At 55.4% G+C, this 69,013-nt stretch overlaps 2 protein-coding genes across 5 annotated transcripts; one reads left to right on the top strand and one right to left on the bottom strand.

The window, feature by feature from the left end:
• Window positions 1-31,375: 31,375 nt before the first annotated feature.
• SPRY3 (sprouty RTK signaling antagonist 3) lies at window positions 31,376-40,998 on the bottom strand. 3 transcript variants are annotated; one of them, XM_057398325.1, is made up of 3 exons: window positions 40,855-40,998; window positions 34,557-35,518; window positions 31,376-32,507 (listed from the first exon to the last, which is right to left on the bottom strand). In XM_057398325.1, the coding sequence occupies exons 2-3, from the start codon at window positions 35,469-35,471 to the stop codon at window positions 32,463-32,465; spliced, it is 960 nt and encodes a 319-aa protein (XP_057254308.1). In that variant the 5' UTR covers window positions 35,472-35,518; window positions 40,855-40,998; the 3' UTR covers window positions 31,376-32,462. The 3 variants fall into 3 exon arrangements, with proteins under 3 accessions (XP_057254308.1, XP_057254307.1, XP_057254309.1); XM_057398324.1 differs by lacking the exon at window positions 40,855-40,998 and adding an exon at window positions 39,253-39,650; XM_057398326.1 differs by lacking the exons at window positions 31,376-32,507; window positions 40,855-40,998 and adding an exon at window positions 39,253-39,647 and having other exon boundaries at window positions 34,442-35,518.
• Window positions 40,999-52,340: 11,342 nt separating this feature from the next.
• TMLHE (trimethyllysine hydroxylase, epsilon) lies at window positions 52,341-65,430 on the top strand. 2 transcript variants are annotated; one of them, XM_057398322.1, is made up of 8 exons: window positions 52,341-52,529; window positions 56,665-56,839; window positions 57,723-57,899; window positions 58,614-58,893; window positions 59,936-60,055; window positions 62,692-62,928; window positions 63,708-63,846; window positions 64,988-65,430. In XM_057398322.1, the coding sequence occupies exons 2-8, from the start codon at window positions 56,671-56,673 to the stop codon at window positions 65,117-65,119; spliced, it is 1,254 nt and encodes a 417-aa protein (XP_057254305.1). In that variant the 5' UTR covers window positions 52,341-52,529; window positions 56,665-56,670; the 3' UTR covers window positions 65,120-65,430. The 2 variants fall into 2 exon arrangements, with proteins under 2 accessions (XP_057254305.1, XP_057254306.1); XM_057398323.1 differs by having other exon boundaries at window positions 56,662-56,839.
• Window positions 65,431-69,013: the final 3,583 nt, after the last annotated feature.

The following is a 69,013-nucleotide window of genomic DNA, read 5'->3' as shown; positions in this document are numbered from 1 at the left end:
GCTTCCTGTATCCATCTGATTTTGCTCTCAATATCAGTTAATGAAAAGCCCAAAATAATCCTTAGGATGCTTCCAGCAGCTGATGGAAGAGGACTGGGGTGCTCGGCTGCTGCGAGGACAGAGAATGGAACACGGGGATGGTGGCCATGCAGGATGAGAAGGTTGGAGCAGGCACACCAGGGGGACAGGGGAAGGAGAATGCCCTCACACCAGCCATAGGGCTTGGTAGAAATCAGCAGCTTGTCCTGAATATGCACCGTGTCTGGCCACAGAATCTTGCAGCCTGTTTGGCTCCACACAGACAAGGTAACTCCTGTCCCACCATCCCACGGCCAAGTTCTCCACATCCAGCTTTCTCAGGGTGAGAGGATGCAACAAGACTACGGTTATCCAGTGCTCTGCATCGTGGGAATGCAGATACTGCAACGGTACAGAGAGCCCCACCAGCCCCTCCATGAAGATTTACCTCTAAAGACACAGAGACAATAGCAGAACACTTGTGCCACCTCCACCCTCCACTGGAAGCCCAACGCTTGCTGGGTTTGATGTCAAGAGCTCTGCACCCAGAGATGCCATCGGGATGTTTGCACCCAGCCAGCCCTCACGCAAAGAGAAGGTGGGTGCAGGAACACAGGGTTCTTTATCTCCTGGGCTGAGCAAAGCCCCCCTTCGGTGTTCTTGGGACACGGAAGAGGCAGCCACCTCGGCGGCCATAGCTCTGCTGCTGAAGCATCGCCCCACCTAGTGGCAAAGGGTGGGCATAGGGATCTCTGCGGCCCCATTAAAGCAGGAGGATCAATGAACGGTTGCCCCTCGCTGAGTATTTTTAGCGTGCAAATGTTCCGTGCTATGATCTATAGCCCTGGGTTGAGCTGAGCATGGCTCCGTTTCCTTCCATCACGCCGAGGATGCCGCTGCAGCCGGGCTGGCGAGAGGCTGGTTCAATGATAACACGAGGAACCACATGCAGGGGGCTGATTCATTAGATGCTGCTGTGTGGAGAGCTGGGTACTCTGGTAGTTCCAGTAAAGGTACAACGGTTTAAGTGGAAATGACTGGTATTGATCTTGGCAGGCACATACCAGAAGTAAAAATAAGCTGCTCTCAATTAACCCACATTGATCTGAATTAAAAGAGAAATGGATCAGCCCTAAATAAAATACTAGCCTCTCAAGCTGGGGAGACTGGTGGTGGGTGGCAGAAGGTGCTGGACTTGAGAAATACCTGGTTTTAAAGTGCAGTTCTGGTTAGAGAAGCAGTGCTGCTAGATGGGATGTTCCTCCTGTTTTCCCTCCTCTGTGGATGATTTCCGTATGGCAGGCCCTGGGCTGGCAGGTGAAAGGAGCTGTTTTCAAGAAGCCAGGAACCTGCACCACAGCGGGACCAAATGCAAGAGGCTGGAGAATAGCCACGGATGAACAGAGCGGAGTTACTCAGCCTTGGCCATGAGGCCAATAAGCAGTCCAGCTCTCAAGAACTTCACCCCATCCTGCTGAATCTCAGGCTCTGTGTCAATGCTAAAAGCTCATTCACAACGGTCTCATCAGAGAGCGGCTTGAAGACTCAGGAGGAAGGCAGAGCTGACACATGAGTTGTGAGAGGCAGCGTTATCTTCCCCCATGGACTTTATAACACACAGCACAATTCCTGAAGGATCATGAGATGCCAACAGACAGCCCAGGCTCTGCTCCAGGGCCATGAAGTACAGGGAGGAAGGGAGTAAGGATGGGGTCAAGACTCTGGACAGAGGGGAATTCTCCACTGCATCTTCCTGCTCGGGGCTTGAGCTCATCTCCAGTTTGAACCTTTCTGCTTTCTCCATGGAGAATCTGGTTGAGGAAGAATCAGGAAAAGCTAATCCAGGGAACAGATCACAGTGGGGAATGATGCAAAGTCCCTCTTCAGCTGAGATGGGATCTTGTAGCTGAACTCTAACTCATCTCCGGCTCTAACAGATCACATCACCTGCCCAAGGCATGCAGCAACTGCTCAACACCAATTCTCCAAAGGTTTCACTTAAAAGGCAAAAAGGAGAAGGTGCCCCAGCCCCAATCCCACAGCTCACCCCTGAGCATCCAACTCTGTGACTTCTGGTGGAGCTTCCCTTTCAAATCCTTGTTCTCTCCTCTTTCTCAAAGCTGAATATAACTCCACCTCCTGACCCATAAGCCCTGTCACAGTAGCTTCTCGTAGCAGTCACAGGTATATCAGACATGGTAACTCTTCCCCAGTCAGTGTACAGGCTAATGAACTAAGGTACCGACCTTCCCTGTCTTCTTGCTTCTAGTTCTGCCTATATCTGTCCCCAGTCTTGATGAACCACCACCCTAGGACTTGGAAGCAGGATTGTCTCCAGTATGAAATACAAACTGGGAAAAATCGAGAGAGATAAAGACAAAAGACCTGGGGCAAAAATGGCAATGGCAAAAAATCCAAGACCAGAGAGGAGATAAATTAATGTGCTTAGGATGCAAAGTGTTCCTGCAAGGAGAGAGGCAACTGTCCTTGATGGGCAGGAGAAACCATGGAGTCATGGATTTAAACAGCAGCCAGGAGCGCTAGGCTTGGGCAGTTTCTGTTCTTCGCAGGTTGGGAAACAGGCTTGGGGAAGGAACTGCAGTGAAGGAAGAGTGGAGCAGCGGGAACGCATTCCCCAGAGTTCCCAGCTCCTGTCTCCTGCTGAGAGCTTCGGGACAGACCTGCCTAATGTGCACTAATGAACCTGCCACCCAGGGAGCCAGGAAAGTGAACTGAGCTGCTCCCGTGGGAAAGCTGTGAGGGATCTGTGGTGAGGAGGAAAGCTGGCATTGCCCCCATGCAGATGGAGCTGTGTGCCAGGCTTCTGCCTGGGGCAGGGAGAGGTGTCTGCTCTTATGGCAGGATGTGCAAATGGAGAATAAGCAACCTTAAAGCGTTCGAGAGGGAAACAGATGGGTTTCGAGCCCCTTCCATGGGCAGAGACCCCTGACTGGGAGAGGGAAACTTGAACACCCCCACTATTCAATGATGTCTCTGCAAGGAAATTCACAGCTCCCCGTGGTTCAAATACTCTTCTTCCCCCTCCCCAAGAACCATTCCTTCCCCACAACCTGCACTCTTACCCCCTCACCTTCTACTGCCACCTCTTTTCTACTAACTTTGGGCACAGTGGGCTTCTCTCTTCTAATTTCATCTCATGATGCTGAATAGGAGAGAGATTCATACCCTGATTCAGGTGAGCATTCACCTTGCCAAGCCTGGTTCTTAATGCAAGCTCTGCCCATGATGAAGGGGGTTTGGTTGGGGCTGGTGCCTACCTTTGCTTTTCCATGTTCTTCCCAAAATATCCTCACACTTCACTTGTCTGTCACAAAATGTCCCGTTGCAATTTCCCAGGCACAGTCATTATGCCAAAAACTGAACCAGGACCAATTCCTGGTCACTACAAGCAGCTGGAGCTTCCCAAGTACTGAACAAGGATCTCGCCTCAGGAATGCCTGGATGGTATGAGAAAGCTTAGCAAGCATCTGGTTCCCACGTCTGATTCTCTGGTTCTGGAGAGCACACAACCTTTCAGAGTATGTGTAATCTCCAATGAATAAAGGAGACTGCCAAGTGCTCAGGACAGAAGGTTGAAAGCTCAGTGCATCACCTCAGATAGATCACTTTCAGCTCCTACAGCACTCCAGGTGGGGTCTCACATCTCTAGATGAAAGATCTGACACTGGTGATGAAGCCCTCCAGAAGCAGAGCTCCCACCCTGCACTCACTCCAATCCCAAGGGAGGCTGAACCAGCACATATCAGCATAGAAAGCTAGCCCTAGGCACACACGGACAGCCCTGCACTCCCTACCCCACCACTCCTGGAGAAGGCAAGAGCAGACAAACCATCCCTGACCCATATGAGGTAGAGCCTCGAGGCGTTTCTGTTGCCATGGGCAGTTCGAGGACCTACTGAGAACAGCACAAAACTGCTGGTCCTCACTCAACTCGGCTTCCAGGCAGTGCCAATGTGAACTTACAGTATCTACTAGTTGCAAAGAGACACAGAGTCTAACTCGCATCTTGGCACCTTCCTCTCATTGATTTCAGATAGGAGTTAGGTGCCAGAACAGGAGCAAGGAGTGAGCTGAACCACCTGACCTAGGGCTGAAACATCGCTTCCCCAGATCATCGATGCCACATCTGCATTTATTTCAGGCATTAATTGTGTTCCCAGGTGTACACCAAATGCTAGGAAAAGAGTGGCCCAGCAGCCTGGATGCAAGAATGGAACTCGAAAGACTTCTTGTCTTGTGTGATGGAGAGTAAGGCTCCGAGCATGTCACTGTACCTCCTTGGAGCTGAGTTTCCTTGCCAGAGAAATGAGAATTTCCCAAGCAAGTTCACCGACCCTGCACCCAAATTTGTGTGTAAATTCACATCCTTCCGTGGTGAGTCTCAGGAGACCCTAAGAGTGGAAGGGAGCAGGAATGAATGTCACTTCCCAGCGCTGCTCCCTCCCCAGCTCAGACAGAGGGACTGCTCCCCAGGCTCCACAGTGTTGCCTTTCTCCCATGATGGCTGCTTCAATTTGGGTTCCTGGGTTGGGTTTGGAGCCTGTGTGTTTTTTTGGAGAGTACATTTATTAGGGAAGCCCTTTAATTTTTCCGTTTTGGAAGAACCCCAAATGGGCTTCCCGGCAAAACTAATGTGCAGGCGCTCAGCATTAAGCACTGAGTAATCCTGGAAGTACAGACCTGATGTCTCTACAGGCAGCAATAAACTTTTCAGCACAATATCGTAACCTCAACTCTTCCTCCTTTAATGGCTTTCTCCATGCCATTAGCATTGCTGCAGAACTGCCGTGCATGGCATGCGCGCACGGATATGCACAGGCGCCCTCGGAAGCAGCAGGGCCTTGGGAGTCAGGGATCAGGTGCAGCCTCCTTGGGTCGGGAATACAGCCTGCAGGGTAAAACACACACAGGGATCCTGGACAGGGCTTGGATGCTTCTTGCCTTTGTTCTTTGCAGGTTGCACTGGCCTTGTGATAGTTTGGGAGCAGAGAAAGGGGATGGGGTCATCCTCCACAGTTCTCTGCTTTAGTGGCACATCTGGAACAAGACATGGGTGCTCAGCCTGGGGAAGGTGAGCAGAGGGCTCAAGCACCAAAGGTGCCGATGCCAGAGGTATGTGAAGCTGCCAGAGTGAGGCCAGAGGAGGCCATGGGGATGCTGTGAGAGCTGGAGCAGCTCTGCTGGGAGACCTGCGCTGGTTTAGCCTGGAGAAGAGAAGGCTCCTTAAGGGGAGACCTTAGAGCAGCTCCAGTGCCTGAAGGGGCTCCAGGAAACCTGGAGAGGGGCTTTGGACAAGGGCCTGTAGGGACAGGCCAAGGGGAATGGCTTTAACCTGCCAGAGGGGAGATTGAGATGTGTTCTTAGGGACTTAGTTCTTCGGACTCCCTACCAGTTATGTGAAGATAGGGTCTGGGAAACCCTTTTCCAGTTACAAAGGAGTGGGAGCATTCACAAAGAGCTCAATTCCCCGTCTCGTTTTCTGCTGCTCTGAGAAGGCCACAGAGGCAAAAACCTCAGGCTCTGGAGAGCCCTTCATCTGCTCTGCTGGCTCCCTCCAGTCAATTAAAAGCACTACAGGCTGGCCTGGAGGAAGAGCAGCACCACAAGAATCAAGTGCCAATTAATGCATGACAGAGAGTTTCTGCCACTCAGCAGCTCAAGCAGCCCCTACCTGGGGCATCCTCAGCTGGGAAGAGCTGGGGCTGGGACCAGCTTGGCCTCCTCTAATTGCCTGCCAGTACATGAGGCTGAGGGAGGCTGCTGGATCTGGGCAGCACAAACAGGGCCGGAGGGAGGTCCAGACCCTCAGCCTTCCCCAGCAAATTGGCATCTGTGACCTTGCAAGCAGGAAAAGTTTGAGTGACACGAGGGCACCGTATCAGCAGTGGAAGCCTGGGAGCCTGCAGCAGCAAGTTTCAGCTCTCGGCTCCTCTTCACAGCATTAAAGATGTAAAACTTCCCTCCAAAAGCAGAGAGTTTTCCGGGCTTCATCTTCCAAGAAATAATCCGTTTAAAAAGGCAGATTTTCTCCTGGAACCTCTTTCCAAGCCCAACTGGCAATGGTCGAGGTTCAAGATGCTTCTAGACACTTCAGAAAAAGGTCAGTATGGTAAGCATCACAAACAGATATCCATTGCACGCCACCAAGGACATCAGGGCTGTCATCTGGGTTTCTGGGACAAGAACTGAGAGCATCTTCCTCTGTCCTGTGTACGATGCGCCCCATAATCCAGTTCTTAGATGCCTTGTCCTCAGGTCTGGTAGCTGTAGCAAACGAGCCCAAGAGCAAAAGGAATACTCAGACATGTCCCAGAACTACTCCCAGAGGCCTCCCTTCTTCCTCCTGCTGTCTGCAGGTGAGATTAGATGACACGATGTACCAGTCTATATTAACCAAGGACAACCAGCACTAACCAAGTGCTGCATGACTCCACATGCCCCCAGGTCTCTCTTCCCAGCCTGCTTCAAGCAAAACCTCTCATGAAGCCTTTAAATTCCAGCTTTTCCCCAAAGTTTCAGATTCAGGATTAAGGAACTGGGACTTTCAGCTCAGAGGAGGAACCTTAGGATAACCAGCCTCCCAGCAGTCCCACCTATGGTATCCCACCTCAGTGATGGTTACAATGATCTGCACTGGGACATAGCAGCTTCCTAAGAGCTTCCTAGGAGGCTTGAGGACAATGCTGCCCCGTGACACACCCTTGGGTCCCCACTGGGACATACCCTCTTAGTCTGAAGCTGAGCATCAAAGAGTAACCCAGGTGGATTGCACTAAGGTGACTGACAGAGCATGGTTCCCGGGGCTCGAAGACGTGGTCAAGGAGGACGTGAGCTGACACATTCACACACGCGGCACTAAGTGCTCCGGTCTATCTGCAGCAAAGTGGGTCATACCAAGAGGCTGGCTGAGTGAAAGAGGATGTGCTGGTGTTGCATCATTAACACTATAAGCCTCTTGCTCCTCCCCTGGGGTCCCCCTGGACCTGGCTTGGAGAAGGGAAAAGGCCCCAGGAAAAGACTGAGAGAGTCCAACCCTCGTGATGTGCAGAGAAGGGGGGAATTGACACCCCTCCGAGAGGGGATGGGGCTTTGCTGCCTTCAGCTGTGGGAGACACGAGGAGGAGGCAGGAGCTAGAGCCCTAGAGAAGGGCTCCCAAACCCCAGGAGAGTGGGGCTAGAGGAGATCCCCTCCCCATGGCCGTGCAGTGGCGGGTACCCCAGCTGGTGGGCAGGCACAGGCAGGGTTGGTGGAGCAGCTCTGCTGCACCAGAGGTACTTAGCATCTTACAGGCACCAGCTATAAACTGCGAACACCTACCTGTGCTCTGGGGCCATCACCTGCGCTCCACAGCGGAGTTCCCCAGGAGGAAGGGGTTTGTTTTCCTTCAGCCCCCTTCCAGCGTAAGGGTTCTCCCTTCCTCTTCCTCTCCACTCATCTCTTCAGCCCTTCTCAGCTGTCAGCCAGGGAGAGGATGGATCCAGATCGTCCTTCTTCCAGCCCGGCACAACCTGGGGTCACTGCCCTGGTTAAGGTTCCTGTGTAGATGGACCCTGAGACCTGTGGCGGGGAGGGAAGGTGCTTTTCTCCCATCTGGAGCAAGCAAATAACTAAGCCATCCCCGGAGCTCCCCAAAGGTGCCATTAAGGAGCAGAGAGTTGGTGATTAGTGGCAACAGGAAAGGGGGAAAAATTATAAACAAAGAAGTCATGATGTCCATGGGGAGAGCACTTCTGAAATCCTTTAACAGGGCTCATTAAATATACATGGCCTCAGTGGCTGGCTATACATCCTGATTAGCCATGACTTCAGCTCCTGGAGTCCAGGGTGTTCCTGCTTCTCGCCAAGGAAATCAAAGCAAGTGGTGGTCTATCCCAGTGGGCAGCCAGGGCCCTGCAAGTCAGCACAGGACTACCATGACCCCATGGAGCCCTGAGTACGTGTGTCTGGGGCAGTGGGCATGGGCACGAGCCAGTGCAGGTCCAACCTATCCAGGGTGAGAAATGGAGGAGAGATCAGCAGGGACCAAAAAGGCCCTGAAGAGCTGCATTCAGATGATTCCTTCCACCTCTGACAGCCACTGTCTTGACATATGGCTCATGGAAGGGGAACCTTTTGCCAAACCTCACCTTGTTTGAGCAAGGTCTGCTGGAGCAGGTGAGATGCTGCAGGATGCTGGGCCAGTCCTTGCTGCAGCCACATGCTTGCAACTTATGGCACCCTCCAACCTCCATCCTCTCTTGATCTTCAGAAGAGGACATGCAGCTCACCCACTCGTTCAGAGAAGCAGCTCAAGGCCTCTTTCCCCCTTCCTTTAATGATATTAATATTTTATTACATTTCATTGGAAGAAACATGCAAATGAATGTCTGTGGGAAGGCCACAGTCTCCCAGTGTTAACAAAACAAACAAGGATTGTCCTCATGAATGATGTCAACAATCTGCAAGTGTTCTACAATAACCTCATAGGAAACCCTGGTGGCTGGATGCTCTGTTACTGCATTCATTCACGTCATTTTCATCCCTAAGACTATAATTTGGCTATAGAATCAAGAGGCAAAGCTGACTATAGATTCAACGCCTTAAATGGTCTTAGTGAAGAGCAAGGAAAGAAGCAGCAGCAAGGATTGAAATTATCCTGACTGGTGTCCTGACATCCCTGATTGGGAAGGGAGATGAAGCCAGGAGCTCCTGCATCTCTGCACGTGGTCTTCTACTGCTTGAGCTAAAGGAGAGAAGAGCTCTTAAAAGCTCTTACTCAGTTTATCTGCTTGCAGAGGACAGATGCTCAAATGGGAGATCTGGAAAGATGCAAGAAGTAGGATTTCACTAAAACACCCACAGCAAAAAGACGGAGAGAAGTCAGAATTATAGCTATTAGTTTTTAGGCACTGATCCTACAATGGAACCTAATTAAAAGCCAAAGTCTCTTGGAATATGAACCCTCAATTCAGGTAAGTCAAAGTCTTACAAGCTCCACCTTTGCCAAAAACCATTTTAAGAACCAAATTTTACGTGGGGGGGTCCATGAAGGCTTGGCACAGAAACATATAAAAATATGCATGTGGCATGAGAAAAGAGAAGAAAACCAAGGCAACACCTGCCTGACAGTGAATCCAAGTTAAAGATTAGAGAAAGCAGATGTAGGTACAAAGTAGCCTGTAAGATTGGGTCCTTCAAGAGGGATTTCTGGGATTTCTTCCAGCATGGAAGTCGTGGCTTCCCATGACCAAGCCACTCTCTTCCCAGATCCGAGTCCCAGAACTCAATCACTTCCATAAGCATCTCCCTTTGAAACAGCAGCCTGGCTTTCTCACTCTTAGCCTGGCCTGGGCCAGTGGGTAGAGTAATTATGTTAATTCTGCCATCACACTGCTGAACCACTCCAGTTCAGCCAAGAAAATGCTGGGAATTGGCTCATGATTTATTCTGCACTCATCTCATCCTAACCTGGCTCTTGGGTCTCCCTGCAGCTCACTGGCCAATTAGTCGAATCAAAGGAGGCACAGAAAAATCCAGGCCTTAAACACAGCTCGGGTCCACTCATTGGCAGGATCCAGGTGGATCTGTTCCCTGGGAGTTGGGGAAGTGGCATCTCCTGTTCCCAGGGGATCCTCCACTATGATGGCCTTCTCTCCATGTTCAAGAAAGCACCTCCCTGGGGACAGGCAGCTCCCTGTGAAGTGGAGTATCTCTGAGCTCAGTCTGAAGATGAAAGAGCCTGGTCTGCTCAGCCTAAAGTACTGACAAAGATGCTGGAATAGGATCCCCACTCCCAGTGGAGGCACCACCAGTGACTGAGCCCGGAAGGGGCCAAGCTTCCCACCTCTCCCTGCTCGTGGCTATGCTGGGTGTCTCCAGAGCACTTCTCTCTGATTACCAATGCCTGCCCAGGGACCTGCAGCACTTCCCTCGAAGTGCCAGACCTGACACATCTCTGTCAAGACATTTCCCTGGGCATTTCATTTTAAAGCCCCATTTGCTGTTCCCTTTATGCCCTGACATGTTCTCCACTCCCTGCACACCCATTTTGCTGGGAAACAATTCCCCATTCAGAGCAATGGCCCAGAACCCTCCTGTGTGCTGGGCTGCACCCCCAGAGCATGAGCAGCAGGTTTAGGGAGAGGATTCTCCCCCTTTGCTGTGCTCTGGGGTGACCCCTACCCTGCAGTCCTGATCCAGCTCTGGGGCAGCAGCACAGGAGGGACGTGGAGCTGTTGGAGTGGGTGCAGAGGAGGTCACGGAGATGCTGTGAGGGCTGGAGCAGCTCTGCGATTTGTCTCCTGCTGACCTGTCTCCAGCCAGCTCCTGTGAACTGCTAAATGGAAGTGACTCCTGAGCGCTCCTGGGGCCATCTCCCCATTTATCTCAATGAGCTCTGTGACATCCTGGATGGTGATGCATGAGACATGCCACCTTCCCCTGCGCTGTGACATCTCAAGGGGTTCTGCTTTGCTGCCTCTCCCATTAGACACCCATCACTGTGGGGTGACAGCTCCCGCACTCCAGCCGGCAGCCAGCAATGCTTGCAGGGTGAAAAAAAAAGAGGCAAAATTGTCCATGGACACAACTGAAGTGCAAGTGGCTGCTTCCGAATGTTCTGGTTTGCTTCTCTCAGGGACAAAAGGAATGGCTCCTTGTCCTAACCTGACAGAAGGCAGACTGAGATGAGCTCTTAAGCAGCTCTTCCCTGTGAGGGTGCTGAGGCGCTGGCACAGGGTGCCCAGAGAAGCTGTGGCTGCCCCATCCCTGGCAGTGCTCAAGGCCAGGTTGGACACAGGGGCTTGGAGCAAGCTGCTCCAGTGGAAGGGGTCCCTGCCCGTGGCAGGGGTTGGAACTGGACGAGCTTTAAGGCCCCTTCAGCCCAAACCAGTCTCTGATTCTACATCCTTACTCTCAGGCTGGAGACCCACCGGTAAACTAGCAACTGCCGCTCGCTCTCAGTGGGTCAGCCAGCCCAAGCCACCAACGGAGCATCCAGGGGCCCGAAATGACACTCAGACCATTAAGAGGCACAAGGAGCAGGGTTATTCAAGCCTATTCCTGCTATCAAAGCAAGTGGGAGTGCTGCAGGAAGCTCCAACCATACAAATTCAAATGACTTCTGAATGACTCTTACAGACCCTTTCACCCGGAAGGTTGCCTCTGCGATGGGAATTTGGGGATTGATCTAAATGGCAGCACCTTTCCCAAGTTAAAATACTACAGGAAGGAGGAAAAGGGGAAGAGCACCATCCCCCTGCGCCGCAGCCCTGCACTCCCCAGCCTGGGGCTGCTCCGGAGCCAGGGGCTGTAAATCACCAGAAAGGTGCTTTTTCTCGTAAGTGGTTTTAACTCCTGGGTTTATGTTCGGAGGGGGACTGGGATCGACGGCACAGCAGTCTCTACTCGTACTCCCCTCAGCTCCCAGGCTGCTCTCAGCCTCTTCTGTGCTGCTTTCCCATTACTGGGCAGTCCTAAAGCCAAGTGAATAAAGGAGGTTCATTGTAGGTCAAGGTCATCCCCAGGCCTGAGCCAGAGATGGACAGATGTGATTGCCTCTTCCATGTCAGCATTTCTCACTGGCAGGAGGCAGGAGGTGTGTGAGGTCATATAGGGAGATGCTGCTGCACCTGCTGGGGCATCCTGGTTTATGGGTTCTTGCTCCAACACCTCTTCCAGGCTCAGCCCTCCTAGCAGAGGTGCTTTGTGCTCCGGCACTCATGGAGAGCATCCCTGCAGAGCTGGAATTCCAGCAGCATTTGTTGGATCCCCCCCTTCTGAAATGAGGACAGGCTCTGGGGCGAGTAAGGACAGAGCCATAAGGCTGCTGGTGGGGAGGGGTGTGAGTATGGAATTTCCTGCCCAGTATTTGCTGCTTTCCCAGCTGCAGTGCCATGGCTACCATCCTTGGAAGACATGCTACTGTCAGGTCACAAGCATGCAGGGATCCAGGTGGGAGCTAATGGCATACACCTAGTGTGAGCCAAGGCAAGGCTGAATATGATGAGGTCAGTGACCAGGGCAGCACTAGTTTGAGGACCTCTCCTCCGTGGTACCTTTGAGTGCAAACACACCCCTTTCTGCAAGCCACCAGAGCTTTCTCACTCTTCTAAACTTCTTGGGATCCAGTGAGATGAAGGCTGAGGTCACTGAACACATAAGGGAAAGCCGGAGGGTGCCCCTGAGACTTGCAGAGGCCCCGTCTCCTGTCCCACACAGGTTTCTTGGTTTCTACGCCCCGTGAGACAGGTCAGGAATGGATGCAGTCAAACTGACCCAACAAAAACACAGGGCTGCCGGGTCGCGCCCCTTCACCAGCTCATTGCCCGAGCAATGGGACGTGGGGGTCTCTGACGGACCTGGCGATGGAGGGGGAGCAGCCCCGCCGTTTACTCCCGTTATTCCCGGCAGTTCTGCTGCAATTGCAGTTTAGGTCACAAGATAGCGCAATTGCACCAGCTGTGATCCCGGCTGGAAACCCCCGGTGTCCCGGCGGCGGTCCCCGGCAGGAGGGCGGGTGTTTGCCACCTACATCAGGGGCTTTTCCTTTGCTCAGGCCCCGGGTCCCTGTCCCAGGGGACGCCAGAGTCTGGACAAACCTTCTCAGGTTCACCCTGCGCCACCACATTCCCTGCACCAGCAACCGGCCGCCCTGTCCTGCCTTCCAGAGCCCACATCCCACCCTGCCCCATCTTCTGCCCCAGCACTGGGCTGTCTGCATCCAGCGGGTCTCTATGCACAGAGTTCAGGTGTCTACAGGGGATGGCTTTAACCTGTCAGAGGGGAGACTGAGATGGGATCTGATGCAGAAGCTCTTCCCTGTGAGGGTGCTGAGGCGCTGGCACAGGGTGCCCGGAGAAGCTGTGGCTGCCCCATCCCTGGCAGTGTTGGAGTTGAAATCCCGTTTTTCCACAGACACATTTTTCTTAGGACAGCTTTTCCCTCCTGAAGCTCTCTGAAGCTGATTGGCACAACAGAATGGCCTTTTTGGAGGGAGCAGCTCCAAAACAGTCATTTGACCTCTCACTTCCTAAAAGCTTTCCTCAGGATGGGAAAACTGTGAGAGCTCGGGGAGAAACCCTTCCTCAGCAGCTTCATCCATCAGAGACCAGGGCAGATAATTCCCTTGTTCCCCATCCAAGCTGGAGCATAGGGCATGGCTGCATGGACCCTTTGCCCCACACACCAAATACTTGGTGGAAGCTCAGGGCCACCCAGCACAAAGCAAACAGCGTGAAGCCGCAGCTGGATAAACATCTGGGGCCACCAGCCACAACCTTTCCTCTGGGATCCCTGGGACCTCTCAGCATGTGTGTGACAGCCAAGGGAGAAGTGCTTGAGCCCCATCCGCATCCCCGTGGGCTCCAGAGGGGAAACAGCTCCAGCTTCTCTCCCAGGGTGTTGTAGCTGGGGTGCAGCAAAGGTCTTGTTTTGCAAGCAACCCTATGTTCATCCCTCCACACACCTCCAACCTGCCCCATTGCCCTGCTGCCAGGAGGTAACTGAGGTGTCACCGCCATAAGGTTGGTGTGTGGGGAAGGTGCTGGGTCATCTCATGAGCAGTGTAGGCACCAGGGATGTGAAAGGGGAGTCTTGTAAAGCTGGAGACACTCTGAGCTGGATCCATGTGAGACAGCGAGGTGCTGGCCCCACAGGGCTTGCCAGTGTTGGAAGAGCGTGTGACCATTTTGCTTGAGCCTATTAATGTTTATGGGTCAAACCTTCAGTCCCAACCCACTGAGACCTGCGCTGATGGGGCCTGGATGGAGACAAGGGGACAGGGGTACCTGCTCTGCTTGTCCCATGGCACCTGCATACGATTGCCTAGATCCAGAGCACACAACAGCCACAAGCAGCATCCCGGGAGCACACGGCCTCTCACCCTCTTCCTCCATGGGAACTGCTGCTTGGGATGTGGAAGAGCTGAGTTTTCCCAAGCTGCTCTCCCTTCTTGGGTAGCAAACGAGGATGAATTCCCCCTGTACAAAGAGTAACACCAAAAAGCCTCATTACATTACACGCTCCCCCTCCTCCACACCAAGAAGTCCAAGAGTCCCATTTCCCTGCTGGTCCTTCCCAGTCCGCAGCAGCTGGCCTGGGCTGCCCCGGCTGCTCATTCCAGGCGTGTTTCTCATGGAATGCAAAGCCCTGGGGTGCTCAGGGAGGCTGGAGCCACCAGATCCCTTCCGAAAAGGGACAGGGGGTGATGTCAGCGGAAGCATAATTTTAACCCACACTCGAATGGAAAGGAAACGACCAAAAGGAAACATCAACCCCCCAGAGCCTCCTGGAAACCAGGAGTCTGACTCCGCTTTCAAGTCTTACTTTTCCCAGGACACTGGCTCCCTCTTGCCCTTGGCCAAGAGGGAAAAGAATGAGCAAGGGAGCGAGAATCCTCCCCACGCACCCCACAAACAGGAAGCAGCAGCCACATTCCATGATTCCAGGATTCTATATAAAGATGAGGGCTGCGTCAGGAGGCAGAGGGGCAGGACCTGGGATGTGCCAAGGTCCTGGGACATCCACCTGGGCCACCAGCCCACCCAAAATGGGCACGCTGGTGGGGCCACCCTGCATAGAGTGGGACAGCTCTGCTGCCCCCCAGTCTTCTTTGCTATGAGCTGTGTAAGCCCGCCAGCAGAAAGAGGCATCTGCATCCTCACCCACAATGGGATGAACCCCAGGGACGTGAAATAACGGGCTGTTTCTGCAAGGAAGAGCCTTCAAACATTTGATTTTCCATAATTAGACAGGGCCTGCTGGGTTCGGCAGGGTTGCAGGTCCAAGCCATAGCTCGGCAGGCAAAAATCCCTGAAGCACAACCTGGCTGAGGGGAAAGGAGTAGTAGGGGTTTTCTAGAGCCTTAGCACCCCAACTGCCATAGAGCTCCCACCACCCTAATGGGATCTGGATCATCGTCCCAGCAGGACCCAAACTGCACTCCTAGGGAAAGCCAATAACTTCAGCTCCACTGCTGGCTGCAGCCAAGGGCATTGTTTTGATGGGGAGGAAGCAATGAATCCCACTGTCCTGGAACATGGAGTGAGCTGGTGGCTCAGGCCCCTCCATCCCTGGAGAGAAGGTACCATTTGCTCTCAAAGGCTGATGGAGCAGCGCAGCTCAGCAGCACCAAGCCCAGCACACCACGGGTCAGCTTGTCCAGGGGGCACTGACTGCGTGTCATTCCTCTCCCAGGGCTGACCTCCAGCCCAGAAGCTCTTCCCCAGAGCTGCACCCGGGGGTTATTTTTAGGCGCTGCAGGCAGGAGGCAGGGGACAAGAAGAGCTTGGCCCCAGCTGCAGGAAAGTGGAGCTTAGCAAGGCAGGAAGGAGCAGGAGGGTGGATCCGAGGAGCACTCCCTGCCTGCAGCCACGGCGGCTCCTTCCTCTGTCCACACCAGTGGCTTCCCAGAAACATCCACCCAAGCGGCAGATACTCACTTGCTGTCCCTGCATGCAAGGATGGTGAAGGGGCCCTGTGCTGAGCCAGGGGCAAGACAGGAGAGGACAGAGGACAGTTGGAGGAGAGGAGATTCTAAGAGCATCCCATGAGACTCCAGCTGTGGGGGATGTCCCCGCAGAGGCCATACCAGGGACAGGCCAAGGGGAATGGCTTTAACCTGCCAGAGGGGAGACTGAGATGAGCTCTTAGGCAGAAGCTCTTCCCTGTGAGGGTGCTGAGGCGCTGGCACAGGGTGCCCAGAGAAGCTGTGGCTGCCCCATCCCTGGCAGTGTTCAAGGCCAGGTTGGACACAGGGGCTTGGAGCAAGCTGCTCTAATGGGAGGCGTCCCTCCCTGTGGCACGGGAACTGGATGAGCTTGAAGGTCCCTTCCAACCCAAACCAGTCTGGGATCCTGTGATTCTATGATCAGCAGGCTAGAAAGGGGTTGACCCAAGCAGAAGATGCTCCATCCCCAGTGCTGGAGGGAACGGCAGCAAAAAGGGACATGGCCGAATCCCAGCCATGACTGCAAAAATGTGAGCAGCACATTCCCTCATCAGTTGGTCTCTATGCCCATAATCAATGTGACAATTAGGGGCAAATCTGTTGGTGTGTATTCCCTAAAGCATCCTGCAGCAACCTGCCCAGCAATATGTGTCCCATAGGACCTGTGTATTTGAGGAGGGTTTCTTCTTTCTTGCTTCGTATTTGGGGAAAGCTTTTTTGCCTCCATGCTCTGCTTGCCTCCAAAATCCTGTGCTCATCCTCTTTGTGTCTGACACTGCTGGCACTTTGAGGCAATTTACTTTTGGTTGAGGCAAAAAGACCCAGCAGAGCAACCTTTACCTGCACTCATATTCTTACCTGAAATAGCTTTCCAGCCCTTTGCTTTACCCAAGCAAATGCAAAGTCTTGCTGCAGGGACAATGTTTCCTCACCTCAGTGACTTCGTTGGGCCTGATGGGCCTGGGAAATTGCAGCTTATTTGAGGGAGAAGAGGGAGAAGGGAAACGCAGCTGTGCAGAAGTCACTTTGCTGTCCCTCTGCTCAGCTTCCCGCGATGCTCTGGGATTTGGGTATTCCCACATTCTCCCCACAGCTTTGATGGACAACTTCCTTCACGCTGAATGACACACGGGGACCCACCAGGGAGTGTGAGCGCTTTCGAGGACAGCTGACCCGCTCTGCACCCCGCACCAGTGACAAGAATGAGCCTTGCCCCCTCCTTAATCCACCTTCGCCCTGTCGCCGAGAGGAGCCCGTGAACCCTGTCCCCTGGAGGGAGGAGGCAGCGAGGGGGGACGCGGGGACCCGCCGAGGCCCCGGCATCCCCCCGGGACTTTGGGCCACCCCCAGCACTCGCCGCCCCACATTGTGCAGGGCGAGCGGGGGACGACCCCGTCCAACCGGCACTGTGAAAGCCGGCTTTGTTGTGGGGCTGTCAGCCGGGGCAGAGGCGTCCCGGCCTCTGGTTTCCAGGACGACGGGAGGAGGAGGAGGAGGGCTGATGGGGAGGAAGGTGAGGGATGGCAGCAGGAAGGGCTGGGCAGAGCGGGCAGAAGTGAGTCCCCAAAAGTGGCTCCATAGTTTCATCAAGGCACCTTGCTGGAAGGGGAGGTGATGAAGCTGAGCCAAGCCTATACCGGGTGCGGGGTGGGTAAGAAGGGCAGGATGCAGCCCATGGGTCTGACATGGCTGCGTCCCACATCAAACACGACGGGGGCCTTTCTGCTCTCATCTCCTGATCTCAAATCAAACCTTCCCCATCTCCCTCCCTCCCACAGCACCATCTGAGCTTGCATTGGAGACAGTGCATCCCAACGGCTACTTGCCCACTCGAACTACTTACACCAACTCCAACCTCCAACTCCCTACCATCCCACTGAGCAAACAGAGCTCAGGTACGTTTTTAGCCAAATAACTCCAGTTTTCCTTCTGCAGCTCTCCAGTTCCATCTGATTTCCAGGGAGCTCCAAGGCATTTTCCTGCCTCCTGCAAGCTCTGGGCTATTCATAGCTGTCAGACGTTGGCAACCCAGTGTTCATGATCAACTGTACAGGGCTCATTGCTTGTAACTCCAGGACGAGCTACAAGGCTGAGGAGTGACAGGGCATTGCCTAGGAGAGCCAGAGAGGATGGGTAGTGAAGAGCAAAGAGAAGCTTCTTTAGGCCAAATAGGAGAAAAAAGGCAAATACCCAGTTTGCTGAGGAGTTCTCCTAACTCTTGGCACATCCCTGGGGGAAAGTGATGCTAATCCTGCCCCATGGGCTATTTCAGGCCAGGGTGGCCTAGTTGCCATAGCTGCCCTTGCTGTTTCTAGATCTGGAGATGCTCTTATTCTTCCTTAGGTGTTCAGGAGAGGACAAATATATTGATCTCTAAGCCCTGCCTGTTCTGACCTGGATGCCTCCACAACATGCAGGGCCACAAGTCCTTTGGACATCCATACCCAGCTCCCAGGCTGCAAAGAGGCTTCTCCTGGCCAGGCTTTGGGGAAACAGCATCCAGTGATCCATCACTAAGAGCCACAAGGGTCCCTTCTCACACCCCCACTGGCACACGGCGGGGCTGAGCTTTCCCAGACACCAACAGCCCCAGTGTTGACCAGATGAGCCATCGATCCCAGGCAAGCTCTGAGGCTCTATCGCAGTAGAAGAACAAAGCATGGTCTCCAGCACTCGGTCGTCTGGTGGTGGTCTGGCCAGGCTGTGGGGAGAAACCAAATGGGACTTGACTAGACCTTTGTCTTTCCATGGTGACCATCCTGACTCTGAAAGGTCCTGAAAGGGAGAAATGGATCAGGACATTCCTGGTGTGTTGGTTTTCCCTGCCAAAGGTCCATATCCCACATCACTGATAATACAGCAGCTCTCAAAGTCTGAGAGACCAGGAATGCTCTTGCATCCCTACAGAAGCCCGCACATACAAAGCTGCTGGGAATGACCAGGCACTGGTGATCTCCACATGCCATGAGGGCTCTGTGGAGCTGTGCCGCCAGCCATGAGGATGAGCACCAGCCCATTCCTAATGTGACCTAATGCTGTGGTGTTCTCCACTCATGCTACAAACAAGCTCTGGGCCCACAGTACTCCATGTCGAAGGGACCACCATCTTCTGCATCTCCTCAAGCGCTTCCCTGCTCCGACCAGGGGCCGGAAGAGGAGAAGAACACCACATCCATCTGTGAGCACACAGGAACTTGGAGAGAGCTGGAAAAGAGCTCTCCGGGCTGGACAGGCTGCAGGGCAGCAGGACACACACCCCTGTGCTCAGGAAAGGAGCCAGAGAGACTTTCATCCTCACAGCTGCCCTGGATCTCCGTTTTACATCCCATCTAAGCAAAGACACTTCACCTTCCTCTTGGTCTGCTCTCACACACCCCACTCCCTCCAGCATCAGCTGTGGCATATGGGAGTGAAGACTATTTAAGGAATACGCCCAATAACATTACAATTACTTACCATAAGAGCCTCATGCTTCCAATAATAGCCTAATGTTCCAGGCATCTGTCCAACACACTCAGAGGTTTCTTACCTGTCCACTGCAGCATTCATATCCATCACACTTCCCAGTGGATGTCTGGATGATCCACTGCAAAACTGCAAGGCTCTGGAAGACCCAAAAAGGCTGCCACATCTGTCTGCAGACCCAGAAAAACTGCCAAATCTGCAGAGGGGACAGTGGTGAGCAGGACCTTCCATCTCCACTGCAAGCCATTTGCAGGCATCTGCAGTGGGTTGAAAGCAGTGGGTTTTGGGAGGCAACGGCAAGACCAGTTCACCTGCAGCCAAAGCAGCCTGGCTCTGGCTGGTGGCATCTGCCCAGCTTTGACTACAGCCACAGCTCCAGCATGGTCCCTGGGTGGCACAGATGGGAGATGACAACAAAGGGGCCCAACCAGATGCCACTCATGTCCTGACACTGTCACCCTGGTGCTGGAATGAGGCAGAAATGGACAAATGGAGCAAAACCAAAAGGGTTCATAAATGTTTTTCTTGGTCAGATCCCATGAGCCTCATCAGCAATATCCGCAATGGCTTTTACAGACCGAACTGGGCAGCCTCATGTCTTTCAAGTGTTCCCAGGGAACAGCAAAACGTCATGAGCACAAGTATCCTGCTGAAAACAGCCTCTCCGATAGGAAACCATGATTGTTCAGCATCAAAGTCACTTGTGGGCTTGGGAAACAGTTCCTGAGCAGAGGAGATGGTGCAACAGGATGTGGGCATCTCATCGTGCCGTACCAGTAGACAGTCATAAGCACTGGCACTCGCCCAGCAGTCAGCTCCAATTTGTTTGCACACAGGGTTTGCTGGAAAACTGCATCCAGGCATCCAGTGAATAAAAATGATTCTGGCCCAGCTCACGGGCAGGGTTTGCTGAATGGCAGAGGGATGCTGAGTTATTCACTCGGCACCAGCAGAGGCTCAGAGGTGGAGAAGAGGGGAGGAGGATCACACTGCTGCTAGTCATGTTGTGCTGTCAGTTCTGAGCACTTCATTCTCAGGGCTGTGAGGCTCCATCTGCTACTAAATTCCTCACGAAAAAAGAGAAGGCCACATTCCTGAGCACTGACTGCTCATGGTACAGCAGTGCTAGAACACATTCACTGGCATTCATGTGAAGTACAAACCCAGGGGGAAGCGCAGAGTGGAAGCGATAAATTGCCACTTAGAGTGTTCCACCTCCACAGATGTAGAAGAAAACAGATGAAGGCACGAAATCCCAGGCTGCTCATCCTGTCTGGCACACTGGAGAGGTCAGTGCAGAGGGCAGATGTAGCATAACCTGCTAGATGTGTCACTGGGCTCCACAGCCAGGCACTTTCCTGCTCTTCCAAGCATTCAGCAGCTCTCTATCTCAGTTGCTGAGCTGTCTCTCAGCCCGCTTGAATTCTGGATGGTTTTAACCCTGGCAGCCAGGGAAACAAGTGTCTGGAAGGTGATCAGTGCTACAGAAGGTCCTCGTTCTTAGTAAGCAGCTAGAAATGCTCAAATTGCTGTTGAACATTCACAGATGCTTTGGTGTCCGTGGTGGAAGTGTTTGTGTGGAACCACATGGTGACAAGGCTCTGGATGCATAGTCTGCATTTGGAAGCACACCCGGCCCTGCTGCAAACCACACCGAGCAATTCATTCTATCAGGAAGCAAACAGACGAGACACATTAAACAGCAGAGAGGCACATGTCCCCGCATGCAGAGCTGGGGAAGAAGATAGGGCAGCTTGGCTGGGTATGAAAGGCTCCAGCAGAACAAAGGAAAAGAAAATCAGGTGGGAAAAGCCCATGGATTTGTCCATAGAGCCACGGGCTCCCAGCACTCAACTATGGATTTGGAGGATGGGTTTAGTAAAGACAGAGGTGAGACCACCATGTAGCCTTTTCTTCTTACATGGCCCATGCAGGAGAGAGGAACAAAGCTGCAGTACTGCCAAGTGAAGTCCCACAGAGCATTGTATTGCTGGGAAGAGCTAGAACAAGCACAGGATGCCCTGGGTAAATCCATTAACCAAGAGGCTTCTTTTCATACCTTTTTCCTCCAGGCCATGTACCTTTCACTCTCAGTACCACTCGAGATCACAGAGGATGCCATTCCATGTGGAGATGGCGAGGGAGTTTGAAAATCCAGTTGAATATCTTCAGCCTGCTGTGGCTTGGACTTCTGACAGCCTCCTGTTCCTCTGGGAGACAGCTAGTCTCCAGCTGTGACTCCTTCAGCATGTCTGGAGCTGAGGACCCATGTCCCACACACGCTACACAGAGTCAGCAGAAGCATGGGATGAAACCCAGGAAACACTATGAGGGAGAAGGGAAGTGACAGGGGCACAGAACCTCCTCTCAGGAGCCTGCCCCTCTTTGGGACAGTTGACAAAGCCCATAGGGCACTCTCCAGGTAAGGCACTCTCCAGGATAGGCACTCTTGCCCTCAGCCCTAGACACAAAGAGGGATATTTTCCCTGTCAGTTATTCTCCACGTCAGGCTCATCCAGCCCATTTCTCTCCCTCTGAAATGCGGTTAGGTTTAGCCTGAGCATTGCGGGGCGTTTGATTTTTAGTGCTTATTTGTCTCTGACACGGCACAGGCCATTCCAGCATCCCTTTATCTGTGGTGCTCTTTGACCCCCGCGTGTCAGCAGTTCAATCTGGTACGTTCCACTCTTTGCCCCCACAATTCTTTTTTAGCTGCTCGCCTTTTGGAAGCTGGTGCCGTATGCGAGCCCCAAAGAGCTGCGATCGATGCCGGGGGACCACATCCCTGCGACCCCACAACCTGCATTGCAAAGGGCAGAGCAGAGCCTTGGCCATGTTTTCAGTGTGAGATTTCAGCTGCATGGGCTGGAGGGGGAGGGAGAGCTTTTCTTTCTTGCTTTTCTTTCTTGCTTTCTTTTCATGCAGCTTGGTCCAGGGGGACAGCAGAGCTCCGTCTGCCTGTCCACTCCTCTGCCTCCATTAATGAGTGGGAGCAACAGAACCACTAAGAATTGGGATGCCCAAAAAGGTAACGGAGAGCAGCAGCACAGCTCGGTATGAGGAACTGTTCATGCCTGTCCCGGGAGACCTGGATTCTCTCCCCCAAACCTCAAGCCTCTGGCATGGCTGAGCCTCTTCCCTGGGGAAGGAGTCCCTGGGAAGGTGCTGCAGACCCATGGATGGGTGCACATCCCTGCCTCGCACCCCACGTCGCAGGCACAGTGGTGAGATCCCACACCCACCACACTGAGGGGCTGTGTGAGCTGTGCCTTCACCAGCTAAGGGCCACTGGATCTAAAGCCACTCTTCCCAGGCACAGACCTGCCTCTTGGGCATGTATTGGCTTTTTCTCCTCTGTGCAAAAGAGCTTTCTGCTCTGGTTGCTTTCATTTTTAGAGCTAGGAGAAGGACAGATGAAAAGGGAAAAGCTTGTGGTGTCTCCTTGGGACAGCAGGGCTTTGCTGGTACTGCTTCCGAAGGCAGATTTAACCCAGCTTAGCTTCAGCAGACATGAAAAGCCTGCAGTTATGTCTAAGCCCAGACTGTTTCCCCAGTAACGACCAGCTAGCAAGGACCTGCAGGATCTGCTTGGCTTGCTGCTGAGGGTCCTATCTCCATAGCCTTTGGTGCTGAGTCCTGGCACAGCAAGGCTGCCAGGGACCCTGTGGCAGAGCCAGCCAGATGCTCTATCTCCCCTTCCTGACACACCAACACGCTGTGTCCTTGCGCAGAGGTCATGCACAGTGTCATACCCATCGCTGGGAGAAAGTTACACCCCGACACAAGCATCAGACTTCCAAGGGGTGCAGGACAGAGCATGGCCAAGTCATCAGCCACTGTTGTGCAAGCCAGGTATCTCCTGATCAGCCAGTTCCTGTTAAACATCCTGGTTGCCCAAGGTGCTGAGTGCTTCCCAGGTGTCCGCAGGGGAAGGGTGTGATCAACCCACAGCATCCATAAGGAACGGAAAGGGCCAGAGGGGTACTTTGGTGTGGCTTTGGCTGCTGGCTGAAGAGCTTAATTCCTGGTGTCCACCAAACCCAAGCCAGTCCCATGCAGACCTTTCTCCTCACCTTTGCTTTCACCTCTCTCCAGGGGGAGGCACAGTCCATGCCAGGCTCTGTGAGCCTTGTATGCCATCAGGAATAAAAGCACTTGAGAATGATCCTTGCACACTGCCAGTGTGGGGTCAGTGGCTTGCCTTTGACCCTCTTAGAGGACTTCTGGGGGATTTTTGAGCTGGGATGAGTTGCTGCCCCCACCCCTTACCCCAGCCACCCAAAGCTCCGTGGAGTGAGAGCACCACATCCTGGATATCCCCGGTGTGTCCGGGTTTCTCCCTGAGGCTGGAGATTCAGGAAAGCTCCCACTTAACTTCAATCTGCAACCCGTTTGCCCAAGGGCAAGTGCGACGGGGCACCTTACCTTTGCAGGCAGTACCCACTGGTGGCGAGGGGAGCCCATGCCCTATACAGAGGCCACTGCTGAGCACCAACTAATTAACCCTTCTGACAGCTCCCATTAAAAATAAAGGGGCCTCAGGTCCCTGCTGGAGTGGCCTATTTTACACTTGCATCTCCTTGGCTGTGTGGCGGCTGTTCAGAGGTGGTTATTTCAGGAAGGGGATGCTATAGATAACTGATCCACAGCCAGGTGTCACGTTCCTCATTTATTTCCAATTACCATGTCTCCTGAGCTGCCTGGTGTCAATTCATTTGGTCACCTCCTTCCTGCCGCTCCTCTCTGGGGCCCGGCTCCGCTGTGGTGTGATCTCTCCCCAGGGGCAGGCTGTTACACAACAGCTCTGCTTCTTCTTCAGCTCCATCTTGTCCTTGCCTCCCCAGGACACCCCAAGCTTTGTGCCCCTCATCAGAGTCACACAGAGTCTCTGGGAGCAGCCATGGTGTGAGAAGGCAAAGGAGAATCCCAGGCTTTGGGGTGGGATCTGCTCCTTGGGATGCCCATTGCAGTGATAAGCATAGGTAGAGCAGCGTCCAGCATGCTCAGCCACAAAGGTTTCCTGCACACCTCCTTCCCAAGAGCAGCTGGCAAGTGCAAGGCCCCTTGAGCTCCTCTGTCCCTTGGCTCATTGATCTCAAGCTCATTTGCCCCCTCAGCTGCTGAACATCGGGGCAGTTTGGGTGTCTACATGTGCGTATGTGGGAAACCAGAACCTCCTGGACCCTCATTTCAGTTTCCCTGTGCTCTGCACACACAGGAATGCCTCAGTCTCCTAGTGCAGAACCTGCTTCTCCTGGCCAAGACCTGTGGTCACCCTTTCATCTGGGACAGCAATGTCCTGTTGGAGATGCACCCATAGATCCAGGCCAACACCACCCTGTAATCACCGGAGCACAAGAGTCCCCACAAGCACTCGGATAAGGTGGTTTGTGCTGGCTCATCTCATTCCTACCGTGGACTCTGCTGTCATCTTTTTTCTCCATCCCAGCACTACCACCACGCTCTGCCCCTCCCGCAGCTCCCCCCACAGCCCACCCAGGGCTGTCTGCTGACTTTCTGCCCCTCCATCCATGCCCACCCCAATCCTGGCTCCCTGTAACAGAGCAGGGACAACTGCTGGGACAGACAGCACCATGCAGAGAAACAGGGACACTCCTGACAGGAGACTCCAGTGGCACCAGATGTGTCTGGGAGAGACAGCCCGGCCCTCCTGCCTCTTGCCAGAGGATGCCACCCAGTGCTTTGTGGTTTTGTCCATCTGGACACCCCAGACATGTGCCAGAGAGGGCAGAAAGCTTCAATGTGCAGAAAGGATCTTAACCTGGGGATGATGCACAGAGTAGGAGGGACAGGAGCTTCATTGTGTGGTTGTAGTCCAGTCACCAACATACTCTTCCTGCTGGACATCTCACTTCATCCTTCGCAGCTAGTGGGTGCTGATGCCCCAAGCTGCAGGGCTGCTGGTCTTCCTGGGGTTACTACCATCCCTTTGTAAGCACAACCAGCAATGTGTCAGCCCCTGGCTCTGCAGCCAACTGCATTTTAAAGCTCTCCATTGATGTCTGAAGAAGCAACACAACAGGTTGAACCCTTCAAATCCAAATCCCCCTATGCCTAGAGCAAGTCCAGACCTGCAGTGTAAGTCTGGTCTCTCCTCTAGCTGCACCCTCTCACAGAGGAGCACCTTTAGGATGAAGTATCTTCATGCTTCCACTTCTGGGCACCTTTTTACCTGTCTGAGCTGCTCTCAAGTGTGCCCTGGCATGTCCCTGCTCCTGCTGGCACTGTGGGGCTGGCAGGACTGGTGACACGGGCTTGCTTGTCTGCCTGCTCACTGTCAGCAGCGTGGCCAGCTCAGTGCTGCTGGTGACAAAGGCAGGGACCAAGAAGGGCATGATGTCATTCTCAGATCCATCGGGAAGTTTTCAGCAGTGATGGCTGGAAAAAACCAGCATTTTTCCTGTGAAAAAGGGCACATTTGCTCTGGTTTCAATGAGAAAGAAATAGCCTGCTAGTGACTGTCCTTAATTGATTAGTCATTTCTGCAGATGATAATTGCACATCAAAAGACTGAGATCCTACTGTTTCATGCAAATGTCCTTATGAATAACAGCCAGGCACAGGGGAAGGGGATACACGAAATAAATCCTCTAGAAGCCACCCAGGAGGATTTGGAGCTCGAGTTTCATTTCAGGAAAAAAATTTTGCTCTCCAAAGAAATACCCTCAACATCAGCTACTTCCCAAGGTCCTAACACTGGAATGGACCTCCTGTCCCTCCCGCTCCCTGTGCATCATCCCCACTTCAAGATCCTTTCTGCCCACTGCAGCTTTCTGCCCTCTCTGGCATATATCAGGGTGTCCAGGCTGGGTCCTGCTCCCCGGGCTGTGATGTCTGGGGTTGAACCACCATCTCCTGGGCTCACATGAGAACCCCCATGTTCACTGAATTACTTGAGCGCGGCTGCTAGCCCTGGTGTCTGGCAAAGGAGGCTTGTGAGCATGACTCAGTCAGCCTCCAAAAGCAGCCATGAAAAACAAGGACCTGCTGTGAGCTGCATTTTGATTTCTTAGCCAATCTCATGATGTTTTGCAGGGCCAAAGCATGGGGCTGTAAGATCAGGGCAGCCTTAGGAACTCCAGGCATTCCTGGGGGATTGGAGCAAATTGTCCATCTGGCAAAAGGAGATATCGCTGGGGTCATGGGGAGGCTCTTGCCTGCAGGAACCAAGACCCTGTATCTCCAGGGCTGCAGCCACAGCATGAATAAACCTTTTGCAGGTGTCGTTTCTTGTTTCGGGTAGTTCAAAGGCTCCTCAAAGGCCACCCTCACATCTGCCCCCTCACTGGCCAGGGTGAATCCCTGAACAGGGTGAATCCTCAGAACAGAGGTAGCAAAGCAGACCCTGGGGTAACATCAGACTGTGCTCTTGTATCTGCCCGGGGTGAGCAGCATTGTCTCCTTCAGGCCACATCAGTGGTCTGCAGAGCAGTAAGCTGCCCTCAGCACTACAGGGGGGATGACTGTGGCCAAGGGAGGAAGTGTTTATGGTTGTGGAAAAACTGTTCTGCGAATGCCTCCAGCCTAAACTGCTCTATAGTCCCTACAGTGACAGCAGGGAGCTAGATTTGACCTTCTACGTGGGGCTACCCAAATTTGCACTCCCAGGTTCATCCATATCGTCTTCAGCGTGGGCTCAAAAGCTGCTGGCGTTTAATCATTCCTTCATCTCCTTGTCACTGTCACTGATGAAGTCACTGACCAAAGAGCACTTTGGATCCTCAGGGTAGGCTGAATTTCCTTGCTGATCCTGCAGCAGCCAGGTTCAGATCTGCTACCTTCAGATGTCTCGTGTGGAGGGGCTGTCAAGCTCCTTCCTTCCCTCTTTGTAGTCTGAGGAGAAATAGGCACTTTCAGGGCATGAGTCATCTGACCTATTTAGCCATCTTAGGGAGAGATGAATGAGTCGAGAGGGCTTGTTTCTTTCCACTGTCTAGACAGCCAACCTCTTGACTGCAAACACCTACCCCTGCTCTCCTGGAGCACACCAAGCACCCTTCCCAGGCTGCTGAGGGGTGCTGGCTTCTGGTGGGCTTCCAGCACAGGCCCAGGGTTGGATCATACCTAGATACCCTCAGAGGAATGCTTGTTCTAAAGGCAAGGGAAGATCTCAACACCATAAGAGTGGAAATACAATTCTGGACAACCTTCTCTGCCACTAGGAGGGTTTTGTGGAGTTGAGCTTGCCCTGATCACGCTGGCCCTAGGACAGGATGCTCTGAATAACATCTGGCTGTGTTAGCCGAAAAGGAATGGGGATTATCCTAGTGCTGTCACCAGCTTACCTGAGACCTCGTGCTCTGCCATAGGGGCACAGTGTGCTAGAGCCTGCGACACCTCTGCCTGGTCTTCATAAAAGTACAAAATCCCAGACTGGGTTGTGTTGAAGGGAGCTTAAAGCTCCTCCAGTTGCAACACCTTCCACTAGAGCAGCTTGCTCCAAGCCCCTGTGTCCAACCTGGCCTTGAACACTGCCAGGGATGGGGCAGCCACAGCTTCTCCGTGTACCCTGTGCCAGCGCCTCAGCACCCTCACAGGGAAGAGCTTCTGCCTGAGACCTTAGGAGAAAGCCCAGTTACTGTCACTGAGATTCCTGGCACCGTAATAACATTTTTTACATAAAGGAAAATGTCTAAGCAAGCAATTACCATCTCTAGATAATCATGGTCCATAGACCGCCTACCTCTGCTTGTCCGCTAATCCCACAAAACAGTTCAGCTCCTGAGCTCAACCTTCCTCTACAGGGCCACAGCTGATCCTGTGATGATCCACAGATGTCACTAAGATTCAGTGGCATGAACTGATGAGGACGGGGAAGGCTTGGGAGGTGGCATGACACAGACCAAAAGGCCTCTAACATAGAAGGCTGTGCATCTGGGCATGAAACTGATTGGCTGTGTCCAAGAGAGAGGGACTTTGGCACTGAGAAGAGCCAATGGGTGACAAATGGCCTAAAGTCATCTTTTGTTTGAAAAGGAGGGGAAGAGTGAGTCACAGCAGGGGTTGGACTCACATCTGTACTCCACAACCCTGAGGCAGACCCTGAGCACTGGAACACATTTTGGAAAGCATGCTCTGCTACCAGCAATGGCACAAATAGGATGCCAGAACCAGTAAAAACAGCCTGAGAAAGGGTTTGATGGTGAGAGACGAGGAGAATGCGTGTTTGTAACCAAGCACAAAGGTTGAGAGGGCTCCTGAACACAGGTCTAGCCTAGAAAAAACAGCCTATGGTGCAGCTGGAGGCAATGGGTTCAGACAGAGCCAAAGGGCTCGAAGGTGCAGGCAGCAAATTCAAATGGGAAGAAGGGATGTGCCACTAACCATGGGGTTCATTGGCCACCGAAGCTGTGTGAAAAGACTTAATGCTCTGGAAGTGCTCTAATACAGATTCCCTATCGTGAGGGAAGAGCTTTAGGTGAACAGAAGGCAACCTCAAGCCAAGAAGTTGTTACTGGGCTCTATGTGTAGGAATGCATCAAACTGCCCTGTTATGCTCTGGGGGTCAGAGGCACCAGCCTGATCCAGGACCTATGGTGCTATGGCCCAAGTTCACCCTTCTTGGACTAAACACATGGCAGAGGTGGAGGGAAGAGGCAGCAGTGCCCACCCTGCAGCTCCTCCTGCAGACTGTGTCCATTTGCCTGTGGCATCACCCCACCTCTTCTGGCACAAGCAGAGGCTTTGGGAATGTGTTGGAATCTCTGGAGTGACTGAAATCCCCCAAATCTCTGGGATTTCTTACGTCAGCCCCTTCCTGTTTGCTCCTGCCCTTCTTTCCAGGAGCCTGCCCTTCCTTCGGGATCTGGGGCCGCTGTAGCAGGGAAGCACACACTGAGATGTTTGAGGCTTTCTGGAAGCATCAGGAGAGGGCTAGGAGTTCACACTGATCCTTCCACACCCCATCCCTGCCAGCAGCATCCTGCAGCCAGGAAGAGCCCGGCCAAAGCAGGAGCCTGGGTCCTGCCCCTTGCCATCGCAGACACAAGAAGGAGGCCACGTTCAAAATTAATATGTATTTTTATTGAATAGTTGCTCTAAGTGGGCTTCTGAAGCCACCATAGAATTAATTCTGTCATCTCAGCAGTGGTTCAGTAACATCAGCTTTGCGAGAGAAGAAAACCAAACAGAAGAGGGTGCATTAAAATAAATAGGTTATTTTTCTTATCTTTAAAATAAACTTTTCAAATAAATACTTTGGGTTGTTTGGGGTTTGGTTTTTTTTTTGTTTTTTTTTTTCTTTTTTCCCTTAGAAGGTACAAGAGTATTGTCAAAAAACAGCCATCAGGTTATAAACATATACCTTATAGAAAGGAACCCAAGTGAAGACAGCAGGGAGGGTCTCTTTATACACTGTACAGAATGCCTTTGTACCAGTTCAGTGGAGGATTAGATGCTTCGGTTCTTGGTATGAGACTCTTCCTTGAAGCCAACAGTGATCCATCTTCTAAGGAGAGCTTTGTGCTGAGGACACCTGGGGGGGCAGGAGGCAGCTTGGCCGCTGCTGGTCCACAGAGTATCAGAAAGGGCTGAGGGAGCTGCTGGGAGATGATGGGCAGAGGGGAATGGGATGGGAAGGGGAAAGGGCTCTGCTGGTCCAGCTCTGGGATGACCACACACCTCCCAGCTGGAACAAAGGGTATAAGAAACCTCTTCTCCCCATGCCCAGGCCAGCTCAACATGGGCAGTTTGGTCCTGCTTGTGCTGGAGCCCTTTGGGGTGCTGCAGGAAGGTGCAGTAGGACAGAGGCTTAGCGAAAGGCTTGGCACTGCTCCCCCTTACCTGGTGCTCGCACATTCACCCTGCCCCACGAGGTGTGTGGTCTCTTCCCATCCAACCATCCATCCATCCATCCATCCATCCATCCAACCATCCATCCATCCATCCGTCCATCCATCCATGTATGTCCCTCCTACCACGAACAGGTGTTGGGGTGGGGTTCATCTCCCATCTACTTTCCTCACGTGCTGATTACAAGAAATTAAACCTTCCAATATCTGAAGAGCTCCCAGTTCCTCCACCCAAGGGCCAGAGATGGAGCAAATTAGTGAAGTGTGTGCTGCAGACAGCAAGTTGAGGGCACAGTGTGATGCTCCCCTGTGCAAACTCCTCACCTCTCTACTCATCCCTCTATTGCACTCAAGCAGTCACTCCTAAACGGCTATCCTGTGCTTTGGCATCTTTTGGTCAATGACACTTGCCCACAGTTTGGGCTTCACACATGGGGATGTGGAAGAGCGATCTCAACGGGATTTTATGGGAATCTGAGTAGAGTCCCAAAGAACTTCCCCCCCTGTTCTTTGAGGTACTTGGCTGGCACCAATGTTTCTCAGGGATGGGTGGACAGGAGCCCAAGGATCATTTCAGCCCTTCGACTAGGAGGGCTGAGGAGCTCGAAAGGGAGGGAGACTCCACCCTGGTCCCCAGTGACCCCTCATCACCAGTGCAAGGGCCAGCAGGGAAGGAGGGGAGAGAGACCAAGGGAAGTCTCAGAGAAAGCAAGCACCAGCAGGACTTCTTGTGTGGATGGAGCTTTGGAGGTCTGGGCAGGAAAAGGAAGCTCCTGTATGGGGAGCAGAGCAGGGGAAGCGCAAGTCCTGCTCAGCACCTCCTGCCTCGTGCTCCTTTGGCACCTGAGAGTCCCTTTCCCCATCTAAATCCTCCCTACACCCCTGCATGTTTCCCAGCAGAAGAGCCCCCATCCATTAGAGACACACAACACGAGAGCCATTCCCTGGCAGAGCGGATCCATCCCTGTCAGCTCCCAGGGAGAAGGGAGAACTCGGCACACGACTCTCCCAGAAGAAAACCAAGAAAGACACGTCAGGACAGAGACAGACCCAAACTGCCGGGACAGGCAGCTGCAAACAAACAGCCAGAGCAGATGTGATGTGACTCACTGCAGGGTGGGGCAGGAAAGGGGCTCACAACCCCAACCAGAGCTGGAGTCCTCTCTGATGGGAAACCAGACTCTGGCAGCTGGAGATGGGGAGAGAGTGGGGTGGATCTCTTCTGGAGATGATAGGAAAAGTTCAGGAAAAAAAGCATGATGAGAAGCTACCCACAGTGCTCCTGACACCAGATGAGCTCCGTGAACCAGAGCTGGCCTCTGTGAACAGCTTCTGGCAAATCCTGACTTGCCCTTTCTGCCAAGAGCAAGGAGTGGGAGCTGGATGAGACCCCTCCAGATGGAGTGGGAAGCAGTAACCCCCCGTGAAGCCACCTGCCCTTGTGAGCAGGGTTGAGGCCAACAGCCTTAAACCTCTCTAGCCCATGCAACCACAAGTCCTGGATGTGGCTTTGCATTTTGAGCTCAACACAGCTAAACCAAAGCCCTGCACTGGTCTGACAGCCCTCAGTGCCCATCGGGCTGTCCTCTCCAATTCCCCTCCTACATGTCCCCTATTTCATAATACATCTCACAGGTTTTTCATTTCTTGGAGAGGAGACTCGGGAGATGTGGTTGGACTGCTCAGGTCTGCATCCCGCTATGGCACCATCCCCTAGGAGAACTGGGGCTCCTGCACTGGCCCAGGAAAGGCCCATTAGGTAGAAGGGCACTGCAGGAGTCCTGGCCTGAAGGCGAATGTGCTGCAGGAGCAGCACAGGGCTTGGCTGAGCAAAGCTCTGGGGAGCAGGTGTGTGGACACCCATCTCCTCATCCAACAGCTCCAGCACCTGGGGGAGGTCAGCCCGTGCCTGCATGACTTGGGAGGCCATGAAAATGATGCAGCTTCACATGTTGAGTCATTGCACCATCAGGAGAGGAAGCAATGAATTGCAGAGATACAGAGGTGGTAACTAAATTTACAAGTAAGATCCATTTAAAAAGGAGGAAAAAAAACCCCAACCATATACCAAAGTAGAGCAAGTTGGAAAATTCTGTTCATTAGTTTTCTTCAGAAAGTTTCAATGAACCTTTTCACATTCTCATTGGAGTGAGAATTCCTCAAACCCTCAGTGAAAACAGGACCTTTTATTTCCCTAAAAACAAGGTTTAATTCTTCTAGGAAGGACTTGTATCGGCACAAGCAGAGAAGGGAACTGAGTGCTCAGGAGGAAGGGTGCCTCTTGGTGGAAGTCTCTCCCCCAGGCATCACTTGGAAGTGAAGAGCCAAGCAATTATTGGCATATGGATAAATATGACCGCAATATATAAGTGCTGCCACAAGGACATGGACTGAGCTTATGGGGGTCACACATCTACAGGGCATCCTCTGAGAAGGTCATTGCCCTAAAACCCAACCCATTGCAGAGTTCAGGGCTGGCCACAGAGGGCATACAAACCACACAGATGTGGCCCTCTCTGTTCTTCATGCCAGGAGATCCTCACTACAACCTAGAGCATCATCCTGAATTTCCCACAGCTTATGGAAGTGGTCTCTCTCCATCTCTGGCCAAAGGAAGCATCTTTCAAAGTCCCCCCTTGGGCTCCAATTGAAAGCAGGGTGAGGATTTCAGCCATGTCCCCAACATGCCCCAGACACAACCTCACACCAGGGCTGGGATTCATCTCTCCTTCCACAGGGAACCTTGACTTCCAGTATTTGGGTCCTGTTTGAGTTGAGGGAGACAAGCAGGATCAGATCATTTAATGAATAGTGTTTTCAAGGGGGATGAATCACTCTGAATATGCTTTTCTCTGCAATGGAAGGAGCTTGGATTAGCCACAATTTTTAGACAGCAAATATATGGGAAGAGGAATCCCATGATGAGAGCCTACCTCATCGCCTCACCCCAGAGCCAGCACTAAATCCTACCCTCTCCCTGCAAAGCAACCTCCCCTAGGACAAGCTGTAAACCTCCTTTTCCCCCTGTCCCAACTACCTGGGAACTAGAGGTCTAGAATTAGCAAGAACCATACTGGGAAATCATCTTTCAGCATGCACAAGTGTACCAGGAAGCCAACCCTTGCATCTGTCACTGTTCACAGCAGTATCATTATTAGTAATAGACCTAGCCATCCTAACGTTATATTTCTATATACAAAAATAGATCCACAGAATTCTACGTGAAGAGGTGGCTGAGGGAAGGCAACGGATGAGCCCTGGGTGGCAAGGACTTGGAGGAAGCCAAGGGACATGTTGCATATATTTCTCCAGGGGATCCGTTTGCTTCCCCTCTGCTCTTGCACCCTTTGGAGGAGGGACCAGCAGTTAGAGCTGATCACTGGGACATCCTCCCAGCTCCAGCTCCCCTGGCCAATGGGCTGGTGACAGCAGGGTCACTCCCGGCAGCTGGCAAGCAGAGATGGGGCTTGGATCAGCCTTGGAGTCCAGGACCAGGAGGAGCTCCCTGTAACTGCAGCAACGGGTTGGGCTTCTTATCCTCACAGCAAGCAAAGCATGAAGCACTGACCCTGAGTCAGGTTTCCTCCTGGTCTGCAGATGGCCCAGTCCCAGGACTTGGTTCAGACCCATCTCCGGTTTGCCACAGGAACACCCTCAGCAATGCCTCCAGGGTTTGCCCACCAGCATCACACTGGTGTTGGTTTTGGTGTGACACTGTGCAGCAAGGAAAGCGAGGGGAGGACTAAAAGGCAACTTCAGGGAGGGAAAGTCAGGCTCCCATCTTCCAGGCCTCCTTTTTGCCCTCTGCTTCCCTCCAGCCCAAAGCAGGAGGTGCAGGAGTCCCCCCCCCAGGGTGGGTGCTCTCCAATGGGGCTGGCAGCGCAAGCACAGGGTGCATATTTGTGTCTGTGATCTTCATTTAAAGTGAATTCAGTGCTGGTGGAAGGTACCAGATCGGGGCTCTTGGTGTCTGTGGCATTGATGGAGCCGGGCAGCAGCTCCCATCCCCCCGGGGTTTGCACCGTGGAGGCAGCCCTTCAAGGCATTGAGAAATGAATTTCAGTTTCAACCCAGCTGCTTGTTCTCCACCAAATCCCAGAGGGGACCTTTCCCTTGCTGCAGTCGGGCAGAAGCGAGTGGGCTGGCCTGCCTCCTATAGCTCCTTCCCCTGCCAGAAGGTTTCTAAAGCTTCCCACACCTTCCCTTCCTCTTTGAGACAGAAAAATACGATGCCACCTCATTTTGAAGCTAGCTTCCTTCTCCCAGAGGCTTCCAAGCCCAGATGGAAGTTGCTGCCATTGACGGAACCCTGCCTCACCCCAGCCCTTGGGGAAAGCAGATCTATAGCCACGTGAGAGCAAAGAGGCCACCCAAAGAAAGTGCTGGAGAAGGAGAAAGACAGAGAAGGGGAGGTCTGGCTCCTGGAGGGCTCTTGCACAGGTGATGCATTGACCTGACTTGTCCCCCCATCAGGAAGGACCTCACCATGGGGCAGTGGCAGCTCTGAAAACCCTCCCAGAGCAGAGTCCTGAGGACACACTCCCAAACACCCTTGGTCTTCCTCCTCTTTTCCTTTCCTGGTCCCTCACCTGCATGTGCAAAACCGCCACTGCTCCCCAGCGGGTGCCAGCTCCCCCAGGCACTCCTCTGTGGGACCCCCAGCTCACCAGTCTTATTCCCAAGGGGTTATGGTGGTAGGGGGGAAGCGCTGCAGAACGGACGGGTGCTGGAAGAGGAGGGGGATGGCAAGGAGAGGAGGAGGATGAGGAGGAAGAGGAATAAAGCCTGCTTCTCCTCCCCGGGAGGGTCATACCAGCTTATCCAGCGTCTTGGGGAAAGGTGTGCTGCTGGAGGAAGAGATCTTCCTGCAGACTGTGTTAGTGTGGCTCTGGCAGCGGCAGCCGGGGCGTTTCAGGCCATCATAACCCCGCTGGCAAAGTTTGAGGCACCCCAGGGTAGGAAAGTAGCAGCAGAGGCAGGGCATGAGGATGGAGAGGAAGCTCATGGCAGCCCAGCGGGCGCAGCAGGACCCCGGCCCGCAGGAGCAGGGGTCATCAGCGCAGGTATCCTCGTCGTCAGTGGAGCAGTGGTAGAAGAGACCCTTGATGCAGCAGAGGCAAGTCCCGTAGTCGAGGAGGCTCTCCGGGGAGCAGAGGCAGCGCTGGTTGCAGAGCCAGCAGGAGGGCAGGCTGCGAGCGGCTGTGCAGCGCCCGCACTTGCAGCGCCCGCACTCCTCGCAGAGGAAGAGGTGCCCAGGATGCAGGGGGGGCTTCTCCACCACCCCCTTCAGCGGAGACTCCTCCGCTTTCAGCTCGCCGGCCCGCGGCTGCGTCCGGATCAGGGAGTGCCCGGAGTGGGAAGGGGTGAGGCTGCTCAGGAGACGCTGGTCGGAGGCCGTGGTGCTTTGGGAGACAGAGCTGGCTGTGCTGGAGTGGCTCATGTGCTGTTGCAAGGGTGGTATCTGGTGCTGTTGGCTGTGGCTGCGGTGCAGGTCCTGGAAGGTGGAAGACACCAGGCGGTCCTGGGACCACTCTTGCTTGTGCGGAAGCTGGGACAGGGATGGGTTGGAGCGGGCTTGCTGGAAGCACACAGCCGGTCTCTCCACGTAGTTGTTGCTGGCACGGATGGAGCGGATTTGGTCGATGGACAGGACCTGCTGGAAGTCCTCCACGGGTGGGTCCATTGTCTCGTCACAGCTGAGCTCAGCCACACTGGAAGAGAGCTGCATTTCCAGGAGTGAGGAGACCCTGTGGCATCAGGGCACATCTACAGATCCTAAAGGATGGGGCAGGAAGACAGAAAACATTTGTGTTATATTCTATAACATCCATCCGCGTAAAGCAGGAAGCAAAGGACGGCTGGAGAACTCCTAATGAAGTTATTTCCAACAGTCAGACTCCAAGAACTTCTGTGCCTGGGGACACAGGCTGGACACAGCCAAAATCTGTCCCTTGACCCAGGCGGTCGCAGCATCTCCTCAGGCTCCTCATGTCCTTCCAGAGGATTTCCCACCCCTTGCCAGCACTGATGGACCACATCCATCCTTCCTCTCCTTCCCAGGGGAAATGCCAGCCCTCTCTGGAGGAGGAAAACTTGAAGCTGTGACTTATCCAGAGCCAGTGACAGAATTGGGAACAGCATCTCCTCCCGAGCAGGAGATTCTTTTGGGGTTTCCCAGTGCACCCAGAACAGCCTCCCAGTGCTGTAACATGGACATAGGGTTGAAGGGGTGCTGGACACTAATTTCAGGCAGTATCAGCAACAAATTGCAACTGACACACGTTGGGAAAGAGACAAGCCAACCCCACAGCTCCCACTGCAGCATCCTGCTTTCCCATGCATGCCCAGGAGCTGTCACCCCCTCAGGAACCCCGGGGAGGGCAGGGTTTGGTTTCTCCTTCACCCCAGCACAAGCAGAGGGGAAGCAGGGAAAGCAGCGCTGTCAGCAGGCAAGCCCCAGCCTGCTCCCTGCCCCGAGGCTGCCGTGTGTCTGCTGCTGTGCTCAGGAAACGGTACTTCCTGAGTCTGCAGCACCGGCAGGCGCCTGCTTTATTCCAGAGGGAAGGTCCGGACTCCCGGAGGGCAGTGGGGCTGGGGCAGAGAGTACCCCCGTGTCCTACAACTCCCCCCACAGCAGGTTTGACCTGATGGCATCGGGCCCATCACCAAAGCTGGGCTGCCACCATACCTCTCTGCTGGCGTCTCCGCCTCAGTGGGGCTGAGTGAGGAGAGGGGCAGAAGGGCTCTCAGTGGAGCCACCTCTCTCCCCTTAGGATGGATGGAGGGAGAAGCTTGTGCTGCCCACAAAACAAGGCAAGCAGAGCACACGGAGGACGGAGCCATTCTGCATTCCAGACCAACCCCCCAGCACTTCCAGCCCAGATCTCAGGGTCGGATCCCTGCTCTCCGGGCACAGTTTCCCCAGGACAAAGCCATTCTCCTCTGGCAGATCAGACAAGTGATCCCTTAGTAACAGACACCTTTTGGTGCCAGGGCCTGCAGGAAGACGGTTTCCCTGAGGAAGCTCCCCACGGTCAGGCAGTGCTGGAGCCTTTCAAGTAGGTGAGGGGCCACAGGTAGAATCTGCTCATGCAGCAGAGAAAGGCAGAGGGAAGATTGATTTTCATTAGCCAGGCTGACCTTGAGAAGCAGGCAAAAGCAAAGGCAACTTACTTTGACTGTTCAAGCAAGATCTCATCTCTCCCATTTCCCTCCCAGGAAAGAAAAAGCGATGGATCTGCTGAGATTTGGGGTTTTCCTGTGCCTGAAGCCCACCTGTGCCCCTCCCTTTGTGATTCAAGTGAGATGTTCACCCCATCCAAGGAGAGGCAGGCAGGCAGGGAATTAGTAGGTCTCCTGGGACACCCACAATAGGTTTGGATGCTGATTTCTTTACCACTAATACCAAGGTGAATTGGGAGGGCAGAGCTGACCCAGGTTGTGAGTACACTGACAGGATGGGAATGGGCCATGGAGGAAAAACACCCTCCTGTGAGTTGCTGCCTGCTGCCACTGAGCTCCTCACCTGGTCGTACTAAAGCACAGGCTGGTGACCTGAAGTCCCCTGGATCCCTGAAGGGATATGACCCATCTTCATCTGTAGCTAGGACTACACAGGGGAGAGCGGAGAACAGCCTCCAAGGGTTCCCAGGTCCCTCATGACCCAGATCCCACCTTGGGATGGGATCGTGTGGAGGAAGATGCTGATTCCACCCACAGAGGAGCTGCTCACAGCTGGGTGTCCGTCCCCTCTAACTTGTGCAATGAGATTTGGCAGCACTTGGGTATTAGGGCTCAGGCAGCAAGGCCCCATGAGGCTTCCACGTTAGGTTTGAACCAAAGTGTGACCCAAGGGACAAGACTGAGGGTCCTGAGATAAAGAGCAGCTCAAGGGCAGACCCACCACAGCCACCCCCAGCCCTCTATGCAAGACCTGGAGCTCAGGAGACATGAGGACACCCATGAGATGGGCTTAGGCAGAAGGAAGTGCACAGGGGACACTGTGGGGAGAAACAGAGCCTGGGAACAGCAGGCAGACAGAGCTGGCAGTTGGGCCACGCGGTGTCTGCCAACCCTGACACTTAGGATCTGGGCTTGGACGGGTCCTGGGCAAGACAGGTCCTGGTAGGACCCCCAGCACAGAACCAGGGCTCAAATGCTCCTAGACCTCCAATTTCCAGGTGCAAGGTTTGGACATGGACCCAGATTTGCTGGCACAGGGAGGCAAAAGCCCCCCTGGGACCCAAGGGGACATGAACCAGAGGATCTGTGGGTCCTCCAGTCCAGTGGAATGGAGGGAAGACAGACTGAACACCAGAGCTGGGACCCCACTGCTGCCCTCAACCCCGGGGAGCCCAGTGGCCCCCGCTCGCTCCCTGCTCCAACCAGTCCATACCACAGTTCCCAGTGGGAAGACCACCCCCGGGACACTGATGCACGTCCCGCTGCCTCTTTGCCATCTGAGGGGGCTGGGGCAGCGTAGGGGGGGGAACTCTGCCATGTGAGGGGGCTCCTCCTCCTCACACCCTGCCTGCCAGGGTCTTGCCAGCCCGGAAATCGGGTGAGCTTTATGGCCGCTGCAGCCAGCACAAGTTCGTGTGACAGTGGCCAGAGCAGAGATCGTAAAAGCAAATGATTTACAGGCTGGGGTGGCTGCGAGCCGGGGACGAGGGGCACAGGGCGCCCAGGTGGGAGGAAAGGAAAGGGATTTTTCCCTCCGGAGGGACTGCCAGGACCATCCCAGCGCTGCGGGAGCAGCGGGGTGGTGGCAGGAGGATGATGCCCCAGCCCCGGTTTGCAGCAGCCCACGCGTGGGTCGTATCCGGCGGCAACCCCCGCGCCCAGCCCCTCCGTATGCGGGCCCCACAGCCCCCTCGAGCAGCTCCGCACAGCACAGCCCCGCACAGCGCAGCCCACCTCTCCAAGGAGTCGGACCCGCAGCCCCCAGCAGCCCCTCCTTTCACGCAGCCCCCGCGGTCCCCGGACCCCCGTCTCCGCAGTGCCTGCACCCCACTCGCGCTCGGGACGCCCCAGCCCCGCTGCCCGCTCGACCCACGCGTGACTCCGACCCACGCTCGCTGCCAGCCCCAGCACGGACACCCCACTCGTGACCCGTGCCCCCACCTGCACCTCACCCCCACAGCCCCACTCGTGTCCGCTCCAGCGCCCACCGCAGGCCGCCCGTGCCCAGCCCCACGCGTGTCCGCGCGGGTGAACTCACCCCGCTGCCGCCGCCGGGGCCGCCGCCGGTCTGTGCGCCCGCGGAGCGCCGAGCGCTGCCGGGGCAGCCACGGGGCTGCTCAGGGCTGGGGGCTCGGGGCCCCTCCGCTGCGCCGAGCTCAGCTCCACGGGCACCGGGATCGGGGCCGGCAGAGCCCGGACGGGCGGCTCTGGCTCGTCCCCAGCGCCGGCTGCGAACGGGGGAGCGCGGAGGACGGGACGTAGGGAGGGATCCACATCTCTCCTCGCTCCGCCGCTGCCTTCCCGGAGCTGGAGCTCTTAGCGCTTACCTAAGTGGCGTCATCCCGCTGGAATGGCACCGGCCCATTAGCAGTCCCACAGAGCCCCGGCATCCGCTCCCCAGATAATGGCTGAGCGGAGCCGGGAACAGCGCGGAGCCTGCAGGCACTATTTAAACATTTCCGTCTGCCTCGGGCTCCGCTCCCCCCCACCCCGGACCCGCCGCCCCCTGGCCCCTGGGGACACCCGTGGATCCAGCGCTGGCTCAGGAGGCTTCGTGGGCATTGAAGCTTGGTCCAGCCCGATGGGGTGGACAGGGGTGTGGGGAGCAGGTTGGGTGCCCAGGGTCAGCATCTGCTGTTGGGCACTGTCACCTTGAGGAATCATTTGATCCGCACATGGGTGGGGAACGGGCGCAGCCACCATCACCCCTCACCCTTCCCGGGCATCTCAAGAGGCATCAAGTGGGAGCTCAGACGTTGCCCACCCCCCATGCGACCAGACAGCCTGACTTACACCAGAACCACCTCCTCTGATAGAAGCTGAGGTGGAAAAGGGGCTGTTCTGCACTGAGACCCACAGAACCATCCCACGCACATCCCATTCTCCCAGAAACAAACTCCCTGGACTCAAGGTCCAAACTGGACCTGGATATTCTGTCCCAGACATCTCGCTGTGCTGCTGCGCACTCCCACCTTCCACTGCTTTCTCTCTTCTCTAAGGCAACAACTGCTGCTTGGGAGCACCAGGGATCCTTGTGACCTCCCTCAGCCCCATCCATAAATAAATGGGACCTGGTCTGACGATCCCAAAGACTCAAGGCCCCTCCTTGATGACAATGTACATTGGCATGGACTCCACTCGAGCTCCCACCCTCACTTCTGGCATCATTTCCAGGTTGGTCACCCATCCTTTCTGGCAGCATTCACTGGGTGAGCAAAGCAATGTTACCAGCTCAGGACAGGTTCAGAACCTGCCTTGAGAAGCAAAGCTGAAAGCATCCAAGCCCTCACCCACCCCAGCAAATCCCCCCAGCACAGGACCCGGCTCCTCAGGGCCCGGCCATCCCTTGTCAATGTTGGTTGCCGACGGGCAGCACAGGGGCTGGGTACATGAGGGCAGGGAAGGGATGAGGAGCCTGAACAAGGTTGACAAAACCAGTTCTGCCACTTTTTGCTTCACCGGATGGGTACAAACCAGGATGATCCCACTGGGCTCAGCAGCTCCCTCCCAGCCGGTGCCAGCAGAAGCACTGGAGTCATGTCCAGCAGGGGCCAGCGACTCGGCTCTCCTGCACGGTGCCCAGTGGAGCCCTTCCAGGCTCATCTTTTAGGCATTTCTGGGCTGGGCAGCTCTCCATCTCCCTTGGATCCCACCAGAGATGCTCCTCCAGGAGTTTCTCCAAGAGGAATGCATCCCTGACGGCATGCCTCAGCTACAGCCCAGAGCCTTCATGCCGCATCTCTGTGCTCCCACGAACCCCTCCTCTTCTCCCCATCACTTTCAGCTTCATCTTTAAAGATGCAGAAAGGAGCCGAGTTGCCCAATTCCCAGCGGCTGCCAGCTGGCTACGAGCACCTGACTCCCCAAACCATGTGTGACGTCCTCCCTTTATCCCAGCCCAATTCCCAGCCCAAATCCATCACTCCCACCTTGAGGTGCCGGTGATTCAGGCTTCCCTCGGCGGGCTCACAGCATCCCCAGCGCAGCCTGCGTCGTGCTCAGCCGGCGCTGCTTTATTCCTCACCCGCTGCCGAGGGAGGGCCAGAAAGGCATGAATGCAGAGATAGAGACAAGTGGGAGGGTGGGAAGCAGAGGGAGAATAGCAGCCTCCTGGTGAGTTATTGACCGCAGCATCCCTGAGGAGGAGGGCTGGAAACCTGAATGCATTTGCAAAGCAGAAAAGTTCAGAGACGCTCCCAAAGGAAGGGTCTGGGATGAAGCCTCCAGCCAGTGTTTGGAGGGTTTGGGGCTGTTGGAAGAGGGATGTGGTGTCCTGCACAGCTGTATATGTTGAAGGGAGGTGTGAGGCTACATGAGATTCCCAATAACCTCTCCCTGCAGGAGTGATCATCCAGCCCTAAGCAGGGATTTAATATCCTTCCGCAGCTCTAGGACACCTCCAGGCATCCATCCTGCCTCTGCCCCTTCCCAGCCACTTCCACCTGAGCCAGCTCCTCTGGACTGGCCTTCTGAACCTGTTCCACTCCTCTTCCCAGCGTGAATCCACTTCTTAACCCCTCAAGCACCCCTGGGGTCCTGTCCAGAGCAGCTCCCAGGAGTCCCACCCTGCCCTTACTTTAGGGGCTGTCAGCACATCTTCTGCCTGGGGCTGCTGATAGCACTGAGATAGAGGCACTGAGGGCAGAGCATCCTGGTGTTCCCAGCTCCTGTTGCAGGTCTCCCATCTGCCGGTTGCAGATCTCTGCCTTGGGGAACCCTCATCCCTGGCAATCCCCACCAGTTCCTCCCTGCCCTGCTCCTGCACATCCCCAACACTGCAGAAACCATCTGGGGTGTCACCACCTTCCTTCCCCTCCTCAGCACGTGTTTCTCGAGATACACACACACATTCACAAACGCAAAAGAGATCACTCTGGAGCCTGGAGAACTTGTTGCTTTTTTAAGCAACCAGGAGAGCTCAGCATTGTTTTCCAGCCCTCTCCAAGCCTGAGCACCCCTGATCCCCCAGTGAACCACTGCGGATGGGGAGGAGATTATCCCAGCGTGAGGCTGGAGATATCTGCTCCTTTCGATGCTATTTGACAACCTGGGGCACTGGGTAGAGGGAGCATTCACCTTCAGTTAAAGATGATGCAGGCAGGGGAGAGAGAAAAGGGGAGGATAAAGAGAACATTGTGATTCCCCTGGTTCAATCAGTGAGAAGCAATGAGGTGCTAGTGCTCTCTAATTTTGAGATTCACACATTTGAGGGCCAGAGGGGACCATGATGCTCATCTGGCCTGACAGTCTGTATTATGTAAAAGCCACTTGAAGCCAGACAGTGCCACCAGCAACAGCAAGCACTGGGGAACTTATACTGTGATTCTCCCAAGGTAGAGGGATGTGTGAATCCCAGCACATCCCAGGTACAAAGGAGGCCAGGTACATCCACCCAAGCAAGTTCCAGCTGCACACGCAACAGCACTGGGGGAAAAAAAATTCTGTACCAGGCAATTCCTCTGGGCAGCAAAGAGGGGTAAGCAAGCATGGAGGAAAAAAAGTCACCCCTTCCTTGTGTTTTCCTTTTGAACCTTGCCTGGAAAGGGGATCCCAGCCCCGGGGTGCCTCTTGGCTGCTTTGGTGTAGAGCACCATAGCCTGCAGCCGTGCAGCCTTTCAGGATGGGAGCTGAGCCCAGCCCTGAGCCAGATCCTGAGTTCCTCGCTCAGCCTGCAGCACCGTGGAGGTGTAGTCATTGACTGCACTGTGAGTTGTTTCTCTGAAGATGGAGCCAGGCAGCATAAAACATCAATAAAGAGCTCAGGATGCATCCCTTTAATGAGCTGAGATTGTAACACGCTGACGGAGCTTGCCAGAAGCTGCCCATTCTGTCAGGAGGAGGAGATCCTGCTGGAGAAGTGTTAAGTGGGTCCTGCTGACTCATTGATGCAGATGGCTCCGTCCCTACGCGAGCCAGGAGGGGGAGAGCATCCAGCGCAGGGGCTGAGCTGCTGCCCCGGCATGACAACACGATGGACGGGGCACATCAAACCGGGTTTCACTCCGTTCTCCGTGTCCCATTGAGTACAGTGAGCATCAGACAGTGGGCAAAGCTGAGGTGCACCCACAGGCTCCCTGTGCTCCCATGGCAGCTCTTCTTTGACAAAACACATTTATCCCTGCAAGATGCCCTCCCCAAACCCACATCAATGTCCCAGCAGAGGAACCAGAGCAAAGGGGTGACTCAAGCAGCAAATGTGGCTCCAAACACGAGGTGGAGACCTCAGCCCTGAGCTCGTGGGGAACCAGAGCAGGGAGATAAAGCTGGATGGGGCACTGGGGGCCTGCCATTAATGTGTTTCATAGAACTACAGGCTGGGTTGGGTTGAAGGGATCTTACAGCTCATCCAGTTCCAACCCCCTGCCACGGGCAGGGACACCTTCCACTAGAGCAAGTTGCTCGAGGCCCCATCCAGCCTGGCCTTGAACAGGCAGACAGCTCTGGTGATGGATCCACCACAGCCATCCAGCTGCCTGGAGTCCTTCCTTCGGGAGGCAGAGGGCACAGAGCTGAAAGTTTCTCGTTCCCATTAGGAGCATGCTGCCTTTGCTGAGCCAAAGCCTGAGGTCTGCCCAGGGTGCCATGGGTAGGGATGTGTATTTCCCCACACAAACCCCACTGCAGCACCCACCATGGAACCAAGTACCAAAGAGTTTGCACCCTCTGGACCCTGAGCATTCCCAGAAAGCCCATGGAGCACCTGTCCCTCTTGCGAGGCCTGACCCTAAGTCCACAGGACACAAGCTTTTCATCTAACCTTTGCAGAGCACCTCCAATCCCCAGCACGATGAGATGGGATGCTCCCACCACTCTCTTCTGTCCCCAAACCCTCAGAACCATCTCTCTCCCTGGCTTCCATAGTCCATGGTCCCTGGGATGCTTCTGCACCACCCCGATCTTCACTGGGAGCAGTCACCAACTGCTGGTCCAGGTCTTCCTTGGGCTTCACAGAGAGGTCCCAGTCTGAGCTCTACCACATGCGTTCTGCTCAGCTCCTCACAGTCCAGCTAGTCCGTGCCCCAGCAACAAATGTACCTGACTCGAGCATCCTCCCTTGCCTTGGGTACCACCTTCCCGCCCCCACCGAGCCCTCTCATGTGCACTGAGCATCACCCATTCCCTGGGGATGGAGGTGGCGGATGGGGAGGGGTCAGCTCCCCCCGTGGGCACTTTGGGTTCCCGTTTCAATGTCACTTTAACTGGAGCGGGCGTGCAGGGATGAAAGGCTCCATATTAAATTGCCAATCTGATCACATGCTGCCGGGATGTGGCCGTAGCTAAGCAGCACCACCCCCACAGCCGCTTTTTTGGCTGGTGACTCCTCTGCTCAGTGTAAGGCAGAGCCACGAAAAATGGGAGAAACCAGGGGGGAGGAAGGGGAAGAAATGAAATAAATAAAGCCTAAGGTGAGTCCTTGTGAATGTCAGGAGCTCCTCGGTGTGACAGTGATCCTCCCCCTCCAAACTCACTCCGGGTGAGAGCCAGAGAGAGGGTTTCATTAGGATCTGGTAGCAGGCTATTTTCAGAGCTGACATCCTACCCACGGCTAAAAATAGCTGGTCCCCTCCACGCAAACCAGGGTTTCTTCTGTTAAACTTTAATAAACCCCAGCAAGGCTCAGACCTTACTTTCGCCCCACACTTTGCTCCCTGACTTCCTCCATCCCTTTCCATCCTCCCTTGATTCCCCACTTCACCATCCCTCATTTCCCAGCCTGCAGGGGCCAGAGCAGATGTCACCATGGCAGGGATGCGGGAGTAGAGGGACAAGGTCCCCTCTGAGCCAAGCACAACATCAGAGAGTCCCAGCCTGGTTTGTGTTGGAAGGGACCTTAAATCTCCTCCACTTCCAACCCCTGCGATGGGCAGGGACACCTTCCACTGGAGCAGCTTGCTCCAAGCCCCTGTGTCCAACCTGGCCTTGAACACTGCCAGGGATGGGGCAGCCACAGCTTCTCTGGGCACCCTGTGCCAGCGCCTCAGCACCCTCACAGGGAAGAGCTTCTGCCTAAGAGCTCAGCTCAGTCTCCCCTCTGGCACCTGACCCTGCACACAGCTCCAGGGGCTTAGGGTGACCAAGCAAAGAGCAAGAGCTTGAGGCCCCCGAGCTGCTGCCAGCACAGGCAGGGAGACTCCAGCATCCCCCTGGAGCCCAGCCCCTTCCTGGCTGCTCCTTGGGGTGCCCCCAAAGGAGGGAGCAATCACCCACAGCACCCCAGAAAGGGTGAGGGGCAGAGCACAGTCCCCTGCACAGTCCCGGGCATCACTAAAGGCTTTGGTACTCCAGCTTCGGGGGGTGGTGTTCAGCACGAAGCTGTCCCATCTGCAGATGCCCTCAGCACTTGAGAGACAACACACATTTACCTCCATCTCGTGCTCCTCCTGACTCCAGCCCAGTCGGAATAACCAGCCTCTGCAGAGCCCTGCCGCATTCTGTGCATGCACCCTCCACGTCCCAATCCCAAATCTTCCCTTTTCTGGTGCCAGCACAGCTGAGTCCCAGCAGAGGCTGCAGCCAGTCTGAGCTCGGCTGCTCTTAGAATGGAGCCGAGGTCCAACCATAGATCCCTTCCCGGCTCATCCCAGCTCCCAGGACAGTCGGGAATGGAGCATCTGGGAGCACCCCCTGCACTGCACCCCTGAGGGGCACAGCCCGGCCCACCACGGGGACACGCAGGGTGATGGGGACCGGTCTCACCGGCTCAGCCCAGTGCCCACCAGCACCACGGGCTCCGTCTGCCTTCCCCTCGGCCCCGCGCCGGCCCTTCGGAGGCGCTGGCCGGCAGCCAGGCAGCCATTTCCTGGTAATCTAATAGCTGCAGCAGATGAACTGGAAATGCATTTCCTGCCACCCTGCTCTAAAGTTGTTATTAATGTAAGGGGAGAAGCAACGCTGGCTCATGGGGACCGCAGCGGTGCCTCGCTCGGGCTGCAGGGAGCTGGAGGTGGGATGGGGAAACTGAGGCACGGGCAAGGGAAGTGCCTCATCTGGAACAGCAGTTCCAAGGGGCTTTGCCTCGGGACAAAGAACCACCACGGGTGGCTTTGGGAAGGTGGGCTGCAGGGGATGGGGATGGGGATGGAGCAGGGTGAGAGGAGCCCTGGGAGATGGACACTGCAATGGGGACCTGACCCACGCTCCTGCCTGCCCTCCATATGGCACGTCATCCACCTCCTGCCTGGCTCTGTGGCCTGGGCTGACCCCTTCCCAGCTGGCAAAGGGATGGCCCTGTCAAAACCCCCCATTCAGGTGCTCTAGGGTAAGGAACAGCCTCAAGCAGGCAGAGGACAGTGACACTACTGCAGTGCCCAGGGGGGAGCAGGATGCTCCTCAGGGAGGAGCTGCGTCTGGAATACGCGTGTCCTCATGGCTCCATCTCAGCAGCAGTTCCTGTGTCCGCACACAATCCACAACCCTCAGGGGCTTGGCAAAGGACCCGCAGGGCTCAGCATCCCCCTACATCCCCTTCAGCACCCCACTTATTCTCAGCCCCAACATCCCACCCAGACCCTGCCACCAGCCCAGTGGGTGACATCCCTGCACTTGGGGCTGGAGCTGTCTGCACAAGCCTTTTCCCACTCAGAGCCTGCTCTCTGCATCAAGGCAGAGCCAAATTGGAGAAGCACACACAATGACCTCTTGTGGAATGTAGTATGAATATTTGATAGGGCTAATGTAATCATATCCAATCGATACAGGCAGGAATATCTCCCCTGCCCTGCGCTCTCCCTCTGCCCTGTCCCTTCCTCTCTCCCCCTCTCTCCCTCGTTCTTTCATTAATGCATTCTCCACTTTACATTATTTATTAACTTCCTTTTTTTTTATTTAGAAAAAACAAATTAAATAACAGTGGTTACGTGGAGCTCAGCCCCTCCTGCCCCAGCGCTTTGGGCCAGGCTAAAACTTCCCTGACCTTCTGTCACCTCCTTGTCTTCTTCAGCTGAGGCAGAGACTCTGCCCCACGGCTGCATCCCCCTGACACCCCTCACTGCCCCCAGCACATCCCACCTCCCCATTAGTGCTTGCTCTGCACGGCCACCCAGTGCATGGCACAGGAGACATGCCCAAAATGAAGCCCTCAAGGTGCAAGCGATGCCTCGGAGGTGGAGAGACTCCATGTCTGGTCCCAGCTCCAGCACAGCCAGAGGGTTTCCCCAGCCAGAGCCAGCAGGGTGGGGGGCTGATGCTCAGACTGGTGGTGAGCAGATGCTCTGCTGCAGGTCTCACAAACCCTCATCCATTCCTTGCTGTGGTCCCCTAAAAAAGCCGACAAGAAACCTGGAGAGGGGCTTTGGACAGAGGCCTGTAGGGACAGGCCAAGGGGAATGGCTTTAACCTGCCAGAGGGGAGACTGAGCTGAGCTCTTAGGCAGAAGCTCTTCCCTGTGAGGGTGCTGAGGCGCTGGCACAGGGTGCCCAGAGAAGCTGTGGCTGCCCCATCCCTGGCAGTGTTCAAGGCCAGGTTGGACACAGGGGCTTGGAGCAAGCTGCTCTAATGGGAGGTGTCCCTGCCTGTGGCAGGGGTTGGAACTGGATGAGCTTTAAGGTCCCTTCAACCCAAACCAGGCTGGGTTTCTGTGATTCCCAGAGTGGCCAGGTATGTCCCAGCAGTCCAGGGATGCTCCCCACAGATGCTGCTGGTCCATGCTGCCCTGCCAGGGTGGGCTGAGCTCAGGGGCTTACCTGGATGGGGACAACCCCAGTGTCTGCCTTTGTGCCAAGCATCCTGACCCCAACACCCCTCCAGGGTCACTCACTGGGACAAAGAGCGCCCAGGCTGCTGAGCCACATTCCTCTGCTCCAAGCAGGACCCAAGGGGCCACAGAAAGGCTGGGGCAGGGCCATGGCCATGCTGTGCTGCAGGCAGTGGGAAAGTCGGGTTGGAAGGGGAAAGAGGCTGTGCAGCAGCCAAAGCAGTGACCCTGGGGTGAAGGGTAATCCTGGGGCAGGGGGAAGCTGAGGGGAGACCCCAGGGATGCCCAAGGGGGATGGAGCTGGGGGCAGGCAGAGCTCCAGAATTCCTGCTCCATGAAGGAGCCATGGGGCACAGCTGGGGACATGAGACATGGGTCGCAGTGAGACTCCAACCCTCAGCTCAGACTCATGGAGTCACTGAGGTCCTGGGTTGAATGGGCCAGTCTCTGTGTGGCTCCCACCTGAATCATCCACCCCCTCCCACTCATCCCAGGGAGCCACTCTTCCCCTTGCCAGATTGCTGCCCTGGGCAGGAGGAGCATTCACCCAGCACAGGGGGGAGGCGTTGGCTGTGTCCAGGCTTGCCTGCCCCTGTCCCCATGGAGGGCAGGGGAAGGTGCAGCTGCTGCTCCATCCCTGCCCCAGCACAGGGTGTCTGTCCTTCCAGGGACACCCCACTCTCATTTTCCCGGGGGGGGGGAATGTGTGTGTGTGTGATATGAGTCTGGAGATTTTCTCATTCCCAGGAGTGGAGGGTGGGAGAGCAGGCTGGGACAGCCCCCGCTGCCCTACAGCAAATGAAGAAGCCAAGGGAAGGGCTTGTCTTGCCCACACTGGCCACCTCCTCCCTTCTTGGAGGACATCCTCAAGGACACATGGACACCAGCTGACTCAGTTTACCACTTCTGATGAGTGCAATGGTTTAACTTCAGTCTGCAGTGAATTGAGAAGGATCCTTTCTGCTTCCATGCTGTGGGACATGTGGAAGACCCCCCCAGGAATGGCCAGAGGACGAGGTGATCCAAGACCATGATCCAAAGCATGTTCATGGGGTGGCATCACGGAGCAGACTGGAGGGAGGGCGATGATCCAGCACCTCAATATTGGACATATTGGGCTGCTGCATGCAGGGTGCTGGGAAGGACCTGGCATCAAGCAGAGCCCGGGGACCCCCCCAATCACCCCTCCAGCACCCAACTCCACAGGGGGAGGCTGCCTGGATCATGGGAAAGCTGTGCCAAACACCAGGGCTGGGAGAAGGGAGCCAGAGCTGGAGCCAACCAAGTGGGACTGTGAAAAGGCAGGAGACGTGCTGAGGGATGGGCAGAGAGATCCTCCTCCTCAGCCACTTGTGCTCTTCTCACTGGACCCAGGTGCCCACAGGGGTGTTCTGCATCATTTGAGCGATTCACTGTCACTTCCCACGACACAGATGCTGGAACAGATGAGGGAATTTGCTGCAAACCAAAGGCCACTGGGAACAAGGGGCTGGCACAGGGTGCCCAGAGAAGCTGTGGCTGCCCCATCCCTGGCAGTGTCCAAGGCCAGGTTGGACACAGGGGCTTGGAGCAAGCTGCTCTAGTGGAAGGTGTCCCTGCCCGTGGCAGGGGTTGAAACTGGAGGAGCTTTAAGGGCTCTCCAACCCAACCCAGGCTGTGGCTCAATGCAGGTGTCCCACGAGCTGGAACAGGGGCAGATGCTGCCGCTCCGAGGGCAGCGTTGGAGCAGAGCAGTCGTGGCTCCAGGCTGGGCTCATGATGACGCAAGGGTGAGGGAAGCGGGCCCTGGCCTTTCCCAGGCTCTGCTGTGCTCCTGCTCCCACTCCCTGCCAGTGGATCTGCCACTGGAGTGTGACCAAGGGAGCAGAGGCCAGGACACAGCAAACAAACATCTGAGTCCGGGCTTGCTTCTTTCCTTCGAGTAACCAGAGACAAAAGAGGGGGAATTTAAAAAAAAATAATAAAAAGTGACAAGCATTTGCTTCCATGGGGAGGTGACGAATCCTTGGGAGTGGGAGCGTGGCCTCAGGGAAGAGGAACACCGGAGCAGGGAAGCCAACAATACAGCCAGCAGCACCATGGGCACCCGGCATAGGTCCCCAGCTTCAACAGCCCTTAGATCAAGCTCTGCACAGCCACAGTGAGGATCAGAGCCACTCCAGGATTTAGATCCTTTGGATTTTCCTCGGATCTTCACAGAATCCCAGCCTGGTTTGGGTTGGAAAGGACCTTAAAGCTCATCCAGATTCAACCCCCTGCCATGGGCAGGGACACCTCCCACTAGAGCAGCTTGCTCCAAGCCCCTGTGTCCAACCTGGCCTTGGACACTGCCAGGGATGGGGCAGCCACAGCTTCTCTGGGCACCCTGTGCCAGCGCCTCAGCACCCTCACAGGGAGGAGCTTCTGCCTCAGAGCTCATCTCAGTCTCCTCCAGCAGCACATCTCACCGTGCTGTCACCCAGGCCGGGTTGTGTGGAGCTGTGTTCTGGGTTGGCTGGTGCTGGATGGTGACATTCCCGTTGGGCCAAACCGGAGTAGCTCCTTCCCCCCCCCCCCAATTTAACACACGTTTTACCCCCAAAACCACACCCAGACACACACACACACACACACACACACCCGCTGCTCCCGCGGCGATCCCGCGGTTCCTGGCACCTGCGGATTCCCTGTGGGAACATCTCCCAGTCTCTGCCCGCGCAGGAGCCGCATGGGGAGAGAACCCCGCGTGTATGGAGCGAGCGCCGCTCGGCCCCGCCACCGGCCCCGGCATCCTCCCGGGCAGCCGCTGCCGGGCACAGGCTGCTGCCGCTCCTCCAGCCGGGTGCGGACGGGACCCTGTCCCCAGCACCCCTCGGGCACGGGAGGAGCACTGAGCGGCCGCTGCTTGTTTAACCCCCCCGATCCCGGCTCTTCCCCAGCACACGGGCTCCTCCGTGCTGAGCCAGGCTGCGGGTGCGAGCAGAACGCGCCGGGCGCTGGGAGGCAAATGAGGGCAGTCTGCCACAGCCCCGAAAGCGGAGCACAGGCCATAAACCCTACTGAGCCCCACAGACCCCATCCCTGGCAGTGTTCAAGGCCAGGCTGGACACAGGGGCTTGGAGCAAGCTGCTCTAGTGGAAGGGGTCCCTGCCCGTGAGAGCGGTTGAGCTGGAGGAGCTGTAAAATCCCTTCAACCAGAACCAGTCGGGATTCTAGGACCATGCTCCACACCCCAAGGGGTGGCACCGCCGCTCTCGGGCCCACAACACCGCTCCCGGTGGGGCTCCGAGGGATCCGCGCCCGAAGGCAACGGGCCCCGAGGGTCCTGGAGTGGAAGCGGAGCTGCCGCGGGGTCGGGCCGGGGCAGGGAGCGCTGCGCCTCAGCCCTGCGGCACGAAGGGGTCCGGTGCCTCCGGATGAACCCAGCGGTTACGGCGTAAAAGCGCGCTCTGCCCCGCAGCGCCTGGAGCCCGGCCCGCGCATCCCTGCGCGCACACACGGGCCAACGCGGAGGAGCAGCGGGGAGAAGCGGAGCGGAGAGGAGCGGAGGGCCGGGCTGGGCCGGGGCGGGGCGGGCGGCTCCGCCCGAGCCGGGGAGCGGAAGCCCGGTCCGTGTAGTGCCGTGCCCGCCGCAGTGCGCGTGCGCCGCCCGCAGGTGAGCTTGGAGCTGTGCTCCTCGCTATGGAAACAGCCCCCGGGCAGTGGCGACGCGAGCCCGCGGGACAGAGCGGCCCGAGCGGAGACACCGCGGGGAGGCGGCGCTGCCGGCACAGCGCCCGGCTCGGAGGTACGTGCGGCTCCAGGGCCGGCTTTCTGGGGGAGACGTGACACGCTCTGGCCGCAGGCCAGCATCTTTATGGTATGTCTGCCACTCTAGCCACCTCTCTATGGTATGTCTGCCACTCTAGCCACCTCTCTCTGGTAGACGTGCGGCGCTCTGGCCACAGGCCTGTGCCACTCTAACCATCTCTCTGGTAGACGTGCGGCGCTCTGGCCACAGGCCTGTGCCACTCTAACCATCTCTCTGGTAGACGTGCGGCGCTCTGGCCGCAGGGCTGTGTGCATGATATGCCCGCCACTCCAGCTTCCTCTCCGTGGTGCACATGCGACGCTCTGGCCACAGGCTTGCACCTATCTAGTAGGAGGGATGCTCTAGCCTTCGCTCGATGGTACGTGTGCGGCGCTCTGGCTGTAGGCCTAAATCTCTATGGTACAAGGGGCACTGCAACCGCTGTTCTAATGTACACGTGGGACGCTCTAGCCACAGGCCCGCATCCCTATGGTACACGGGGTGCTCCAGAGGCCGCTGTACCCCCCATGTGCGGTGCTGTGGCCACAGGCCGGAGTCTCTGTGCCACACGGTGCCCTCTGCACCTCCCTGTGGTTTCCAGGCGCTCTAGCCTCTTTGTGGTCGGCAGTCGCTCTGCTTTCCCCTCTATGTTACACGCCGCCCCGCTCTCCGTGGCTCCCGGGCGGTGTTTCGCAGCGCGTCCCTGCCCCGGGCGGGCCTGGCGGCTGCCGCCGCGCTCGAATCCCCTGCCTCTGGTGGCGCCGCTCTGCCCAGCGCTCCTCTTCCGGCGGGCGCTGCCGCTCGTGATCGGTGCCGGCTCCTCCCCGGGGCGGGCCCGATCCGGCCCAGCCCCGCCGCCTTCCGCGGCTCCTGTCGGGAAGCTCCGCAGCCGCCGCAGGGGCCGGAGCTCGGAGCGCGGCGGCGTTGCCGCTCGTCCCGCGCTTTGCGCCGCTCGAGACCGGCGGGACCCGCTCCGGGGGCTCCGGCGCCGCCTCTGGCGCTGCGCAGCCGCTCCTGAGCAGCGCGGCCGCTCCCGTGGCGCCGGGACCGAGGCCGGGAGGAGCCGCGGAGCGCCCCTGGGACCGCTGCAGCCGCCCGGGCCCCGCCGCGGCCTCACTCCGCCTCTCGCCGCCGCAGCGCAGGTAACGGCCATGCCCCGGGCGCACGCGGGGCTCGAGGCTTCAGCCCCTGCTGGGCAGGGACCGGAGCTTTCGCCCGCGGCAGCTCCGGCAGAGCCCGTGCGCTGCCGCCCGCAGCAAAGACAACCCCTGCGGGCCGGGGCGGGGCAGTGGCCGCGAACAGGAGCGAGCTGCGGGAGGAGTCCGGGGGCGGTGCTCTGAGAGCCGGCTCTTTGCGGGGCAGGAAACGACGCGGAGGTTGCTGCGTTCGGCTGCGCCCACGAAGGCTCCGCTGAAGGCAGCGGAGGAGCTCCGAGCAGGAGGGTGCGGGAAGCGGTGGGAAGCGGGGTCTGGAGTCGGGCGAGCAGGTTCTTCCCTTCGCTGCCAGGGCAGCGCAGCGGCTGTGGACGGAGCTGCCGCGTCTGGGGTGCCTTTAACGGCTTCTGAGTTTCCGAGCGGTGCCCGTGGGGGAGGGCTGGAGGACACTGTGGGTCCTGAGCGCTCAGCCCTAACGCGGTGGCTGCAACAGCAGCAGCCTGCGGGGGGGCAGGAGCCTCTCTCAGCGGGGCACAGCCGCAGCCGCAGCTGGCTGGGAGCGGGGACAGCTCGGGCTGCGGCCCCTCTCGCTCTGCCGGCAGCCCAGCGCCTGTGCCCAGGAGCTGCTTCCCAGCGCGGGGCTTGGCCCCTTTGCTCCTCCCGGGGCAGCAGCTCTGTCCCAGCCTCTGCAGCGCTCTGCTCTTCAGCTGCTTTCCCCGTTGCTGCAGTAGCGGCGCTCGCTGGTGTCAGCCGTGGCCTCGGCACTGCTGGGGATCAGTTCAGTCTGAGGATCTTAGAGGTCTTTTCCGAGCTGCCCTGCCTGAGGCTTGCACGCTATTCCTCAGGCTGCCTCCACAAAACAATGGATTTCCCTTTCCTCTCTCTCTCAGAAGCCCAAGGCCTGTTGTGCTGCTGAAATCTCATGCTGCTGGTGGATCAGAACCCTTTGCTTTAGCCAGAGGCTCCAGCCGTGGACAAGGGTGCAGCTGAGCTCTCAGGAATGCTCAGTGAGAAACAGGGAATTCTTTCTGGGATGCTGAAGGAGCCTGGAAGCCAGGCTGGCCGTACTGCCACAGGTCAGGTCTGTTCACAGCACCAGCACAGGTCAGGCCTCAGAGCAGCGTCCCCAGCATCAGCTGCCTGGTTCCTGGCAGGCTTTGGCTACAAGCTGGCCCCAGTCCACAGAGGTGTGGGGCTTCTCCTTCCATGTGTGTTGGCATCGCTGAACCAGCGGGTTCCTGGTTTTTCTAGCTCAGTGTTTTCCTTTGCTCACAGGGGGAATTGTGGGGTTTAGCAGAGCTCAAGGAACCAGCACTTGTGGCAGCAGCGGGAAGTCCCCTGGACATGAGCCCCTCCTGAGGCCTCTCTTCCTTCCTCCTCCCCTCACAACCTGTCTCGGCCTCCCTCTCAAGGGAATTCCTCAGCTCACAACACATTGGAATGTTTCCTCCTGCTCACGGGAGGTCTGATCCTGCTCCTGGCTTTCATCCACTGCCTGGTGGGCTCTGGGGCAGGATAAAGGTGAGGGGAAGAGCTGGCTGTTCCCATACCTGATTTCAGCCGGGAGAGCTCTTGGCTCTGACTGAACACAAAGGCAGAATGTAAACCCTCTCTGATCACAGGGGTTGGTGCAGCTCCTCTCAGGTTTAGGATCTCTTGCGAAGATTTCATTCAAGATTTCTCTGTGTGCTGTTGGTGTCTGTTTCCAGCAAGGACAGCAGAGGAGCAGTAGGTCTCAGTGATGAGGTTCAGTATCTGGGTCACTCACCATTGCCTCTGTGTGTTCTCTGGTGAGTTTTGATACTGGGAGAGGATGAGATAAAAGGAACATGTGCAGAAAGATAGAACCAGGGCTGAGCTGCCCTCGACAGAGGCCACTTGCTAAAGGGATTTGGAGGTGAGCTCTAGGTCCTGTGTGAGGACACCAGGCGTAGGCAAACAAGGTGGCTGCTCTTTTCCTTTCCCTGTTGGCGTTTCTTGATACCAAAACCTGGGCAGAGCCTCCCCTCCTGTGCATCCTAAAGAACAGGCTGATGCTTTATGAGCCATGGTGCTTCGTTCAGGGACTTGTTTAAGTTCTAAAGCCAATACACATCATAGTCAAGTTCTGCTTTTCTCTAGCTGTGGCTTTTCTTCACTTGGTTGAGCTTGCACATCAGAAGTGGAGAGTTCCTTTCCCTGTATTGAATTTTCAGTGTGCTGGAAAGTGTTCTTCCAGGACTGAGCATTGGCTGTTCTACGAAACCTCATCTTCTGCCCGGCTGGAGACCACCAAAGGGAAGAGCAAGTCCTGTGGTGTGTCTTCAGGTGCCTGGTAACTCTGGCTTGGGCTGTGTAAGTTCTGGTGCCCCCGTTCCTCTGTCTGTAGCAAGAATCCGGGTCTTTCAGGGTGTTGTAGCTCAGTCAGCATCTCTGAGGAGTTTCATGGGCTTCACAGCAGTGTTTGGTCTCACAAGGAACAAGTGACAGGACAAGAGGAAACAGCTTCAGGTTGCACCAGGGCAGGTTTAGACTGGAGATTAGGAGCAGTTTGTTCACTGAAGGGGTTAAGCCTGGAACAGGCTGCCCAGGGCAGTGGTGGAGTCACCGTCCCTGCAGGGGTTAAATGGATGTGTAGATGTGGCACCTGGGGACGGGGTTTAGTGGTGGCCTCGGCAGCCCTGGGTTAATGTTGGACGATCTCAAAGGTCCATATCCATGACTTGGCAGCTGATTCCTGTAACTGCCAGGAGCCAGGGTTGCATTTTGGCAGCTGCAGATCCGGCACTTCCAAGTTGGAATCTTTGTGCAGGGCTGAAGCTGCTGGTGACTCGAGGCCAGGAACCTCGTGAGCCTTTGCTGAAGGGGCACGTCCCCACCTCAGACCATGTTCTGTTAGAAAACTGTTTCTAGGCTTTTCCCCTAGAGCTGCCTCTGGTTTAGTTTGTTCCTGCCCAGCGAGTTGTTGTCTGAGAGCATGGAATAGCTGATTTTATTGTTAGTGCCAACTTTGAGAGCTCTGCAATCTTCAGCTCTGGAGTGGAGAAGCAGGTGGGGCAGCCACAGCTCCGGTGTTGAGAAAGCATGGCAGAAAATCACAAGTCTTCGATAAGAAAAGCTCCCCGAGTCTGTGTCTCCCCAGTGGTGCCACATTTCTGTGCATTTGAGACCAATGCTGTTAAATCCTGCTGGGTTGAGACCTGCCCTCCAGGAATGGATAACCAGGACAAGGTGCTCTGCGTGGCTTCACATCTTAATGCTTGGAAGGTTTTGCCCTTGAATTGAGTCATTACAGATCTCCCTCCGAGTAATGGTCCCATGATCTCCAGGCTAAGATTAACCCTGGTTGGACTCTCTTCTGTGCTGGTGGTGTCCTTCAGCAGCAGCAGAGATCCTCCTCGTCCTCCTCCTCAGTGTTTTGATGCTCTTCTAGAACTGACCTAATCCCCGGATTCCTCCAGTTCCTGTGCCTCTACCTAAAGTCACTTTTCTCTCTTCCCATAGCTCTGTAGTTGTGCCCAGGAATGGGGAATTCAAAGTGGGGAGGCCAGAGCGAGGCCGAGACCTGTAGCAGATGAGGCTTTGGCAGCACGTTGCAGTCCCTTCTGGAATTGCTTTGCCTGGTAAATCCTGGGCTCTCATTTGTTTCCCAGGACTGTTTTCCACTGTGAGAAACCCTGTGTCTGGTGCTGCTGCAGCTGCTGCATTGGATGCGCTGAGGTTGGTAAGAAGGCTCCCTGAACCCCTGATGGTTCCTTGTTGTCAGTGTGTGATGGGCAGGAGCTGCAGGCAAGCAGGGCTCACGTGCAGCACCATCTTCCCTCCTGCTCCTCTCCTGCCCTTACCCCAGAAGCGGGGGGAGGCCAACAAGAGAGAAGAACCTGAAAATGGGCCTCCCAGCCCTCTTCAGCCTTTCCTTTGATCCCACGCACTTCTCCCCTCCTCAGTGCTTGAGCTCTCTCACCTCATGTCCATCAGTGAGGACTGGGGGGATGAGTCCAGCTTTCCCAGAGTGCTGCCAGTGCCTGGTGTGGGGATGCAGGGCTGAGGGCCAGGCTGGGCAGCAGCAGCAACCCCTGTGTGTGTGTCACCCCCTGTGTGTGTGTCACCAGTGTCACCAGTTCTCTCCCATCTCTCCCAGCAGCTCAGGATGTGGCGTCAGAGGCTGGTGAGGCTTCTCCGGCTGTGTGGCAGCTCCAACCCTGCCTTGCTGTGGCCACCCAGTGACACCAGGCCCGTCCTCGCTGCTGCCACTCGCTGCCACCACACGGTGCCGGAGTCCCTCAAGTGTGCCTGGCAGTTACACCACGACCACCTCGGTACGTGCCGGCTCCCGTGTCCCTGCTCCCAGCCAGTCCCTGGGAGTGATTTCAGTTCCCTGTGTTCTTCTGAAATGGGCTGTGCTAGAGGGGTGCACGCTGGTCTCTGTGTTCCATGTTCCCTCTGGGAATTCCCAAAGGCAGGACTGACTCTTGTCTTGGGTTTTGAGGTGACTTGGCAACTGAGGCACAGGTTTCCCCAGGACGTGTTTGGTCTGGTCCAGCCTCTGTCTGCTGAGGCCAGTGAGATGTTGGTACTTGGGTCACTCAGAAGCAAGGGGAATTGCTTGTTCCTTTATCCAACACAGTGTCCCCAAGAAAGGATATTGTTGCTTTCCCGTTGCAAAGTGACCTTGGATACTTGGATTCAAAGCTGAGTGGGACTAGAGCAGGAAGCGCTCTCCTCTTTTCTCTGCTGGCTCCCCCTTCTGAAGGGCTTTGAGCATTCCCAAGCTGTCCTGGAATGGAGCAAGGAGGAGAGGCTTTAACACTAAATGGATATCAAGGCCTTACCTCAATGTCTTGGTGGGGTTTGTAACCTTTGTGTAGCTTGGATGTTTGCTTGGTTTGACTCTTACCTGTATTACTGTACTGGGGTCTGCAGCTAGGTTATGTACAGCTCTGAATTTACTGCTTGAAGAGAAAGAGGTAATTATATGAGCAGCATGTTAGCTGTACTCCTTCCTGCTGCAGGGTGAGCTAGGTAAGGAGGGAGCCCATGGTGAGCTCAGTGACAGCCAGGCCTTCCATGAAGACACTGCATAGTGTGACAAACCAGCTGTGCATCCCTTCAGTCAATGGGGTCCTAACCCGTGGGCTCAGTTCTGGGTGATGGTTCCACCTCTTGGCGCCAGTGCAGCTCTGAGCCCAGCCTCCTCTGCAGAACTCAGGTACGCCAACACGCTGATGCGGTTGGACTTCGTGTGGCTGCGGGACCACTGCCGCTCCGCCTCCTGCTACAATGCCAAGACCAACCAGCGCAGCCTGGACACAGCCAGCGTGGACCTGGCCATCAAACCTAAGGCCGTGCGAGTGGATGAGACCACGCTCTTCCTCACCTGTAGGTAGCAAAGTGCCTGTTCCGTGGTTTCTGGGCTACCAGCCCTGCTTGAAGGGAGCCTCAGTGATGGATCCTGGTCTTACGTGTGCTGGGAGAGGGCAGCCTTGTCTCTAAATCAGTAACTGTTTTGGGAATTCCGGCCCTAAGATCTGGCCCTAAGCAGATTTTAAACAGTTGCTGTTTCTATAACATGTCTTGGTCTTAACTGTGTAGCTGTGTTTTCCTCCCCCTCCTCGCGAGCCCTTTTTGGGTAGAGATGTATCTTCAGTGTCTGGTGTTTCACTGGTTGGTTTGAACCCAGCAGCAATGCAGGGAGTGAACAGACTGGTCAAGAAATGGTTGGGTTCCTTTTCCCTACTGTTTGAGCTGGTATCCCTGGTCAGAACTCATGTTTTCTGTCCTTTGTTGCTCTCTCCCTTTTGTTGTAACTTACCCTTAGTTACGAGCTGGTTTTGTGCTCAACTTCCTCATGGAGTTCTGTCAGCAGAAACCAGAACCACTGAAGTTGAGGCCCTTGGCTCTGAATTTGGCTCCTGGCAGCAGCAGTGATGCTTTCAGGACTTGTAGCCTGAACCAGACATTAGTGTGGGTGACATCGGGGTCACCAGACAAATTAACAGGGTGAGGGCTGTCTGAGACTGGTGATTGTGCTGATCATGACCTGGGACTGTGGCATCCACTGGTGGTGACTGTGACTCTGGTCCCTTGCCTCAGGGCCGGACGGGCACGTGACGCGCTATGGGCTGGAGTGGCTGGTGAAGAACAGCTACGAGGGGCAGAAGCAGCAGGTGATGCACCCCCGCATCCTCTGGAATGCTGAAATCTACCGCCAGGCCCAGGTGCCCTCCGTGGACTGCCGGAGCTTCCTGGACACAGATGAGGGGTTGAAGGAATTCCTGCAGAACTTCCTGCTTTATGGCATCGCTTTCGTGGAGAACGTTGCGCCCACCAAAGAGGACACAGAAATCGTGGCAGAAAGGATCAGCTTGATCAGGTAACAGGGGCTGCCCTGCGAATGCCACTGACAGCTTTGTCAGGAGCTGTGAAGGGCAGGCTGCTCAGTTCGTTGGGAAGGTGCTGCTGCCTTGTCCCGTGTGTCCTGCCTGTGGCCTGGTTTGCAAAGCAAACGTCTGGGTCTTCCACAGCCTCTGGCCGCTGTGCTTGAACCGAGCTGGAGTGTTGCACTGTGGGATCTGCCTCTTCCTAGGTGAGAGCCTGGACCATGAGGCTGTGGAGCTGCCTCGGGAGCGTGTGGTGACTTTTGTGACAGTGGGGCTATGCCCAGAGAGGAGGAACTGGAGGAAGTGGCCTGTCTGGGAAGAGCAGAGCTTTGCAAAGAGAGGCATTTCCTGTTGTGACTTGGAAGGTTAGGAGGGCAGCCCTGGCCCTGGGAGCCAGGGAGATCAGAACCAGTTTGTAGCTCTCACCAAAGAAAAACAGTGAGAAATGTTCCTGCTGTGTTTCAAACAGCCCAACAGCATGGCAGGACAGGGTTTGTGTTTCAACTCGTCCAACCTGCATAAAGCCTTTAACGTGCCTTACGCTGCTGGGAGAGGAGGGATTGCTTCCAATGAGTAGAAACAGAAATGAGGGCTTCCAAGGAATATCCAGGCAGCTTTTTGCTCCAGGTACCCTCCCCCTTAGCCCCTGAGCACTGTTTGTCCCTCTGTCTGTCTCCTTCTGTGCATGTTGTAGGGGGGAAGGTGGCTGAAAAGGCAAGATCCTGAGAACAGAAGTGGGCTTGGTGGTGGGTGGGTGCAGACAGGGGCTGGCTGTGCCCTGGCAGCTCCTCGTGCCGCTCAGGGGCTTCCTTGGTTTGACAGTTGCCATGAGTCTGTTGGGGAGGAGAGTGACAAGTTGAACACTGGAGGAGGCACAAGAAGCACCAGCTCTTGGCAATGTGAATGTCGTTGTTCTGCTTTAATTTCCTCTGTACAGAGGCTGGAGGGGAGTGACCTCTCCTCAAAGCAGGAGAGGATCTGCTGTCCTAGCCCCTGCTCCCTCAGCCCATGCTATAACTGCCTGTCCCTTTGCAGGGAGACCATTTATGGCAGGATGTGGTACTTCACCTCGGACTTCTCCCGGGGAGACACTGCCTACACCAAGCTGGCTCTGGATCGTCACACAGACACAACCTACTTCCAGGAGCCCTGTGGGTGAGTGCTTCTGCTGGGGCTGTGTTGTCTTCAGTGCTGATGCTGGGATGTACTTGCACTGGTCACTCGGCAATTCCAGGTCCTGGCTGATCCCTGTGCAGTGGGGGGAGTCAGTAGGTCGCTTTTCCCTATGCTTGGAGATTCCAGAAGGAATCACGCCAGTGAAGGGCGTGGCTGTTAGACAGTGACTGCAGCTTGGTGTTGCTGTGGTTCAAGTAGTCCTTGTAGTCACAAAGGCGGCTCAACTGTGGTCGTTTCTGTGCTACCCTGAAGCTTCTCACAGTCTCTTCTCAGAGTCTCTGAAGAGCCACACAGCGTTCGTGGGGGTGAGCAGCTGGGTTGAGGTGTCTTTTGGGTCCATCTGGCAAAGCACAGCTTCCCCTGCAGCAAGCGCCCCTCCTGAGCTGTTGCACAAAGCTGCTGCTGGAAAGGTTTGCTTTGCCTTACCCTTGCTGACTGGGGCGAACCCTCCTCACCCTCATGGGGCCAGCTCTGTGGGCTGAGCAGCTTCAGGAGAGGAGGGGGAGCAGCTCCCCTTGGCACAGCGTGGAGTGGTACCTCAGAGGCCCTGCTTGCCTTGCTCTGCACCAGTTCACGCTGGTGGGGCTGCATTTTGGCAGGGGTGCAGCCCTGCAGGTAGGCAGAAGCCAGGCTCCCCCAGCTCACAGCCTTCTGTGCTTTAAAAAGCATTTTGTAGCTGCAGCATTGGTTCACAAATGCCGTTCTGCAAACTGCTCTTCTGGTACAGCCTCTAGGGTGTGTTTGATACTCAGCTGGAGGTGGAAAGGCAGCAGATCATGGCTCAGGGGGAAGTGCAAGAGACTTTAGGCTTCATTTCTAGCCTAAGTAGTGGCTTAGGTCAAGAGGGGAAATAGCCTGGAGGAGATGTGTGGAGGTACTGTGATCTGCAAATGAGGCTACAAAGAGAAGTCACCCAGTCCACACCTCCTGCCCCGGGGCAGGATCAGCTCTTCCCAAGTGAGGCTGTAACTTGCTAAACACCTGAATGGGAAAGGTCTGCAGTGCAGAGCTGGAAAAGCAGAGGGGGACTAAGAGGGGAGATCTGTTGACTGCAGGTGGATCTCAGAGCAGCCTGAGCCCTGTCTGTGCCCTGCCAGGCAGGAAGCTTTTGGGAAGCAGCTCGATGTCAGGAGCGAAGCCAGTGGATTTGACCGTGCGCTGTGCAGCTCAAGTACACAGAACACAGAGCACAGGTCCTGCCCCGCACTGGATGTAGTTGGCTTCTCTGTTTTCAGTTAACAGCTGAGTGCAGAACCCGTGATTTGCAGTGACCTGCCTGGTGTGACCTGCCTGGCTGACTTGCTTTAGGAGCTCACAAAATCTCCCCCAACATCAAATAAGATCAGAACTTCAGCCTTCAAAAGGTCTTTGATGTAACTGCTCCGTGCCAGAACTATAGAGCTCATTAGCTCTTTCTGTATCTTTTTTCCACTTGGAAGGGTTCCCTTCAGGTAGGGAACCTTCCACCTGCAGCCAGCTGAAGTGCATCAAGCAAAGGCAACATGGGCTTGATTGGTAGGGTTAACCATTAGTGCTTGTAGTTCTGCAAAGCCAGAGTTGTGCAGGAAGAACATGAATTTCTGGCTTTCTTGAGCCCCCATCTCTGCCAGAAATCCTTTCTTCCCAGCCTCTTCCAGACTTGCTTCCAAAACGCTGGAGTCTTTGGCCTGCTTCTAAGTGAAATGAGGTGTTTTTCAAGAAAGATGTGTTCATTTCAACGTCTGCTTCCTCCCCACTGCTTTGGCTGAGACCTGACAAGTCTCAGGTTAAGTTATTACAAAGGGTAGATGGAAAACCCCCAAGCTATGGGAAAGACTGCACCATTATCCAGCTCCTCAGGTGCCAAAGAGCCTGCCAAGAGAAGAGGCTTCTTCAGAGCCCTGAGCTGCAGGAGGAGGTTGTTGCCTTTGAGGCACAGAGTGGCCTTTGCTCCAGTGCTCCTGCACTGACTTTGTAAAGGGTGAATAGAGCACCCAGGTGAAAAGGTGCTGGTGAGTGTGCAGCTGGGAGGGGCTGCCCCATCCTCTGCTGTGGGACTGGGTTCAGAGGCCCTGAAGGGAGAGCAGAAGATAAATTTTGCTTTCCCAGAAAGTAACAGTTCATTTTCTAACAAGGGAAGGTGGCTGGAGGCAGCTCCTGGGTGTTTGCTTCTAACAGGGCAATGCCCACCTTGCTTGGACAGAGGGAAAGAGAAGCTTCAGAGAAGTAATGGAAGGACAGAAGCTGAGTTGGATGGTTTCCCACTAGGGTGGGATGTGCCTGTAGGTAAGATGCTTGCTGCAGACTCCTCCAGGCTTTCTAAAGGGTCTTTTATGTGTTGCCTTGTGGGAGACAATAATGTATGTGCCTTTGAATGAGAGTCAGCCTGGACACCCTCGTACTTTGTGACAACAGTACAACCAGCATTTACTGTCCTCTTGTTCTCAGGTGGTGTAGATTAGGCCTTAAGAACCGGCAGGCACAGCTGTTAATTGCTGGTCTGTCTCCGTTCCCTGGCAGGCCTCAGTGAAACCAGAAGGGTGGTTGCATCCACCTACACCCGATGGGGAGCACCTTCTGGCCATGGGACAGGCAGCCAAGGTGTCTTCATGCTCTGGTTTCTCTTGCCCATGCAGCATCCAAGTGTTCCACTGCCTGAAGCACGAGGGCACGGGTGGGCGGACGCTGCTGGTGGATGGTTTCTATGCGGCAGAGCAGGTTCTCCAGTGTGCCCCAGACCAATTTGAGCTGCTCACCAAGGTCCCGCTGAAGCACGAGTATGTCGAGAATGTGGGAGACTGCCACAACCACATGATTGGAATTGGGCCAGTTCTCAATGTCTACCCCTGGAACAACGAGCTTTATCTCATCAGGTAACAGCCATGTGAGTCCTCTTGCTAATGGGAGAGGGGACTGTGGTAGACAAGGGAAGGTTTTCAGGAGGTATCCTGACACCTTCTAAGGGGAGGTGTCCCTGCCCGGGACAGGGGTTGGAACTGGATGGAATTTAAGGTCCTTTCCAACCCGAACCAGCCTGCGGTTCCATGAAAAAACTGTATCTGAGGGGCAGTGGTGAAGCTGCAGGAACAGCCCATGTTTCCTCCTGGGCTGCGCACTGCTGCTTTAGAGAAGGTGTCAGAACCACCCAGACAAGGATGGGTGTCAGTGCTGAGCTCTGGCTTTTCACTCCTCTCCTCACTTCAGCTCCATGCCCCCATCTCCTTTCATTTGAGAGGCAGTAGGATTCAGCCCTTCTTTGAAAAAGCCTCTAGGAATCAGCCTGGCATAAAGGGAGAGTGTGGACTGTGCCACTTCCAAAGGAAATTTGGGCTGCTTTCTGGAACTCCAGCCTGGCTGAGTGCAGGAGCCTGTCCAGCACGGCTTTGAATTCTTATTCTGACAGCCTGTGGCCTTGCCCTTTGCTGTGGCACATCCTTCCATAGGACACCAGCAAGAACAGTTTTACACTTGATAGTAAACTCCTTGCTCCCAGTGCTGGGTATTCTCCTGACAGTCCTGCACTTGCAGTGTAAACTCTCTGGCTTCCCTTAAATACTGCGTAGTCCCCCAGGCTCCTGTGGTTCCCTGTGCCAATACCTGGCTGTGCTCATGGAGCCACTTGGGCAGTCTCTGACCTCTTCTTTGCTTGTAGATACAACAACTACGATCGTGCTGTCATCAACACGGTGCCGTACGACGTTGTGCACCGCTGGTACGCTGCTCACCGCACCCTCACCACTGAGCTCCGGAGACCAGAGAATGAGCTCTGGGTCAAACTGAAGCCAGGCAAGGTAGGGCTTGGAGCTGGGAGACTCGCCTGGGTTTTGTGCAGGGAGGGAAGCATGGTCCTTTGGATGTGCTTGCTGCCGCTAAGGTGACTGTGTCAGGCAAGCTCCACGTACTGCAGCTGTCTTCGCAGCTCTTCTAAGGTGGCCTCTATTACAGTACTGGCATCTGTTGTGGGGAGATGTGTTCCTCCTGTTCTAAAAATATGAGCTTCCAGGTAAGGCAGAAGTGTTTAGTTCAAACCCTGCCTCAGGGTAAGGTTAGGCCCAGCTAGAGGAGAGGAGAAAGATCTCGTTCACTGCAGTGAGGATCCTCAGAAGCAGAGGGGCTGGGAACACCTAGTGTTCAACCTCTTCTTCCAGAAGAAACTTCCAGTGTGATGGAAATACAAAGTTGTAAGAAGCTGAATTTACTTCCGCTCTGAGGTTATCTTTAAACCCTCACGTTGCCAGTGAGCCACAGAAGACCTGGGCAGTGTCCTAGAAGCAGCTAAGATGCCATAGCACACCTTGGTACTGGAAGGAAAAAGCTCTGCCCTGTGCTTTGAAAGGCTGATCCTGGGTTCAGCATTGAAGAGCTTGAGTAGCTGGAGCCACAGTTGTAGACCTGAAGGTGTTGCAGTGCATAGCTTCTTCATTCAGCTGTGTCTGCTTGAAGGGGCTTTATTCCTTCAGGGGCTAGATTCAGCCTAAGCCCAGGGCCCCAGAAATGAAAGGGTCCAGGGGAGAAAAGGATGATCTTAGAAACACCCCCCCTTGTGTTCTTGAGGATGCTGGGGGAAAGTGACACTCCAGAGGCAGGAGATGGTCCCTTTGTTGCTGATGAACTATTGCCCAGCCTCTCCAGTAGAAAAGCAAAGAAACAGCCCAGAATGTGCCTCTGTGCTTTGCTAGCCCTCGTGTTTTGACTGCTGGTGAGCGGCAGAGCAGAACTGGTGCTTCAGGTAGAGCAGCTGTGCTAGATGACATGAAACATCCAGCTGTGGTCTTGTGCTGTGCGACACTGATGAGCAGGAGTGGTCATGCCCCCCCGGCAAACTCTCACCTGCTCTTTGTCTTGAGGGGGCTCCAGCTTTCAGACCTGTCCTGCCAGAGGGTCCTGGCCATGGTGGCTGCCCTGCTGATGGCCTCCTCTCTGCTCCTGCAGGCCCTGTTCATAGACAACTGGCGTGTCCTGCACGGGCGGGAGGCGTTCACCGGGTACCGCCAGCTCTGCGGCTGCTACCTGACGAGGGACGATGTGCTCAACACCGCGCGCCTGCTGGGACTGCAGGCCTAGCCCGGCCACGTGCACGGGGACCTGCTGCTGCCCCCCCGACGATGTCGCACACACCTCAAACACCTCCACCCGCTCTGAGCCATTCCCGGTGCCTGCTCGGGAGAGGGAGCAAGTGGAAGCCAAAGGAACTTGTGGGAGCTCTGGGGGACCCTCTTCTGCCTTTGAGCACAACCACCTCTTGCTGTCTGCACCCAGCCTGGTTGCTCCGGCCCCTCAGACTGTCTTGGCTCTGTGCAGGAAGGGCTAATCACTCCATGGGAAGTGCTCCTCCAACCAAGTGCCTTCAGGATTTGGACTTCTTGCATTTACCCCTACTGCCAGCTGGAGTTCCAGGTTTTGGGGTTGTTTGCTTCAGCAGAGCAGAATGGAAATCTCTGGGGCTTTGTCTCACCCCAGGCTGGACTTCACCCCTTCTAGAGAAAAGGAAAATCTGGCCCCTGTTTGATGTGAACATGCCACTAAAACTGAGGGCTGTTGGCAAATTTCAGTGGCTTCTTAAACATACCGCGTACCCCAAGAGCAGTGACTGATACAAGCCATGCTGCTGGAGAGGTGGCCTGCAAAGGGAGAACCCCCTCTTGGGAGTTTTTTTCTGAAGAGCTTTAGGTTAGAAGGAACAGGAGAAGTAGCAAGAGCTGCATGTTGGGAAGGAGATGTGTTAGGCTGTGTTAGATGAGGGATGTAGGTCTCGTGTTTCCTTGACTTCCGGTAATGCCATGTGTGTGTTCTTGTGCTTGAATCAAGGGCGAAGGCTCAGCAGCCACAGGATTTGCTGTCAGATCTCCCCCTGTGTCTGCTCCACCTTTCCTGAAGAAGGGCTTTGTGTAAGGTTATTTCACCAGCTGCTGGATGGGGCTGACCAGTTCGGGTGGTGTTTTCACCAGATCCTGCTGTGTATGGAGGCAGTGAACACAGAGGTGCCTTTCGGCTCCGGCTAGCTGGGGGATAAACTGGTCTGGCACATCAAAGGGATGCAGTGTAAAGAACAAAGGCAAATCCTGTTATTAGAGACACTGGAATGCTAGAAGCATGGGAATTTAAGAACCAAGAGGGGATTTTAGGGTTTGTCTTTGGAGGTGTCTGCTCTGCTATCTAGACCTTAAACCAGAGCTGGTCCCTTTCACCCCTGGCCCTCCTGTGCAAGCAGGATGCTCTTGTGTCCAGGGTACGAGTGCTACATTTGCTGCCTTCATTTAATCAACACTGACTGTATAGAGACTCTGCAAGTGTGGCCTGAGCTGCCTGAGACTGAATTTCAGAGTTATTTCCCACTGCTGCAGGCACCAGGAGCTTCCCAGGGAAGGCTTGGCAGGGAGCTGTGGATCAGAGGGGAGGGGGATGAGAAAGGGAAACATGAGCCATGGTGGCAGGTAACAGCAGCCTGAAGTGAGCTGGTTCTGTCAGGTTCATCTCTCCAGGATGGGTTCCCATCTCTGTGAACAGCAGCCTCAGGCACAGGCAGGAATTTATTCCTCTAGGCTGAGGCCATGAATTCCTTGAGCAGCCTGCAGCATCCAGTCTGTTACTTTCTTTGCCAGGTTCTCGACTGCCAGTTACACCAGCACAACGTAGCTGGGGAGTTTCACACATCTTCATTGATGGTGTGGAAGTAGCAAACCGCAGTGGTTCCATACATGGTCCCACTCTGGTGCTCTGGGGGTGGCTTTCCCCTGCGCTGCTGGGTGAATCCATGGCTGGGAGTGTGGTGGTGACAGCAAACCATCTCTGTGTTCTGAACCAAAGGATCACTATGTGAAAGCCTGGAGTGGTGGGGTCCTCTCACAAGTTATTTGGTGGTACTGAGGGTTCCTGAGCCCTTTTTGCCTCCCTGTGCCTCCAGGATGTGAGGGGAATACTGCAGACATCAGCTTTACCTGCCGTTGCCCTGGGCTGGAGCGGGCAGGTCTGGGGCTGGCACAAAGTGTGTTGGTGACAGGTCATGGTGACATAGGTGCCTTCCTGCCAGGGAGCGTGGTGGCTGTCACTGCTCACCCTGCTGCTGCCAAGGGCTGTGTTCTTCAGACATCAGCCTCCTCTTCAGAGCCAACCCCAGGCCAGCACACTCCTCTGGGGGCCTGAGTAACCTCTCGGGGGGAATTGCTTATGGTGAATGTAGAAGAACACATTTCCTCATTGGTGTTACTCTAATGTAGCCACTCCAGCACTAAACCACGGAGTGGGGAGGGCTTTGTTTAAATCCTGAGCTTTATCTCCTCCTGCTTCCCATGAGGGCTAAATTCTTCCTGTGCAGCTTTATCTGGAGGACCAGGGCTTTTTGGCAGTCAGTGCCTGGTGAGCCGAGCACTTGCTGCGCGTGTCAGGGAACAGGCTCTCTCTGCTTTAATGCTACTGGATCAGGTTTTGTAATCGAGTTCTTTCAGCCAATAAATGATGAACTGCTTCCTTCTCCTTCCCCTTCCCTGGCGATCCAATGGATGTGTTTAAGGCATTTTCCAAAGCTAAGCACCAAGTCTCTAGATTATTAAGTGATCGTCTTAAAGTATCCATTTCAAGCAATCAGGAGCTTGAAACTAAGTCTGTGTTGCCCATCAACGTGGAATAAACGTGAGGAGCAGTAAGCAAGGCAGCTTGGTTGCATTCTCAGCGTTCGTTCTTCCATCGGCCACAAGGTGGCAGAAGAGGCAAGGAATCGTCCTTCCCGACGTGGGTTTAGGATTAGTGGTGCCGCTTCGAATCCCAGCCTGGTTTGGGAAGAGGGCACCTTAAAGCCCATCCAGTTCAGACCCAGCACTGGTGTTTTGTCTCCTCCGGGTGCCCTTGGGACCAGACCCCTCCCTCTTGGCTGTGCAGCACAGCCCTTCATTCAGCTCTCGGTGCTCCCAGAGTGTTCAATGTGATGAAACCAGAGCCCCCCCCTTTACCTGCTGGTCACACCAGGAACCCCATTTGCCCCCAGTACACCTCAGAGCTTCCTGTTCCCCCCACAGTGTGCCCCAGAGCCCCCAGCTCACCAGCGGGTCACAGGGCTGCGCTGATGCATCCCCCACCTCAGTCCTCCCTGTTAGCCCTTGGGTCCCACTGAAGGCTTTCCGTGGGGAAGAGAAGCACAGGGGCTGTGCACAAAAGGAATGGGAGGTGAAGGGGTTGGGAAGGGGTGTCTTTGTGAGCAGTGAGAACTCACGGGGCTCTCTGATGGGGTGGGGGATTGGTGAGGAGGAAGCCAGCAGGAGCCTGCTGCCTGTCCCATTTACGTGATCCTCATAGGGAAAGGTACCATTGTTATCTTTGATTGCTGGCTGTTTCCAGGCTAAAGGGAAAAGGAAGGAACATCACTCTTTCCAATTTGTCCTTCCCCAAAACTGGGTGGTTTTTTGAGACCTTCAGCTTTCCCTGAGCAGGGAAAATCCTATGGAGCTATGGAGGTGTCCAGGGATTGTTCTGCCCACTCTGAGCTGCAAGTCTGCATCCCGAGAGAGGAAGATGCCTGGTGCTGGCTCTCAGCGCCTTCCCGGGCCCTGCAGAGGTTTGTGACCAGCAGCTTCCACCCTTGTGACCATGCCCTGGGCCAGGAGATGTGGGCACTTCCCATGGGGATGGCCGCTTGCTCCATCCCAGTCCTCCCCAGTAAGTCCAGGAGGGTCTGAGCACAGGGCTGGGGACCAAAGAGTGCTGAGAAGAGGGTGTTCAAAGAGGGCTCTCTGCAGCACCCATGCCCTGGGGTTTGGGAGCTATTCCTGGGCATGTGAAAGGAGGCATTTCGTGCTGGGAAGAGTTCTCGTGCTGTGCTTTCCTGAAAGCAAGCACCTCGCTGGCTGTTTGCCTTTAGGTGTTAGAGAAGTGGGTGGTTTCCCTGAGCTGGAGGAAAGATGGATTGATTTTGGCCATGCAAAGCTCTTCCCTGAGAACAGGCCCCTGGTGCTGCTCACAGACAGT

The sequence above is a fragment of the Pezoporus wallicus genome, unplaced genomic scaffold (genome assembly GCF_028554395.1).
Source record: "Pezoporus wallicus isolate ANWC-B61680 ecotype Strahan unplaced genomic scaffold, APGP_CSIRO_Pwel_v1 contig_5105, whole genome shotgun sequence".
Classification (NCBI taxonomy): domain Eukaryota; kingdom Metazoa; phylum Chordata; class Aves; order Psittaciformes; family Psittacidae; genus Pezoporus; species Pezoporus wallicus.
This window is presented reverse-complemented; position numbering and strand designations above follow the sequence as displayed.

Excerpts from the sequence above, each read along its gene's own strand:
- TMLHE (XM_057398322.1), top strand. The coding sequence starts at position 56,671 with ATGTGGCGTCAGAGGCTGGTGAGGCTTCTCCGGCTGTGTGGCAGCTCC. Across the intron at positions 56,840-57,722 it reads GTTACACCACGACCACCTCG|AACTCAGGTACGCCAACACG; the intron begins GTACGTGCCGGC and ends CCTCCTCTGCAG. Across the intron at positions 62,929-63,707 it reads AACGAGCTTTATCTCATCAG|ATACAACAACTACGATCGTG; the intron begins GTAACAGCCATG and ends CTTTGCTTGTAG.
- SPRY3 (XM_057398325.1), bottom strand. The coding sequence starts at position 35,471 with ATGCAGCTCTCTTCCAGTGTGGCTGAGCTCAGCTGTGACGAGACAATG. Across the intron at positions 32,508-34,556 it reads CCAAGACGCTGGATAAGCTG|GACCCAAATACTGGAAGTCA; the intron begins GTATGACCCTCC and ends CAACTCAAACAG.